At 32.2% G+C, this 63,914-nt stretch overlaps 2 protein-coding genes across 4 annotated transcripts; one reads left to right on the forward strand and one right to left on the reverse strand.

The window, feature by feature from the left end:
* Positions 1-2,230: 2,230 nt before the first annotated feature.
* Positions 2,231-9,279, reverse strand: LOC106668968 (extensin-2-like). Its single transcript, XM_014398190.2, has 3 exons — positions 9,225-9,279; positions 2,749-2,854; positions 2,231-2,687 (listed from the first exon to the last, which is right to left on the reverse strand). Exons 1-3 carry the CDS (start codon positions 9,243-9,245, stop codon positions 2,284-2,286), a joined length of 531 nt encoding a protein of 176 aa, XP_014253676.1. The 5' UTR covers positions 9,246-9,279; the 3' UTR covers positions 2,231-2,283.
* Positions 9,280-34,218: 24,939 nt separating this feature from the next.
* Positions 34,219-60,737, forward strand: LOC106669018 (flocculation protein FLO11-like). Of its 3 annotated transcripts, XM_014398266.1 has the most exons (4): positions 34,220-34,303; positions 49,733-49,774; positions 50,503-50,603; positions 58,190-60,737. In XM_014398266.1, the coding sequence occupies exons 3-4, from the start codon at positions 50,580-50,582 to the stop codon at positions 60,623-60,625; spliced, it is 2,460 nt and encodes an 819-aa protein (XP_014253752.1). In that variant the 5' UTR covers positions 34,220-34,303; positions 49,733-49,774; positions 50,503-50,579; the 3' UTR covers positions 60,626-60,737. The 3 variants fall into 3 exon arrangements, with proteins under 3 accessions (XP_014253751.1, XP_014253752.1, XP_014253753.1); XM_014398265.2 differs by lacking the exon at positions 49,733-49,774 and having other exon boundaries at positions 34,219-34,303; XM_014398267.2 differs by lacking the exons at positions 49,733-49,774; positions 50,503-50,603 and having other exon boundaries at positions 34,227-34,303.
* The last annotated feature ends 3,177 nt before the right edge of the window (positions 60,738-63,914 follow it).

The following is a 63,914-nucleotide window of genomic DNA, read 5'->3' on the forward strand; positions in this document are numbered from 1 at the left end:
CAGCTACCTCGGCCTCATTTTTGCTAAAACATTTCTAACATGCCTCGGAAAAAATCTGCCATTTTATAATATTCCTAAAAAGGTGTCAAATTTATTTTATTACTTTAACGTTTAATCTAGTCTACATTTTGCTTGATATTTAATTTAATTACAAGATTTAGTACATTAGCACTTAATAATTCACAGGTATGATAATAATTCATATTAATTGCATATTCATCTTCAATTACTGTTTGATTCAATAAATCATACAATAATCATAAATGTCATTGTGATATCATCAGTGTCAAGCATCTTCAAGACTTATAAAAATGCCTGTCGAGCTGTAAAATCGTTAAAAATCAACAAAACATTATGATTTAATAAGTGAATTTTCACATGGTTGTCGTTTCACTAGCTGAAACAGTTGGTAAACAAAATATTTTCACAGTATTTTCAGCTTTTAATTAGTCCTGGCTGGGATTGCTATGATATTGTACATCCCATCAACTTTTAAATTGTGTATTATTAAATTTCAATTAATTAACGCATTCAATCCATGTAGACATTATATATTGTCGAAACAAAATTCTCAAAGTTAGAAAATAACTGTTGTTTCAATATTTCATGATAATTACTTGTAATACTTTTTTTTACTGATTCGTGAATAATGAAATTATTAAATAATAACATTTCACTGGAATTATATTCATTTTCCTATAATTATTATTTATATATTAGCCAATACTGAGTGATTGGTATATAAGGTGAACACAGTTGAACTTTTCAAATATTGTTGATTACTAATCATAAAGTATGTGTTAGTTATATTAATTCTTATGTTTAGTTTCTTTGATTCACAATGAAATCAGATAATGTGTTCAAAATATCTATGTTCGCCTTATTTAATAAAATGAAAACATAACAAGATCTTTATGAAAATTTATTTTTTATCATAGAGATCACTAATAGTTTAAGTAGTGGATGAATGTATTTATTGGAGTGAATGTAATTATTAGCGAGAATGGAGTGCATGTTTTAAGTGGATAAGTAGTATAGGTATGTATGAACGTTTTCGGGCAGTCATCGAGTATGCAGTACCATGACGACCTCATGTTAAAATATTCTTAGTAACCTGCCAAATATGTATGCTCTAATGTGTGGTGTTTAGTGACCGTTCATTAACGATTATTTAGAAAATTTACTGAATTGAAAACTGTTTGATAGTACGACGAAGTATCGACCCCGCTACATCAAATTCTATATGTGTATTAATAAACATAAATAATTTGGCCCGTCCTGCCGGTCAGCACCTATGGCCATTACTGGTACCTCGCATATTTATCGTATGTTTGTGATGGGGGTAATCTCTACTTGTTGTCTTCCACTCTCTTCCCTATTCATACTAGTACACTTTTCGATTGCAAAATTTCTTCTTCTTCTTTTTATGAAAAACATGTAAATATCGACGTAATATATTTATCTATATTATATTCACTGTTTGTGACCTGCCACACCAAAGACACTGATCATTTTTCTAAATTAGAACATGAGATTATTTGGAGATCGTGAGATGCGGTCTGCTGAGTAGTAGGTTTAGAATAACATTTTATTTACTGTACCAACGTTTCGATCTTTATTCAGATCATCTTCAGGGCTCATAGTGTTTGTGTACTGTACAGATGTGTCATTTCTGTGTGCCGGGGGCACTCTCATCATAACAAACAGGAATGATACATGTACACAGGACCTGCCAAATTATTTAGGTTTATTAATACATTTATAGAATTTGGTGTAGTGTGGTCGATACTTCGTCGTATTATCAAACAGTTTTCAATTCGACAATACATTTTCTGAATAATTATTAATTAACGGTCACTAAATACCACACATTAGAACATAACTTTCATACATATTTGGCCGGTTACTAAGAATATTCTAACATGAGGTGGACAGTCATGGTACTGCATATCCGATGGTTTATTACAGGTCATGCTGGCTTTAATTGTTTATTAAAAACTTCAATGTTTTCTGAATTTCAAAACTTCCGATAGTTGTCTAGAAAATGACCTGAGAAGGGTTTTAACCTATTGCATACATGTCTAATGTATATAAATTATTTTTTAAAAATCGTTTTTATTTCATGAACATTCATTATCATCAACTGGCCTTGTATCATATTATCACTATGTTTGTCTTGGCCTTCTCCACTTACGCAGACTTAAAAGAAAATAATTGAACTTCGTACAAATATTATTTTTAATCATATATTAATTCCTGTTAAAAATACAAAATCGTTAATTTTTAATTGAAGGGCACCGTGGGGCGTGCATAGTTGTAGCCGGAACTTTCGACTGCTTTGGGCGAATGTGCGCTTAAGACTGGAGCGACCGCATTTACTGTCACAGAAGGCGGGCCTGCAGGGTAGACGACGAGGGTGTCATCGACGGTGGCCGATGGTGGAAATGGAGCAGGTCTCGGAGGAAGGTAGTAGTTTTTGGAGGCGCTTGAAAAAGTCTGTTGACCAAAACCGGATGGGCCGGGATAGAAGGAAGGTCCGCAGCGAGCCGGTGGAGGTGGCGGTGGGGATACACGGCAATCGCACTGTGGAGTCGGGTAGAAAGGTCTTCTATCGTAGTTGTAGTCGTAGTTATAACTAGGTGGTAAATAGCCTCCAGAAGGGTAATATCCTTTGTTAAATTTGTTACCTACAACAAAAATATTAACCTGAATATAACTAACTCATTTTTTAATTTAAGTTATTTTCACCATAGTTGAGGCCTAAATTTTGAAGTTTTGAAATGTCTTTTTTCTCCCTTTTAACCTCTGTCGCAAGTTCTTCACACAAAACTGCCGTAGAAAGAACGGCAAACACCTGAAAGCATATAAAACATTGGTTCATCTACACTACGAATATAAATTAACAATTAAGTTTTTTCTACAAGTCTCATTCTCCATACTATTTCTATCTGCTATCAAAGACGTTGAGAAGAAAGTGAAAAATAACGTAAAAGATATTATAAGTTACACTGGTAGGGACATAGAAAAAAGGAAAGAAACAGAGTCGTGATATTTAACGGTTTAACGTAAGATTAGTTAATAAAATAAAGATTGTCAAATAATTATCGTATTTGAAAATTCAGTTAAAAACTAAACTAAAAGGAAGTAGTGATTTGTTAAATTAGTACTATGTTTGAATATGCTTTCGAGAAATATCGAAAGAAAAATAAAACAAAAAAAAATTGTTTTATGATTAGAATTTGACAACTTGAAGTAAATAGACTGAGTATCAGTAAAATATACTATGGAGGGAATGAGAGTAATAAAGAGAGAGGTATTGTCGTAAAAGGGAAAGAGAGAAAAACTGGAGAGATTGAGAGAGTGAGAGAGAGTAAGAGTGAGAGTGAGAAAGAGAGAGAGAGAGAGAGAGAGAGAGAGAGAGAGAGAGAGAGAGCGATTTAAAGTAATGGTAGTTTTTGGAAATCAAGACTTCTTGATTCCAAAAATAAGTGGTTGAGTAATTGTTACTCTATAATTTATCTTGTTTTTCAATAAAAATATTTTCACACAGATAGCGTGAGAAAAATTTCTTTGAAGAAAATTAGTATATATACATTACAAAACAAAACATTCATTACGGAAAAATCATGAATAAGGCAATATTGCGCTATAATATTTTTATACTGGCTTTTGTACTGGTTTTATCCTTCGACTAGTTTGGTCAAACAATCGTACATAGAGAGCTCTTTTGCTTTTCTGTTTAGAAAAAATTTCCGGCGGACCAGTTTATCATTTTTTCCCAAGGCGACATTTTTGTTTTTAAACTTTCATCCAATCCCTGTGATTAGAAACTAATTTACGTCAAATATTGCATATTTAAAGTTCATTTTCAACAATTTTGATTGAAAAATAAATATTTTACCGTCTATATGAAAGAATATTTTATGTATTTTGAATTGAAGTTACTTAACTGTTACATTTTTCTATTAGGTACAGGTATTGGGACAATTTGAAGTTTAAACAGTTTAGAATCTGAGGATATAATATATAACAATAATAATATATAATAAAAAAGGCTAAAGGAAAGGTTGAAACAACTATACTAAATTCAATGTTAAACCATACTGTTATAAAATTAGACGTCCTTTCCAGTTTTACGGAGTAAAGCAAGATTTACTGAAATCCTCTAAAAATAAACATATAATTGTAAATATAGGACAATATATTTTTATTGAGGAACATTGATCGTGAGTCGTAATAAGTGAAATAGGAAAATAGAGAAGAACTAATAGAGTAAAATAATAATAAATCGTCTGAACAAGACAACCAGTTATACACATATAATTAATAAATTAATTAATAATTAACTACTTGCACTCTCTGAGAGCATGTCACATGTTCAAAGAATAGTGAAAGGATCCTGACCAAACAGGTCAGGTAGGACTTAATAATTCAAGAAGTGAGTTTTCCGCGGAACAGAGAATTTAAATTTATTCGTTTGAAATAGTCTATCGTTGGACGTGAATTCATAAAAAGACTAAACTGGTTAGGCTAACAATTTGTAAATTAAATAATTTAAATCATATATTAATAAATCATAAGTGCATTAATCTATTACGAAGTGATGTGTAAAGTTATCTCAGTGCCATTATGTCATGATTTATTAACGATTTTGTCATTATTCTAATTACTTTATCTTTCAATGTATTGAATAAATTAAACGAATTAATTTAATTTAGTGGGCCGTTGGTCAGAGTTTCCCGGATCTTTATTACAAATATGATCTTGCCGAATAATTTATCGGCTTTTCAAGGGAATGCGGATTTCATTGGACTTTCGTCTAACCGATCGCCTTAATATCTGGAATTAAAAACTTGCTTACCTTATTTATTTATTTAACACGTCTCCATTAAAAGTTCACGGTCTTCTATGCACTTAAAATTAAAATATTGCAAAAACTTGAAAATATGTGGAAAACTGAGGAACAAAAAGTGGTCAATTATTTCAATTATTAAACTTTCCCAAAATAGATTAACCAAATTTTTAATATATAAAAGAAGCAATATTGTTTTGATCGGAAAAAATTACCTATCATTCTATCTTTCATTACGTACAGTTCTTATATTCTCTATTTTATAGTTTTGTCCATTCTTTTTTTTGGTAAGCAGACAGTACTTAGCCAAATTGTAGAAAAGATTTTGTCTAATTTCATTTCAGTTATCGAGGCTTGCAAAGTAGGTGCAAATTACATCTTATTTGAATGATTCCTTTTTTTCACCTACAATAAATGTCAGAGATCCTAACCGAATGACTTTCAGTGTTGATTAGCTAAACGCTAGTCTTTCTGATTAATTTAGCGGCGGATGAAAGGTAATCAATTAAGTGGACAAAGTAAAATCCCCCAAGGTTTTACATACGCACGTCCACGCACGGACAGGTACAATATACAGTTTCGTCCGTCAAGAGTTTTCAATGAAAGGTCAGTCTGTATCCGACAGGTTTTGAAACGACTCATTTTTTTTAAGACCTTTATCCGACAAGTCGATAATTTAAACATCGTATGATTTTTCCAAAGCCGACGATACTGCTTTTACATATAGAACATCCGTGAGGCATACGGTGAACAATCCACTCACAAATAGGCAAATATTGCGTCAACATAATTGGAAACAGGCTCTGAGACAGGTTTAAAAAATGTTTATTGTCCTATGTTTCCAATTTATGTAAGTAAAGATAATATATTATACAGCCAAGTATTTCACTTTTCTATGCGAGTATTAAAAAAAGTAATTTATACAAAAGATCAGGAATATGGATAATTCGAAAGAAAGAAAAATCCCCTTTGTCTGCACTTTGAATATAGACATACCGTTGTAATGTATAAAAGTCAGATGAGATCACGTTCATTACGGTTGAAGCGATTATGTTAAAAATTACAAGTAGATGTTTATATTTGCTAATCGTGTAAATCGTTAAAATATTTTCAGTCCTGATGAATGGCAAATTTTCTTCGAACGTTTGATGAATTGAGTTTTTTATTTCTGTCATTTTTCCTTATATATGATATTCTCCTTGATCTTGTATACGCAATTTTAATAATAATAATGACTGGCACTCTCAACACGGCACACAAGAATGACACAACGACGCAGAAAACAAACACTTTGAACACTGAAGATGATCTCAATAAAGATCGAAACGTTGGCACGATAAACAAAATGGTTTTCTAAAACCTACGCCACACCAGACCGCATCTCAAGATCTCCGAATAATCATTAACTAACGGTCACTAAACACCACTCATGTCTAAATAAGGCCAACATTGATCCCATAAAAATTAAAAAAAGTGATGATTCAATAATGGTAATATAGGTTAGGACATGTTAGTTGAAGAATAGCCAGTTACATTCTATATTACTAATTTTTAAAAGCGTTTTAACAGCGAAGGTCATTCATCACGCCCTAACATTTCAGTATTCTTTCTTAGGTTAGTTATATCCCTTCTAAGAGCTATAATGCTCTGATTCCATGATTAAATACTTAATTCATATTAGCATCAGTCTCAGCATAGTTATCCTTTTACTGTTCCATTCAAATACTAAAAATAAACTAATTCAACTTAACAATATTTTTTAACAATTTTTCTTTATCCTCTTTTTTTTTGGAGAGAGCTAATTTTTCCTTATTTCAATTTCAATTTTGGGCATTGTAGATTATTAACCCTATTTTCTTTTTCTCCCGTTCCAGCAATCTCAAAAAATCCCCTACCAAAAAAAAAGAAATCTTGCACGCAGAACTCTTATTCAAACCTAGCAGAAAACAGTGGCATAAGAATTTGGGAAAAGGCCTAAATCTCATATAAATAAATTTAAGAAAGCTGAAAAGTGCTCTTCGAAACTAACACTGGGGACCTTGTAACTCCTTTAAATCACTCGAAATATGATTTATTTATTTTTTACCGGGACCTTTACCTTACAGTCATGAGCGCCGTGTCAACGTCTAACCGTTGCGACGAAATCGACGCCCCCCTCGAAATATTATTGTTAATATTGTGATTATATATATATATATATATATTTTTTTTTTGTCAAACAGGCTAGATTATATCCACCGTTACAGTTCGCAATACGAGACAGATAAAACGATTTATACACCTTGATGTTGCTTTATCAAATAAATTTAGACATGAAGCTTGAAAAAGTATATGTTGACAATTTAGAAGTCGACGCGTGTTGTGACATGTCAAACATAAATACTTCCAACGTAAGGTTTATTTATAGCCTCAACTAGATTATGAAAATATTACAAAAAATCAATATTTTAAGCATGAAATGAAACTACAAAGAAAGCTTTAAATATTTTATATGTCCGTTATTTAACTAGAAACCGTTACCGCAAATTTCACAAAAACCCCTATCACTACAAACCCATTCATTGAAAAACTATTTTTCCGTCATATTTCATCCAACACTGTCCGCGGATCAAAAAAACGAACTCGAAACGTACTGAACTGTAAAAATGAAAGGAAAAGAATATGTGAAAACCTAAAAAATCAATTACTAAAATATTAGTATAATATACTTATAGAGCTAGAATACTAGTGGGTAGCTTCACCACTCTATACAACCTTTGCTAATTTTTGTTTGTTGTTAATGTGCCATAAGAAAGGGAAATAGTTTAATATTTTTTAATAGTTAGCGCCAAGCATAAATGCAAAATTTAAAAAAAAATGTAAGGGGACAAAATTTCTATATACGTATACGCAGTCGAAAAGTTTGATTTAAGGTCTTAAATAGCATATTTATCCATGCCACATTTATACATTTATCAGCTTATGTGTACATTTGTTTTTCGGATATCCATGATTGATTTCCTCATTGCACGAAAGGTTTCATTTGAGATAACTTGAGCTTTGAGACAAGCAAAATATCAGAAACAGGTTTGCTAGTTAGATAGTAAACCCATTTTTCAATAATTACGTTAATTTTCCTTTTCGTCTGTTATTTTTATGTTAATCCGCAAAAGTAACTGAATTCCGTTACCGTAAATTTCATAGAAATCACTACGTGCATTTAATTTAAAAAAACTCTCATCCTACGCCTAGCCCTGCCCGCAGACTGAGGAGACGATGGCCTAGTGAACTCTCAAAAACTGAGTAACAAAAATAAAATAAAAATGTCGACAATGTCAAACATCGGCTGTGAGAAAACCATTTTTAATAATTTATATTATTTAACTCTAAATGAACATATTTTTAAATATTATGGTATAATTGTGACTGAAACTATACGTTTTTTCTGAATTACCTTGTTAGGTCAATAAAATTAGCTACCAACAAACTATTACCATAGTTAATCGAAATTGAGTTAATTTTTTCCATGACGAAGGAAGACTAGATATATATTTTCGTCAGTGATGCAGCCAAAACTTGTAATCATTGAAATTTAATTTACTATGTGATTCGGTAAAGCTAAATTATTATTTTTAACAGGCTTCAAGAGAAAAGTAATGTCGTTTTCTTTACATTTATGAAAAATAAGCAATTAAAACCATTTGATGGATAAACAAACGGTTTAAATATTTCTTAGTGGTTGACTATACGACCATAGATATATTAAAATACGATGGTATTATGTTTCATTCCAGACATAGTCCGTGGTCATCGTACATTTATATATTTAAAAATTAATTACTTGAAACATGTATTTTAAAAAGAATTGAGCATACTTTTTTCAATCTAGTTAAATGTGGGGTGATTAGTGACCGTTAGTTGATGATTATTCAGAAAGTGCCACGATAAAGAAAATGTTTTTCTGAAACCTACATCACACCAGACCGCATCTCACAATTTCTGAATAATTATCTAGTTAAATTTTGCTTTCGAAATCTATAATTTGGAAATGCAAACTAGTTCCAAGTGGCAGTAAACATCGCTTCGCGTTCAAATTTTATATTAGCTTTTATATTATTTTCAGCAATTTTTGTACGGATAAAACTATTACTATTAAAGTTTATTATTTTATAAAAATTTTAATAATAAAATGGTATAACAAAACGTTAAATAAGTAGAATTAATGTATTATCTAAAATCGTTCTAAAAAAACTTAGTAATGAGTTATTAAATTAAAATGAAAATAGATATAGTCGATATTTGAAAACATTATTTGCCTAATATATTACAGAAATTAGTTAGAAAATTAAAAAGATTTTACTGTATTTACAATGGACTAAGACACTGTACTTACGGTAAGTGGCAATAATTCCATCTCTTAGCCCTGAGTGACAGGTCAAAAGGCGAAAGTGCCATATATATAAGTAAGTGAGACCCCTCCAGGATGTTCCTACGTGTCCATAATGCCGATAGATTCTGCACAAACATTGCCGAGGGACACATCGCTTTCTCAAAGTTGCCCAATTTCAGGAAACAAAGAGAGGAAACTCGACGGTACGCCGTATTATTTGTTTTACTTGACAAATCCCACTGTACAAATATTGAAAAATGTAAATATTACACAAGTGAATAATATTTTATTTATATGTTTGCGCCTGTATTTTTATAGTATATATATNATTTTTTATGTGGGATAAATTGATAATATGAGGCATATAATATCGGTCCTTGCCACTGGGCACTTAAGGGTTGAAATGTGCAGCCTTGGGTCACTTTAGTTGTAAAAAAAATGTACTTATCATTTGGATTTTACTTTAAAACCATTTTGGACATAAAGCAAAATTAAGGTAGACTAATATCAAGACGCAATTCACATCACCTTTTTCCAAAATTTTTAACCAAAAGTTTTAAATTATTTGTTAAATGAATAAACTACAGCTATCGCTTATAGTTAAACCCAAAATTAAGTTGATGGACCAAAGGAAGTAAATACGGGCTTAGTCTATACATTTAAGTGTACAGCAAATTTGTGAACTAATTAATTATATTGTGTGGTCACTAATTACCTTCTGGAAACCGATGTTCAATTAAATTTATGTTAACAGCTATAATTGTTCATTTTTGAGACTTAATCCACAATGTTTTTCAGATAAGTTTTAATACCATCGTGCTATTATGTTTGCCAATTTCACCTATTCAACTGAAACCAATTTTATTGGTAGAACCCATTGTAATTAATATTATGGTTGTTTTGCGGTTTGTTTAAGAACTTGGAGCAATCTTTTGCCGCTAGCTCTTAACAACCTCCAAGAATTCTTGAATTAATTGTGTTTATAAATGATCGATATTAAATGATGATCTTAAAATTTTATATATTTATTATTTTATATTATCACAATATGTTAAGTATTGTGTAACATCAAAGAAAAATCTAAATAAAATTGCTTCATTAAGCTAACATATAAACAAATAATATCTGATTTTTCTTTTTTAGTTAAAGTATTATGCCGAAGAATGCAGCTAAATTCGTCTGCCCATCGATTTGATTGAAGGGAATGTCCATTTAGACTTCCTCGTGGTCGGTGCTTAACTGCATTACAATTCTATTTTTTTTTTCATTCGGCGTCCATCTCGTTTGTCGTTAACCCTCGATAAAAATGATTTGTGCTTTGTAAGCAAATCACCAATAGAAATTCGGTTATCTTGTAAATCCATACCATTTAGCGACTAGGGAATCAATGTCAAATAATGATTGCCAGTAAGACTTCAATATTTTTTGAAACGTATATCGTGGAATATTTTTTCTGAGGTTTATATTATTTATAATTCAGTAGAGTTCGTGGTCCGATTGTCCAAATAATAGTTAATTGTATATAATCTCGTCGAATAACATTTAATTTATCTCATTCATGCGCGTTAAAATAATTTTATTCGTGCCGCATTTAAATGTTTACTTTTTTAAATGTTAAAGAACATTTCAATTATTTATATTGCTATTCTCATTACTTGGTAAATTTCAAATAAAAATGAAATGAGTGTGGTGTAATAATAATGCACATACATGATGAAAATGTAACATAATACCAAGTAAAATTACAATGGTACAAATTATAATAATATTCCATTCCGCGATTCATAACAACCAACAAGTTACAATTAAAGGTATGAAGTTAATATTTATATCATAATGGTTCCAAAAAATTAAGAAAAATTTAAAAAAAATATATATTCTAAAACATTAAATGTTCTTACTTTGTGATTGATTTTGTGTGAAAGTATTTTCAATGGTAATGTATTCCACATACGATCTTTACGAAGATGTCTGCCCACAAATTTTATCCTCATTGCAATCGATCAATTAGTAAAGTTTAAGTAAAAGGTTTTCATTGGCTTATTAGAACGGCTTATCTGCTTTTTTTCAATTAATTCACCCTGTTTAATTTAATTTCTGTTCAAGGATTTTTTTTTAATTTTAAGATAAATTCGTTATAATATAGTAAAATCAGAATTGAAATTATTTTTATCTTTTTACATTTCATTACAATATTTATAAAAAAATTCTATTTCTCCCCCCCCCACGCGCGCGCAAACATGAGTTCATAAAACAATAATATCTTCATAAGGCTTAAATTTAACACCGCAATCAACATATTTAGGCAAAACCGCAAAGCAGCTCCGTATAACAAAACGCACAAATTTGATTTCAAGCTATGGCGAATAAATTATTCCGATCAAATTGGAAGTAATGGAAATAAATTAGAACAATTATGCAATTACGGGGTGCTGGAGAAATCAGATCAATATTTAATTGGTCCGGCCTTAAAATTTGAAACGCAAGTAGTTCCAGCGGAATGGCCCCTCCAGCAGACATTAGCCCAAAACTTCAAATGTGAGAAAATTTGCCCAGTTAGATCGACATTCCTTATATGTGAAGAAGATAAATGTGTAGTTCATACAAGACAAAACTTATGGATAGGTGCATCACCAATGGGTCTGCGATTCTTGCCATCTCAGTTTCGTTGTCGAGGATTCCATTTCAAGTTTAACCAGGGACAAATTAAAAAAAAAGAAGTAATCATTTAACCCTAATAACCAGTAAACCCTAGACATTGTACGAATTTGAATTTGGATTTAATTGTCAACAACAATATTAACAATAAATAGTATACAATTTATATTATTGAAGGAAAGTGGCTTCATATTCCTAATTAACAAATCTCCTGTAGAGTACCTTACATTTTAAATTAGTAAAAATTTTAATCTAGTAATTAATGTGAAAACGTTCGGGAAAGCCCATTCATCTTAAAAGCAATATGTTTCCACGGAATTATTCACCAACTATTGTAAGTAAAACATATTACAAAATGAATGAACAAGAATTGGCAATCACTAGAAATCTGAAAACTCCACAAGAAACCTTTTTACTTACAATTAAAATCTGGCGCTTTGCATCCACACATTTTATCAAAATTGAATCAAGGAAATGTAACCTCACCCTAGCCGGCCACTAGCACTAACCCTAACACCTAACTTGACCATAACCCGTCCATTACCTAAGTTAATCATTAATTAACCTAGCCCATCCCTTAGCCGACATAACCTAACCCAATCTATACACACTTGCACAACAGGTGTCAACTTCACCAAACAACAATTCATTGACGGGAAAAGGGTCATACATAACAAATGCGTGTATCCAGCCCAATTTTAAATAAAAGTTAACGTCAAAAATGAAATAAACGTGTGGTAGTTGGATAAACGAAGAAAACAGTAATTGATACCGAAATCGTACTAGAGTTTTTATCGGGCACATAACTATGTACAAAATCAAGCAGGCATACTGGACCGTTGGAATACTAGAGAGGGAACTTTAGTGTCTCACACTAAAACGATTAAAGGCAGGATTTGTGCACTCGTACACATCAAGTACATAAAAACAAACGGATCCATGAGAACCAGCTCAGTTTTGGTTCTGATCAGATTTTCCAGTTCGGCAAGTCGAACTAATTGATTAAAAAAATACGTAATTATTTTGTTGAGAATTATGTCAATACTCCATAACAGCGTCATAACCATAGATTTTCCTTGACAGCACATTGCAGTATCGATTAGATTGTTATTTGTTAGTATCGAGAATTGGAGTTGGTGGTGAAGCGACACGAGTTAAGACGAGTCTTGTTTTTGCGATTAAGTTGTAACTGTGTACCGTAATCTTGTGTGAATAAAATAATTCAAAGTAATCTGTGTTGTTTCCCGAAGTTACCAAAACCTCCACATTTGGTGACCCCGCGTCTATCAACTGTTGCGTTTTAACTCAACATACTAAGTGGTGATTTAATTCAAGATTCATCCCGGCCGGCACGAGATCGCCACGTGGGAGTTCGGGTCGGATAGGTTGATAGTTGGGACACTGTTGAGAATTATGTCAATACTCCAATAACAGCGTCACCACCATAGACTTTCCTTGACAGCACATTGCAGTATCGATTAGATTGTTATTTGTTAGTATCGAGAATTGGAGTTGGTGGTGAAGCAACACGAGTTAAGACGAGTCTTGCTTTTGCGATTGAGTTGTAACTGTGTACCGTAATCTTGTGTGAATAAAATAATTCAAAGTAATCTGTGTTGTTTCCCGAAGTTACCAAAACCTCCACAATTTCTTGAATTCACAAGCAAAATTATTTTTCAATTTCATAATGCAATTAGGAGACGCTGCTATTACGTGATTATTAAATTTTTTTTAAACTTAAACTAAGTATGAGGAGATTTATTGGAAGTAATCAGCCTAAATTTTTTTAGATTTCCCCTTATTTTTAATGTATTCAAGAAAATACTTTCTTTCTACATAGAATAATATAATGTCTCAATAATTCATTTAAACTGCATGCATTAAAAAAATAGTAAAAGCGTTTTTCAAATTGCAATAAGGTATGTATTTTTTAAATTAAAATACCTGTTAATAAATATTTTTATTCTAAAAAATTATGTTTTTCTTAACATAAAAGTCGGTTTTTAAGTATATAGGGCGGCAGATGTGCTAAACCTCAAGGCATTTAGTTAACGAATTCTAGAGTTTGGCGACTAGGGAGTTATTGAAAAAGCTTTTCACCGAGGGATGTTTTCACTGTTTTCATGTCAATAATTTAATTTTTACCCTTTGTTCAACGTTAATGCTTGTTTATTAACCAAATATAATAATACAATTTTTTTAAAATTAAAACCCAACTCCATTTCAATTTCGTGATGAATGAACATTTCAGAAATTCGCTTCGACGGATAAATAAACATCGCCAGTCACACACGGAATTCCTGGAGAAATTGTTGGCACAGTGAGACCAGCTAATGAAATGTTCAAGCGGCTTATTCATGTAGGTACGACCAAGAGCTGGCTGACTCGTTTGTGTTAGGATTGTGTCATTCATTCTGTTTTATTTACACTAATCGCCCTCTGCTTTCACTCTTTTGAGAAGAATTTTTAAAGACGTTTTCTTTGAATAAGAAACAGTACAGAACTTGTAAAATTACAATATTTCACAACAGTCGTTTTCATTGAAATTGTAATTTAACACCATTAACTAGGTACTACATTATCTTTTATACTCGAAGACATAATGACACGGAAACATGTTTGGTCACACTTAAAAAATCTCGAAACGATATTTAATGGGACGTCTCCGAATGTTCTTATTATAAAATTGGGCCAAAGATTAAAAAATAACATAAAACGCCTTTTTCATGTGGAAGGTCAAAATGAGACAAAGAAAAGAATGACAGATAATCTTCGTGTAATGTTCTGTGTGGCCTTCTTCCAAATCAACCAACACTATTGCGAGATGATCTGATATTTTGGTCCACGGCAGAAATAAACTTTTAACGTATCACAAAATTCAATTAATCATGATTATTTGTTAGTGCTAAATCGACTGATTTTTTTAACGTTTTGTTTTTAATTCTTTAACAATGGTATATATTTTTGACTTTATCGACAATTGACGCAACATTTATGAACATTTGGTAATAATTTTTATTATAATTGTTTATCATAGAGAAATAAGATATGAATTAATTATTAAAAAATCTACCTTACTTAGGCAATAAATGCTCTTCTTTTCCAATGCCTTTATCATTACATTATTCTATTATGTTTAAACACATTTTTACATTTTGAAGATTAGCAGGTATTAGGTGGTATGAAAACACATCAAAATATATAATATTGAAAATAAATTAAGTAATTTTTAATACTTTATTTGACAATTAACATAAATAACAAAACATATCCTTTTGCATAACTATTTACTAACTTTTTAATTATTTTGATTTCATAATCATACAATTACTCAATTAATTATTCACAATTTTTTCGAAATGAAAAATTTGTGTCCCAGGCGGGATTCGAACCCACGACTTTCGGCTAAATACGCCTCTGCTCTACCACTTGAGCTACCGTGACTTCGATCGCCCATGCCACGAACTTCTCATTTCGACTGCCCGTTTATTCCAATTGTAAGAAAATCGAATAAGCTGATAAAAATAATTGAAAAGTTAGTATTAATCAAGAATCACTGTCTGTGAATCGTACACAGTCCCGCTAATGTAGTACAATTATTAATAAAAACCTTTCTATATGAAGCAGAGATTTGTTTGTTCAGCCATTTGAAGGTAGCTCGAGTGGTAGAGCAACGGCGTATTTAGCCGAATGACGTGGGTTCGAATCTTGACTGTGACACAAATTTTTCATTTCAAAAAACTTGTGTATAATTAATTGAGCAATTATTCTATTTAACGCAATGGAATATCGTCTGTTTGGAGTCGAGATTAGTGATAAAATATGTATAAAAGTTAACGAAATAGCCAATAAAATATAATAATACTCTTTGTGTTTTATAATATAATCGGAAAGATTATGGTATCCTCTGACAAGGAACTCTAGTGCTCATACAAAAAAAAAGTAACCTTAACGATTTTTCCAACTGATCATCAGGTTGAAACTTACAAACTTGACATTCGTACGTGAGAATGGAACAGCAAACCGCAGTAAACAGTTTAAATTTAATCTGGTGAAGGAACCAGATCATGCTCCATAGAGACATACCACATAGCATTAAGAGCAAATTTTGCTGGCTAGACTTTATGCACAAAGAAATATTGAGTGTCAAACAAGAATATTGCGTCAAACCAAGATAATTGTACTTGTTTCTTCCTTCGATAGGAGGCCCTTGAAAATACCATTTTTCTTCAGAACTAGTCTGCCTCCTCTCCTAAACCCAATGACCTTCGATTATCTAAAATTAACCGTTACGTTCCCTAGGTGGCAGAATTTCGCCAAGCTGTTAATATTTTGTTGTACATAGACAAAATTATCCGCAAGCAGGTCCACATTGTACGGGCACTTAAAATTTCTCCAGTAGATGTCTATGCGTCAAAGACTTATTCACAGAAATATTTGACTGTTAATGTATGATCACTATTTTCCTAAACTTTAAGCCTTTAAAAATTAGATTTTTAGACCGATATTTTAATCAAGATCGTGTATTCTGTTTTCTTGTTTTGATGCCATCTCTTTGATCATCTTTACTTCCTGTTTTAAAGCGAAGTTTTTCTACGTAAGACTGTTTTTTCTTCAAAATAGCCAAATTCTAATTAATAAATAGCGAACTCAGTTTCGTATAAAAGACTCTACACATGAAAGTGTTTTAAATTAGTATACGTTTCATTCCAACTTTGCAATATCATTTTCGTGTACAATTTGAGCTTTCACTTTTTTTCATATATAAATATTAAAAGTTTAAATTTTAAGTCCTTTGTACGTCTACTTCTTTAATATTAGTTGCTTTCATTTTTCATTAAAGTTATAATGACAACCCCCCCCCGTCAGTACAAAAATTTAAGGAAAGGGTAGAAACTTTGTCTGGTAAAAGAGCCCAAAGACCGTCAACATGATCAGAGGCATTATCTTAAAAAAATGGTTTAATTTACGTGTCACTTATTTAAGCATAATTTGGAGTTTTTGATTGAAATTTAAAAAAATTGTTTTGTGCAAAAAGTTCTTTTCGCCGTTATGAATAATTCACTAATTTCGCGTATTAATAATATTAATATATTACAATTAATTAAGGTTTTCAGTCGAGATAAAAAAGTTAATTGTACGAGCGGGATTCGAACAATCGAAAAATGGCAAAAAGGAGGGACAATTCAAAAAGGTGTGGTTGAGATTGGAAGTTAGTGTCCGAGTGGATCGAGCTCACGATAGCTCAAGTGATAGAGCAGCGGCGAATCAAGCCGAAGATCGTGGGTTCGAATCCCGCTCGTGCCATTGACTTTTTTATCTCGACTGAAAACCTTAATTAGTTATGAATAATTTATAATAAATAAAAAACGCATAATAAATATGAAATCAGAGATATTATCTTCAAAGAAGTGTTTTTAATCAAGTTTTACTTATTTAAGAATAATTTGGAGGTTTTGATTAAAATTTAAAAAAAAAAGTTAAAAAAAAGTTCTTTTCGCTGTTATGAATAATTTGTAATAAATAAAAAACGCACATAGACAAATACACAAACAAAACACAGACGAATGTAGAATGGAAATAAAAATACATTAACAATAATTTTCTGCTGATATTTAAATGTAATTCCCTTAAAACAAACGACTAGGCAATACCGCAAAACTGTCCTGTATTACGCAAACGTCGTCTAACCTTTTCAGGTGTTTATCTTTTATACTCGTAAAAAATACAACATTTGTTACTTGTAATTATTTTAATACTCCAGTAATTACTATCTAGCACATAAAGTCGTTTTGGCTATGGAATTAAATTCTATTTAAAGGCTTCATTTTAGGAATTTGTTGGTTTACCATTGACAAAAAAATTGTCTTTTTATTGGTGAAATAAACATGGAATAAATATGTAAATTTTGGAAAATGGGGAACTGTAGAGCTATTGGATTATGTCACGTGCGTTATCGGTTAGAACCTAAAGCTGGTGATATATAACAGTTTTAAAGTTTCTACTACTTACTTCTGCAGGTCTATTTTTCTGTGTCTGCAAAAAGCAAGGTAGCGATAAATGATCTGGTTTCTTGATTTTTATAGTGCGTCATTGAGAAAAAATAAACAATCTTCTTTTATCTTTAATATATAGCATGTACATAATAAATTAATAAAAAATAAATGTTTTTATGTATAACATATTTTTTGATTATAGATTCATGATTTAATCCTTCTTTTGAAAACCATAATCTAGGTGAGATTGTTAATCTCTTGTTTGTCTTTTTCAGATCATCTATTCTGTATAAAAAAACATCCATTTTGAAACAATCATTTTGAACATTTATATGCAAAATGGCATACATAAAATAAAATTTGTTTTTGCTCTTTATTTGGGAAAATGAAACTTTATCATTTTGATTATATTTTGGTCTCTATCTTTGAAAACTGTAATCTAGGTGAGATTGTGTTCTGTCATTCTGTCTTATTGAGATCATCTTTTCTGTATCACAAAAAACCATTATTATTCGATGAAAAAATTCATTTTGAAAATATTTATGTAAAATGACATATATAAAATTAAATTTGCTTTTGGAGTATATTTGGGAATACTTATCTTCTTTATTTTGGTGTAACGAATTAACAAAACGTTGATATTAAATTAAATTTATTATTACTGCAAATTTATGTTTTATATGTTTTTTATACAATAATACGTCTATATTATTTTGTAAAAATTTACACCGAATGTAACAGTCAATATTTCATTTTTTATTGTATTATTTAATTTAATAAGAAGTATAAGTCTCTTTCACTCACTCTCTCTCTCTTTCTTACCAACACATTACACACATTACAAAATTTCTGTTCTGTACTGTTTTATTTGTTGTTAAAACCTTGTTTACATCCTTTTTTAAAATTAATTATCTTGTGAATTTAAATAGGAGCGTAATTCATTCTAAAAAATGTTGAGTTCTATTCGTTGATATAGATCATTTTTAATGTATAAAATAACACACATCCACATAAACACGTACTGAGGTTCCCGCATACTCGGTCATCATAAAAAGGACTCTGAGGATCTTTAATGTCCGCACCTAGCCTATTCGGCCTTATCGGACCTTTTGATTCTCAAGATGAGAGTTGATGCACCTTCGCATACGACAGAAGGGTGTTACTGCCGCAGCGTTGGTGAAGAGGCAGTTCAGCCCCGAAAAGCCAAGACAACCTCGCTCCCCGCTTGTCCATTTCTAGTGGCCGGGTCTGCATTAAGCATCAGACCGTATGCCGCGCGCAAAGGGCTACCTAAGCCGAAATATATGAACTCGGTCTCCCGCACATTCCCTACATAGAGAAGGCGACTCTATCTCCCAGTGTATTGGGGCTTCTCTAGCGTCGAAATTTCCGGATCCGCTCCGGCCGCGGTTTCGTTTAAAGTGGAATTTCTAATCCCTGTAAAAAATCCATTATGCAACGCGCGAAGCATTCCTGTACTGCCGGTCTAGTTGCCTAGCTTTAATTAATACTTTTAGAAACATAATACTTCTCTTTCTTCGTAACTGTAACTTCTCACTAAAGATCCAATTTAATTCCCTTAATACGATCGATTTGGAAAAACCTTAAGACAACCATATAAATCCTTACAATAAATAATACTTTTCTTATCGAATACTTTACTTTTGGTTTTGGGTGTTATTATCTTCTTCTTTTTCCTTATTTTGAGTAATTTTTTAACTTAGTTTTAAAAGTTGGCAACTTTAAAAAATTAAAGATGATAGTTTTGTTATGATGTTTCAGAATCCTGTGAATTTTAAGCCGAAATTGTTTCTGTCTACTATCTATCGCTATCGATGCATTTATATCACACGTACACAAACACACTTACACACAGAGTTATTTGATATATTTGACATTCTATCTGCAAGTTATTAAACGAACAATTTTTAACGAATAAAGTTTTAATTTTATTCACTTTCAACGATTACTTGTTTCAGTTTCATCATTGAACTACATCATTAACCCGGAAAGTTGAAGTTCCAAACGCTGTAAAGTATTAGTTTTTTAAACTTTTTTAACACAATTTTTTTTTTAAACTTCGACACTACCAACGTCTTTAAATATTAAGTGGTAATTTCTTCTAATACTTATATGGGTCATTAAGTCTAGTAAAGTTCTGAACACTACTGATTATTTTTCAGCCATATTCTTACAAAATCAGTACTGAGCGACATAGCAATAAAAGTTATTCAGAAATCCTGAGATGCGGTCTTGTGTGATGTAGGTTTCAGAAAAAACATTTTCCTTATCGTGCCAACATTTCGATCTTTTATTGAGATCATCTTCAGGGCCTGGGATTTGTTGAAGATGATCTCACGATTTCTGAATAACTATCATTAACGATCACTAATCTCTACACATAGCAATAAAAACTGGAACTCGGGTAAAACGGAATGAAATTATTTCATGTAATAATATTTCAGCATTTGCATGGTAACGAGGCCACCTTTCAAGATTTTACGGACTTCATTGGTATGAAACCAAGCAATTAACATTAAAGAATCATGGTGTGATAATAATTGTTCAGAGAGAAAAAAGGGAATAACTGAGCATACTTAAATGATAAAAAATCACCTTCCTCAGATACGAATCATATATACAGAAACAAACATGTCGAGTGCCAAAGATTATCCAGAGAAGAAAAAATAAATTCTTTCAGAGAATTTTGAACTAATTTGAACAGATACACCCCTGTGCAGTTTTAATTTAAAGTAAAATTAAATGTCTTCGGAACAATACGTATAGATATGTGGCATTAATTAAGAAAGTACAATGGATACGATTTTCTTCAAAAAATAGTGCCTGGTTGGGTAGAGAGTGAAATATCAGTCACTAATACCCCCATCGGATTACTCGATAAAGCCGGTATGACTTAACTAAGGATATTACTTACGGTGAATTAGTGAGGGCAATCGAATGTTGAGCCAGATTATATTGACGACCTAATATTAAAATACCTTCCCGCTCAAGCCCTTCAATACCTGCTTTCGATATTTAACGGATTGTGGAGGAGAGGGAAAGTGCCGGAATCATGGAAGTTCAATCCCTCCTTTACCAAAACCTAATAAGCCAAAAAATATTGAAACAACTGCGTTAATCTCTTGCGTCAAAAAGACATATGAGACCATCATGAAATCTTATGGATGAATAGCTCGAAAAGGAAAAAATATTGTCAAAATCAAAGTTTGGATTCAAAAAATAATTGTCCAAAATTCATAACTTTTCCGCTTTGGTAACAGACATTAAATTAGGTTTTCCTAACGAGAAATCAACAGTAGCTTTGTTTGGGGACAGTCAATGTTAACAACACTCTTTAGCACGAGAAGATCAAAAAAGGTTTACGTCAATAATAAATGCAATGTGTGGTGATTAGTGACCGTTAATAGACATTTATTTAGAAAGCGTGAGATGCGGTCTGGTGTGATGTAGGTTTCAGAAAAACATTTTTTTAATGTATTTATAAAATACATACATACAATACATTTATCATTTCTAAACATTTTCTTTATCGTGCCAACGTTTCGATCTTTATTGAGATCATCTTCAGGGCCTGGGATTTACAAACATTGTTTACATATAACAATTACATTTTGNAAATCCCAGGCCCTGAAGATGATCTCAATAAAGATCGAAACGTTGGCACGATAAAGAAAATGTTTTTCTGAAACCTACATCACACCAGACCGCATCTCTCGATTTCTAAATAAATATCGATTAACGGTCACTAATCACGACACATAATTGAAAGGTGTTCTTTGGTCAATCAGACCACGAAATCAAATGGACTTTGTTATAAACTTTGTATAAAACCTATACAATTGAATTTTTTAAATTGTGGTTTAGAGAGAGATCAATCGAACTACACCATTTTTTTTCTTTTATAGATAAATCAATTTATAATTATTACTTTTTTTACTCGATGTAGAAAAAAAAATCTTAAAAAAAATATACATATATATATATAAAATTAGTAATATCTAATCTAGCCAAGAAAGGGCTATGTAAATTTTAATAATGAGACACTGATTAGTTTAGCAAATAAAATAATTTTAAATTAAATCATTAAAAAATTCCGCTCTGCTCTACAATAAATATTTAAGGGTACCCTCTTTCCTAATCTATTTAGATATGTTAAAAGATCCTCTCGGGGTAGAAACTTACCCTGAACTCCTTAAGGCAAAGGACACACCTGCTGTAAAATGATATATATTTCCAATCTCTGAAATATTGCAAATATAATATAAACGCCTTGAAGGCTGCATAAACTTAGTACAATTTATGATTCACTTATTTTATATTGTATAACTTTTATATTATATTGCCAAGTATTGAAGTTACTGAAACAAAGCTAAAATGTAGATCTAATTCTAATATTATATTATCCAGTTATTGACATCAAAATAAATTGCAGTGGATAATTTGAAGAGTAATTAATTTAGAATATCTACCTCTGGGTACAAAATTGTTTTATATATGTAATTTAAATGTAGCTGAAGTGTATAAATATATGATAAGCTGAGGTTCTTTTCCAGATAAATTAGATATGGAGGAATAGGGTAAATCAAACAGTTTTGTAATAAAAAACGTATGAATTTGCTTAATTACTCAATTGTTTTTATCACGAATTTGTAGCAACATAATAACATATAGATAGAAATACCGACTAGTAAACGCCCATTTTGATGTGTACGGAATATTTTATTTTTAATAAAATAATCTCAGACAGAGGTCAACCCGGCTTTAGCTTTCGACATTTCTTCCCGGAAATGTTTGTTTAATGGCAGGGTTGGCGTAAGTATTACGGCCAGTTATTTATATTTATTAAATTTTTCACTCCACCGACCGTAAAGATATCATTTCTTCAGCTTTACTTCTTCAGGCTCCGTCGCTGAATATTATTATGTTTCATTTATTAAGATGTATCTTTAGATTTCAAGTCACACAATTCAACAAAAATGAGTCTATTTGTTGCTTATCTAGAGGATTGGGCACAAGCAGAACCATCATCTCTGTATGCTAGAAGCTTTGTCGTTTTAATATTTCTTTTATTCCATTATATTTCGTGGTTCCATTGACCAAATAACTTCTTTTAATTAATTAATGTTTATGTAAGGCATTGGATGAAATGAAAAAGTTAGTGTCTCGAGCAGGATTCGAACCCATGACCTTCCCCAAGTGGTTAGAGCTGCGGGGTATTGAGCCGAAGGTCGTGGGTTCGAACACTACTCGTGACACTAACTTTTACATTTCAACCAATACCTTACCATTTCTTTTAATGTCTGTATTTCTTTGCGATGAAACCTTATGATGAATTGTTTACTTAAATTCAAAAAGCTTAGTTCGATTAGATTTTAGTCACAGCATTATCTCGTATGTTGCTCCATTCCAAAATAGTGTTAATAAATAGAAAGATTTATTTCTTAACAGTCTTTATTGTCTGTTTAACTCTTTGTGAAGAAGTAAAATCATTAATACTTGAGCTTTTGAATCCTTAATTGATTTAGTCTCATATTATTATTATTATTATTATTTTAAGTTGATAAACAGAGAGTAAATATATTAACTTGCAAACAGTTCACAGTGTCATGCTGGTGACAACAACACGCTTGTTTCTTGGTTGACAAATTTCAACATCTGCGACAAGAGAAGATATCCGAATCTGGCAAACTATCTTTCTTTCAATGTTTCTTGAAAAGCTATTTGTAATTATTGACACTGCATTTAGTATAATAGTAAAGATTACGGATCGATTCATAAACATGCAACGAATTAAAACAAAACTGAATATTTTATTTTCATAAGATTCAATTGTGTTATAATCAGTTGGCTCCAAGATCCTCTTTTGGACTTTATGACCCCTAAACAAAATTTGGACACATGGTAAGACTACTAGACTAAGCATCAGCCTTTACTTACGAGTTTGAAGGAATAAAAGAGGCTTATATCATGCTCACAAAAATGTTGCTGTACAACAACAGTCCTGATTTGAACAGTTCTAAAAGTTCCCCGGAAGCAACTATTTTGGAAAATCAAAAACAATTTACCCGACATTTTGCTGGACTGCTAGCGGATAATAGTGATATTTTATGATAATTAAAATTTAAACAAAACTGAAAAATAAAATTTATATGTTGTATTAATGAGTGAAATGTGAAATTTTATATAAAAAATGGTACATTGTAAAATGTAAAAAATTACAGTTGTGTTCTCTCATTCATAATTCAATTATAATTTTTAAGGTAAAATAGAGAAGCATTTTCGTAGTAGTAAGTTAAGTTGTAAATTTCGTTCTGTGTTGCAATTGTTCTCGCTCATTCATTATATCATCTGATTATCATCAATTATCATCTGATTGTTCTACTGTCTTGCTTTTTCCGTTTCTCTTACTCTTTCTTTCTTTCATTCTAACAGTTATACACATATAAAATATACACCATTGGTAAAGTTTGCTTGTCTTTATCTATCTCACTCTTTCTCTCTCTCTCTCACTCTCTCTCTCTCACTCTCTCTCTCTCTCTTTCTTTCTTTCTTTCTTTCTTTCTTAGAGTTTGGTATAATTTATTATGTTGTATTTTTATTATGATGTTTCCTCCGTTTTTACCCAATATTTTGTAAACATTCTTGAGAAGAAGTCAAGAAATCACGTAATTAGGTAATTTTTATGCCGGGTAATTGTACTATCGTTTCAAATATGAAAAGCAAACCCGAATTTTTTGTTACATTGTAAATTATAATTAACGGTTAATGTAAGAAAGGAAACCGATTTGTGCGCGCAAGAATACAACGTTATCATAATCAATCTTTAATTAAGGTTTTGGTTGAGATAAAATTGTCACAAGCGGGATTCGAACCCACGACTTTCGGCTAAATACACCGCTGCTCTACCACTTGAGCTATTGTGACTTCAATCCCCTCGGACAATAAATTCCCATATCAACCCCACCTTTCGAATTTTCCCTACTTTTTGCCAATTTTTGCAATTTATCTCAACCAAAACCTTAATTAATGATTAATTAATTGAAAAGAATTTATTTGGTCAAGCGGACCCCGAAGCCTAAAATTTTATCACAATTTCTCTTTCTTCATGCCGCCAATTATTTCTGTATTCTAACTTTCATTATTTATTTTACTATTTCTCTTTCGAATTTATTCATGTTATGTTTTGTCACCAGAAATACATTTGTCAAAATCATTTTCTAACCGTTGTGGCATATGTTGTCTTTAAACCGAACAGTGTACTTCAGCGGCAACAACGGTATTGATTGACAGCTGTGATCGGCAAGGTAAGCCACACAAATAAAAATGATTAAACCATAAATGCCTGCGGTTCTGGCCATAGTCGGTCTCTGGAGAAAGTGTAATTAGCAGATGTGTCGCCTCCAGAAGGCCAAACTTCTCGATAAGGCCATCTATCATTTTCATTCACATGGCAAGGAAAAGTTTACTCTTGTGAAGCCTGAAATTTCCTACTCGTAATTTAATATTTTCTTCCAACTTGTCCTTATGACTTTTCTTACGAAGGTTTACAATAATTAATTATCATTTTATGAAATTCTTAATAACTTTTTTTATTCAATAATATTTTTACATCAATTGTTATGTTGAATTTTGGCGTTTTAATAACTGACAATATAAAATGGGATATATTTTAATAATGAATTCAGTGTAAATTAGGTTTTTGTGGTAATGTAGAACGCAGTAGACAACAGACATGTCCTAGCCGGTAATTTAAACCAGAAAAAATTGTCGCTAAAAAAAAGCATTTATCCTCGTAATGTATGGCTTGTACATAGTGCAATCGCTAGTTAATTGTAATTGTGTTGTATTTAGTAAACGTTAGTCAATGATTATTCGTAGATCGTGAGATGCGGTCTGGTGTGACATAGGTTTTAGAAAAACATTTTCTTTATCGTGCCAACGTTTCTATCTTTATTGAGATCATCTTCAGGGCCTGGGATTAATAAACCGTGTTTAAATTTTAAAAATACAGGAAATTTTAGACTAAAAAGAACATAAAGATATACAAACATATACTCCATAACAATCACTGCCCTAAGCACATAATCAAAAGAATAATTAACAACTACAACTCAGCACTAACACAATTCACTATTACTAATAATTTACATTTATTAGGTTTCGTGGTCCGCTTGAGCAAATAAATTCCTTTCAATTAATAATCTTTAATTACGGTTTTGGTTAAGACAAAAAATTGAAAAATGGCAAAAAGGAGGGAAAATTCGAAAGGTGGGGTTGAGATGGGAAGTTAGTGTCCTAGTGGATAGAATTCACGATAGGTCAAGCGGTAGAGCAGCGGCGTATTTAGCCGAAGGTCGTGGGTTCGATTCCCGCTTGTGACACTGACTTTTTATCTCAACCAAAACCTTATTTAAAGATTAATTAATTGAAAAAATTACGAATAATACTACATCAAATCTATCAAATATAGACAAACCAGCATACATTTCCATGCCATTCAATCACGGCCTATCATAAAAATTAAACACATTTCTCTCTTCTGACAACTTTAAAATAGCTTTTTACAACTATAAAACAATTCACACACTTTTTTACAAAATTAAAGATCCCACATCAGTAACAAATAAATCTGACATAATTTACAAAATCTATTGTTTAAATTGTCCGGCAACTTACATCCCAATAAAAGGATAAGAGAGTAAAGCAGCATATCTATGATTTAAAAAAAAATCTTGCAGCACTAGCTACCCCTCACTTTGAACACCAACACAATTTCGACTTCAACAATCCAAAAATATTACATGCAGAACAAAACAAACACAAACGTAACGTTTTGGAAATGGTTTACATCAACAGCGATAAACACAGCATCAATCACAGAACAGACACATGTCGCGGCTACGCCAATATCATTAATCAAATTCAATATCAATAACTTACATATATGATCATCAAATCACTCAAAACATATAAAACAATCATCACATTCCACACATCAAACATTTCTACATAGTCTACCTCTTCAACAATTTGGCTTTCCTTTCCCTAATTATCCCCGTATATATAATCTTGAAAAGATAATCAGGCCGAACCATTCCCCATTTTTTCCTATTGTTGGCTCTGTCGGCTCCTTTCACCTAAAAGAAGCCGACTCCTCATATAAAAATTTCTTTCTGTTCCCGACGTCCTTTCTCTCCCATTCAAAATCGATCGTATGTAAACGTATCATATCTCAATATCAATATCTCACTGGCACTTTCCATACGACAGACATGAACAAAAAACAAACACTTTGAGTGAGTACAAATACTTCGATGGGTTCTAAAATTTTCTAGCATTGAATAAATTCATTTTTTTATATAAAATTTTCTAGCATTGTACAAATTTAATTTTTTTGTATAAAATTGCTAGCATTGTATAAATTCATTTTTTCATATCCTACAAGTATTTGTAAAATTTAAACAATGTTTATAAATCCCAGGCCCTGAAGATGATCTCCATAAAGATCGAAACGTTGGCTCGATAAAGAAAATGGTTTTCTAAAACCTACGTCACACCAGAATAATCGTTAATTACAATCTCAGCGACTTGGTTATGGAAAACTCATTCATCACTTTTGGGTCTTTATTTACCATGGAGGGAAATAGCTAATACATTTTTTTATTTTTACATACAACTCTATATGTTTTATATACAAACAGCAGATTGGATTTCAATTTATTATTATAGGATTACGGGCGTTATAGAGAAAGCTACCCACTGGTAGCTGCTCTGCATTAATAAAATGATTTTAATCATTTAAGAGGTATCTTATACATATTTTTTCAGTTTCAGTATATGTTGTATTTGTGGTGAATGGAGTAATCGTATTTTTGTGTAAGTGAGATTTTGTAATTTACTGTGAAAACGTCTGTATGTTTGATGAATACACTGTTGGCATGTGAAGATCGCTGTGAAGTGTGTTATTGTTTAAAAAGGGGCAGAAACAATGAGTCTTAAAATTTTGCAGTGGAAACTTTGTAATCTTTGTATATTGGAATATATGGCGAATCTATAAGCTTGGCACCTGTACATTAAAATAGGTTTGAATAGGTACGTGCAAGTCGAAACTTTTGATTTGTAATTTTGATTATAGATTAAGTAGGTAATAAATCATTTTAAATCTTTTGTTGAGCACCTGTTTTTTAATCGTGTATGTGGATTCCAAGTTAGTCTTCTGTCAATCGTGAGTCCTAAATAGAAATCTTCATCGGATTGGGAAGTAGGTTCATTGTATAAATATATGCTAGGACAAGTCTCACGGCGGAGTGTAAAAGGGATATGTTGTGAATTTGAGTGATTGAACTTTATTTTCCAAAGATTGCTCAGTTTGTCAATTGTTGATATTTGGTTTTGTAACTTACGTGAAGCATGTGCAGAAGAAGGATGACTTGTTAATATGGCGGTGTCATCTGCGTTGCTGGAAGTGCATTCTCATTTGTAGGCATACGCAGAAATAAAAATTGTGTACAACAGCAGATCAAACATTGAACCTTCTGGCACACCTGCAAGCATTTTTTCGATCTACGAAGTCCCCCATCCCTGATTTACTTTGACAATTCCCTACTTATGGTATGATTGTATAATCAGATAATAGGCCTGGGGTAAAATTTATTTGAATTTGTATAATAATCCCTATTGCCATAATAAAACTAAACTAAAACGTTTTATTAAAATTTATTAACAGATGACAGCCTTGTGGGAGGGGAGAGTCTCAGATAGCTGATTCAATATATAAGGGCTATAAATATTTTTAATTGCACAACGACCTATGCATCGTCGTGTATGTGGTATGTTATTTATTGAATCGAATGTAGATATTTGCGTAAATGAAAGGGCTTATCTCCAATTAATCTGAGGAATATCAAATATTCTGGGATAGAGTGAATGGGGGAATTGCGTGAGACGGGTGTAGCCTATCCTCAACCTTGTTATATTGTTTTTTCTCGTTTCTTTAAGTTCCCCACGTGCCATAGCCTCACCCTTTCTTTATGCACTTTTAATTTTTCGTTCACCTTGTTCCAGCGGGCTTGCCATTCCTTGGAGATTAAATTGCTCATTTTTCTTTTCAGATGTCACCCAAATGCCCCCTCAGGCGACATTCTTTCCCAAATTGAGAAGAGTGTATGTATGATCCTGATGTGTGCTATGCGAAATGCATGACCATTTTCATGTTTAGAGTGTTAATCGGTAGGTTTTGATAAATGACTCTAATCGCGTTGTTTTGAAACAAAAAGAAATGATAAACGCCCAAAAAAATTTTAAATAATATTATACAAACATTTTAATTAAAAAATGAAAGGACGGCTTAAAAGCAAACTTAGCTTTTAAGCCGTCCTTCCATCTCAAAAATATATGTGAAATTCAAGTCACATACTGTATCTTTTCCCAGTCAGAAAACCCTTGTACAAACGGCCATTGGCTGATTTAAATGTCAATAGAATTTTAACGGTACAATTGTTAAAGAATTGTTTCCGTCTTCGGTTTGATCATTTTTTATATGTGTCCGGCAAAAAGGTTTTCTCCGTTCGAAAAAGGAACGTTCTGTACAAAAGAGCTTTGCTGCCGGGGGTCTTCATCCTCCCGTTTGATATTTGCATAAGTGAATTCTTCTTTCGAGGACGGCTGGTATGTTAAAGGACGGAAAAGGTAATCCTTTGAAACAATATGTATGTCAGTCAGTCGACATGTAAATCTACTTTTAGCCTGATAATTTAGTGATTTTGAAAAACTATAATATTTGATTATTGTGTAATTAAAGTAAAATGAAAATTATAAATTGAACTTTTTAATACAAAGGTTACTTAACGTTTATCTTAACAAACGTCTACATTGATTAGAAGAATGAAAATTTTTATGTTTTTGTTGCCATTTTTGTAATCGTACGGATTACAAATTTTTCAACTGCATGTATCGGACACTAGCAATATAATATAAGCCTAGATAAACAGTTTTCTCAATCATTCTTCTAATCTGTGTCCGGCAATTCATTTTAACTTAATTTGCAGTCGTATTTTATTTTCGACAATTTACAATAAAATAAAAATAATTCTGTAATAAACAAAATTATTTGATAATATATAACCTTTCCAGATTTTAGAAAAGTATTCAGCAAAATCTACTTTATTGGTTTTAACAATTTTCTAGAAAGTACCTTTATAAAAAAAAATGTATGTAACTTAGCTTTAAATTTGTTTATACACTACTATTATGCTAATATCATTGAAATATGCTAATAAATGTAGAATCACTTTGAGCTCACGTTCTCCAGAAGTATTTGCTTATGGAACTGTTTAGGTTTTAAGGTTTTTTAAATTTAATAAAACATACATATTTACCAGATGGTACAAGTATTGTAGTTTGATTTTACATCCTGAGTCTATAGATTGAATATATTATTCAGGGATATGCCATCAAAGTTAACAGGCTTTTAACATCGGAATTAATGCGCCTTTTAATAAGTAATTTCCTGAGCACTGGAAATGTCAGCTACATTGAGAAACGTCTCTGTTGCAATTTGACGAAGCAAAAAATTTTGTTTTGTTGTACGTAAATTTGCTTCGTCCATAGTCAGTTTTCAAATGCGTTATTCAACTATTTTTCGTGGTCCGCCTGACCAAATAATATCTGAAAATTATTATTGAAAAATGGCAAAAAGGAGGGAAAATTCAAAAGGTGGGGTTGAGATTGGAAGTTAGTGTCCGAGTTGATCGAAGTCACGATAGCTCAAGTGGTAGAGCAGCGGCGTATCTAGGCGAAAATCGTGGGTTCGAATCCCGCTCGTGACACTGACTTTTTTATCTCAACTAAAAACCTTAATTAATGGATAGTTATTTTAATCAATGTTAAATTAGATGACAAATTTAGTAATACATAAAATTAAAACAGAATCTTAACCAATGAAAAAGCTCAATGGAAGATATTGTATTGATACTTCTTTATCGGGAGAAAATGAATTATTGTTATTTTTACTAAAACAAAAAATGTATTATACTAACTTTTGACGGTAAATAGATGAGGAAACATGACAATGTGTAAGGAATAATGGAATATACTTCAACAGAGCTGAGATTCTTGAAATTTACTTATGGGATAATTTTTATTGCATTCACAAAAAATATATGCTTTTTTTTATTTTAATCTCTAATATGCCGTTTTGATTAAAAATCTGTCATTAATACGAATACTAATATAGGTAAATAGTGCTAAACCAAACTGGTTGAGATTTGAGTAAATCTCATATATAATTAGACTTATATGACCTATGGAATTTAATTAACACAATAAAAACTAAATCAAGAAAACTGTAAATTTAGAAGTAAGACTAAGAATAAGTTATTGCAGAAACCGAAAGGCCGAGTAACATAGTGAAGATAGAAAGGTGAATTGCTATAGTTTGTTATCACAAAATTCTTCAATACACATGAATTGCCTGGACACCAGGCGGTCAATTAATTTATTCTTAAACAAGTAACAATTTGGTTTCAGTTCTGCGGTTAAACAGTTGTACAGTTTTGGCACATAGAATCATGTACTAGGTTGAGAAGTTTTCTCTCCAGTGAACGGTACAAATAATGTAGGTTTATTTCTGGTGCTGCATTTGTTAATAACACAGTTTAAAGAAAATGTATCCTCATTTCTTTGTACATACAAAACTCATTAATAAATATAAACTACTGAAAAATGAATTTGGATCCTGCCAATTTTGTATTATTTACTTTCTCTGGCACTTTTATTTTAATTTTATTATGAATTGCATTAAAATTTATTACAAATTATTATATTTGTTACAGAAGGAGTAATTAAGTAAGATATTTAACAAAAGAACAAAATAAATGGTTTTAATTCATAATTTTGTATATTGTACACAATCATTTTAAGAAAAATTAATTCCTCTGTTAGCTAAAACTTCTATCTCTCCAAGACACATGACTAGAAAACTCTCTTAACAAATAATATTCGGATTCAATCGATTGAGTAGTTGTTCATAGTGTGTGCTCCAGTTTAGGAGAGGATCAACTTTTATTCCTAATAGTTCAATATATTCTGGATTGTCAGAAGCCTCTCATCAATCCCTTAGACCTAATGTGAGCGATTTATTTTTTGTTGGTTAAAATGTAATCACTTTGCACCAAACCAGACTTTTATCTTTAATATTGCCATAGAATTGTTTTCCCTATTTTTCTTGTTTTTAGAGTGCCGTCTTCAAAGTCCATAACACTAAATTTGAGAAACCCTTTAAGAGTAATTAAAAAATAAATTGATTTGTTTTGCCTCATTTTAAGAGAAAAATACGAGAACGAGATTCATAAAAGTTTTATCACGATTAAAATGATTAACATGATCATTTGCTGTCAAGCATCAAGGTTATTTGCCAAGATTAGCATTGCATCAGTAGGAATTAAACGTAAGTCGAAAGTCGCTTAAAGTAAACAGACAAATAAGTCCTTATACATCTTTATATATATATATATATATATATTTCCTCTCTACAATGTTTTACAACAATTCCTTGATACAATGGTTCTACATAACTAAAATCTAATCGTTTCAGTAAATGANTTTGTTTCGAAAGCTCAAGTGGTTAGAGGAGCGGCGTATTGAGCCGAAGGTAGTAGGTTCGAATCCCGCTCGAGACAGTAACTTTTTCATTTCAACCAAAACCTTACATAAAAGGATTAATTAATTGAAAGAAGTAATTTAGTCAATAGACCATTAAATATAATGGATTTAATATGTAATATTAAACTTGCAATCAACCAGAAAAAATGTAAAAACTTTGATCTAAAGAAATATAATCTGTATAATCTTTTTTTTCCTTCAACGAAGTTTCTACATTTCCTTTTCATTCGAATTAAACGTTTGCTATTCAAGCAAATATTAAAATTTTTAAATAATAATAATGGGACTAATAACAAAATAATATATAATGGGACCACTGCTGACGATAATTTACCTTCTGCCACCGCACTGTCAAATAGACACCTATATCCATATCCCAGAATTTTCACTAGTGGTATGTTATTATTCGTTGGCATCTGGGAAAAATAGATTTCTGTTTTCCTGGTTTTGAAGTAATTATTTCCCCATTTATCGGTTTAGTTCCATTTTAAGCATACTTTGGAGTATGCCAGTTTGTGGTTCTGGTCTAAAGAGAGTTAAGGCTTTTCCTGCTTATGTTCGTGTGTCAGCCTGTTATTTGTTTTCCAATCCCCTTGTTCTGGCCCCCACACTGAAGTTATTTGACTAGGTTTTTCCAGTAGTTCCAGGAAGAAATGCTTGAAGCATTTTCAAACCAGCATTGAGTTGATGGGAGTGAACGAAACCTTAAACTGTTTAGCGGCACTGATTTGTTCACCTGTGCACGTTTTAGTATTTTTAGGGCATTTCTTGTGAACCGAAATATATTGATCAAATCTTTAAAAAAAATTTGGTATGGGACGTTGATGTTTTGCTAGGTCAAAATTTTGACCACCAAGTACTGTTCTTCTTTGGAGTCTTGTGTAGACAAGTTAAGGACCCTCGTTCAGTTTCAGGATTTTATTCTACCAATCATCTATTGTTGCTAGTTTGAATTAGAAGGGACGATTTCATTTATTTTAATATATTTGTAACATGTTTATTTTTTTATAGTGGCTTTTACTTAGGTGTCTATGCGCACTTTGATGTTGAAACATTGGACTGACTAGGATTTTTTTAATGCAAGATTTTTGTTTGTTTCAATTTTTTGTAACCTTGACTTTTATCTTCATTTTCCGGTTTGAATTATTTTCGTACCGCATTTTTCTAAATTGATAATAAAATTAGTTGTTTTGAATCTTTAGTTGCAATTCCTGTGTGAAGGTATGTGTTGTGTGTGATATTGTAATTAATTTATATCGTTTAGTTAAAAATTGATTGCTGAAATTAATATAAGTTTATATTATATCAAATTGTAACGTTACTTAAAAATGAATTTTTTTTATTATAATGAATGTAATAAAATAATAAAAATGAATTTTTCATCATTTAAAAATTGACCTCATTTTTGATTTTGGATATTTACAGAATTTTTGCGGATATTTATCATTGTGCAATTTCCTTCTTTTTTTTTTTTTTGTAACCACAAACATTTTTGTACGATAGTATCCATTACGACCCAACAATTTTCCAATACAGTATATTTCAATCTAGTATTTTGATCAGGGCGAAGGCTTTGTATTTGGCAAGTGATGTGCTTCGGAGTTTCGTAATGGTCTTCTCTCCTATATAAGACTCGATAGGCAGTCCTCGCGTTTCAGTCTCTTAGAATTTCTCCTTCACGGCTACATATTACACAAAATCAAAGTGGGCAAATAAAACCTCCTATCTCGATACATCTGTCTGAAGGTATTTGGATATATGTTAATTACTATAATTAAATTAACGGAACAATGCCAATTGGGTTATTTGAAATAGTTTAATTAGTTTTAGTAAAATGTCATAACCGACGGGTTTAATAAACAAAGAAAGAAACTAACTACAACAGATAGCAAAATTTCTTTACTTTAAAATTTTACCATCACTCAGTTATTAACAGTTTCGAAAATATAGAAAAATATATAAATAATATAAATATTTGATAATAAACAGTGCCTACATAAATATTCTATGGCAGAGAAAAAATAAATAATGTAATACATATTTGTCAAACACAGATTTATATATTAAATTTAGCCCACGTTCTTAAGGATTTATTTATAATAACAAATTCATATATAAAAATGCTTTAATTTAAAAGATGTAAAAGTTTAATAGTCAAATAAATAATCACAAACAGCATATCACACTATGGCTCTTGGACGACGGTTTGGAAGTTATTTTGGAGATAAAAAATTCAAATACACCACCTGATAGTAGAGGTTTTTACAGGGTATCTCATCATGTATTATCAATAGATATGGAACATTTCCAGTACATGTCGTTATTTAGTGAATTCGCTTTTAACAAATACGAGATATACACTATATGTAATACACATAACTACGGACATGTAATTATCCATTGTTGTGTGGGTAGACAGCATGGAGAATGATCTGATTAAATAAATAAATGTAGATAATGAATCAGAATGTCTGAAAAAACGGAATAGGCGGCTTTATCTGGAATATATTGAAAGGAATTAGCACAGAAAAGATTTTTGTAAATTATGCTTTTATAGTTTATCTTAAACTTCTTTAAATCCCGTTAAACTACCGCGAATTCTGTGATAATAACCGCCTCGTTATTCGACGAGGAGGGCTTCTAGATTTCAGGATTTATACAGGTTGGGAAGGGTTTATGAGGCTTGTGGAAACGGAGCGTATAGCAAAATGAATGACGGAGCAACAAGTTTTTCTCTTAGGATTATAGATTAGACAATAGGTGTGCAGCGGATATTGGAATATTCGGCTGAACCCCACACTTCCGATTTGTTTTTCTACATCTACTTTGCTAAGGTGTTATAACGCAGCCTTTTATTTGTCAGAAGTAAGTTTGAGCGTTTATCAAGAAATCGTGAAGGGCCCTGAATCGTGTCGTAACTTTTTGATATTTTAGTCGTGTGTGGAGATTCCACGTCATGTGTTCGTCGATGTACAGCCCTAGGTACCGCACTTTATACGAAGTTTGGGGGGAATATAGTTGAGGTAACTTGGAGGGTGGAACTTTTTGTGGAGAATGGAGACTAGGTGAGTGGGTGTTTATGTGTTATTTTTCCCACCTATACCAGCATTGAGAAGTATGAATCGACAGCATCAGTATCATTCTTGAGGATATCGCCTGTCATGGTTAAGAATGTAGTTCGAGAATGGGTTGGGATGAAAAATGTTTCTGGGAGAAATAAATGTTTGTAAACATTTTTGCCCTTTGTCTATCATACATGAAAATCGTTGAATGTGTAGATCGGAGTGAAATACACGGAGAGAGAGAGAGAGAGAGAGAGAGAGAGAGAGAGAGAGAGAGAGAGAGAGAGAGAGAGAGAGAGAGAGAGAGAGAGAAAATAAGGGATAATATAACTCCAACGGCACATGAACATGTTAGGTAAAATTTTTAGATTCCATGTATTTTTTTAATAATAAATTTTATTTATTATTAAAATTATTTTGTTAAAATTTATTTCACAGAAAATGTACAGATTCAATCAATCGAAAGTCTACAAGCAAAACTACCGGCACAAATCTTTCAAGTTTCTACTAAAGTTCACAATCACACGGTTGACAAATTAACGTACAGACCAACCAAAAAAGGTTATTTTGATTAGGATAGATAATTTCAAAATTTATAGCATAATAATGATTAATAAAGGAATAACTCGATTCTGCAAATGATTTCGGTTGGTTGATAAGACGCATATAATTAATTTTGACGTTTAAATGTAATCACGTTTTTGTTATTTATTATTTATGCGTTTCTGATTTTCGAAATACCTCACATTTATTTTAAATATAAATATTGAAACAAAAGAAAATTTTCTTTTTGATAAATTCTTAATAAACATCTTTAACGGTCCCACTAAACTCATGATATACTTTTGATTATGCCTGCCCTCGGGGTTGATTGCATTGTCAGAATTGCTTTTATCCAAGATTCCTGTCTAACTTCGATGTTGTAAAGTTTATACGGCATTTCCAGGGACTGTCTGTTCATCTCTGTACACTGAATCAAATATTGCGGCTTCGCAAATTTCTGTCACTTTCATTACACTACACGCGGCCGAAGTAATTAAAATAAATCTAACTTTCACATGTTTCTGAAAAATTTACACTTGCATCTTACTCTGTAAGCAATATAAGAGTCGACCATTCTGTCTGTCTGTCTCTCTCTCTCTCTGTCTCTCTCTGTCTGTCTGTCTGTCTGTCTGTCTGTCTCTCTCTCTCTCTCTCTCTCTCTCTCTCTCTCTCTCTCTGTCTCTCTCTTTCTCATTCTCTCTCTCTCTCCCTTCTCNTTTTAAGACTACACGTTTAAATATTATGTATAGAAATTCATTACGTAGAACAAAATCATTTAAAAACTCATTTATTCCAAAAAGTATTCAATTTTATAACGAATTTCCCAACTCTGTAAAAACATGTGAATCCCAATATTTGTATTAAAAAGCCCTAAAAAATCTGACGGATGTACTCCTAACATTACAGACATATTGCACTTTATAAAACATATTACGTTTTACAAGCTTGAAGCAAAGTTATTGTGGATACTTCCAATTCAGTTTTTTTTACTCTGCATAATATGTTTATATGCTTTCATGATAATTTCCTGCAATTTTAAGTAGTTTATAGTCCTTTGTTTCAATATATAGAATTTTATGTTTGTAAGATTTTGTTTAATTTAATTTAATTGATAACTAGGAAGACATAATTTTGTAAACAATTTTGCTTTTGATTTGTACAAATTATTTGTGAAGACGATGTTACACCTTAACATCATATAATGTTAACACATACACTCACAGCCACAAAATTTCGCACACATTCTCACTCTCTCTCTCTCTCTCTCTCTCTCTCTCTCTCTTTTTAAGACTACACGTTTAAATATTATGTATAGAAATTCATTACGTAGAACAAAATCATTTAAAAACTCATTTATTCCAAAAAGTATTCAATTTTATAACGAATTTCCCAACTCTGTAAAAACATGTGAATCCCAATATTTGTATTAAAAAGCCCTAAAAAATCTGACGGATGTACTCCTAACATTACAGACATATTGCACTTTATAAAACATATTACGTTTTACAAGCTTGAAGCAAAGTTATTGTGGATACTTCCAATTCAGTTTTTTTTACTCTGCATAATATGTTTATATGCTTTCATGATAATTTCCTGCAATTTTAAGTAGTTTATAGTCCTTTGTTTCAATATATAGAATTTTATGTTTGTAAGATTTTGTTTAATTTAATTTAATTGATAACTAGGAAGACATAATTTTGTAAACAATTTTGCTTTTGATTTGTACAAATTATTTGTGAAGACGATGTTACACCTTAACATCATATAATGTTAACACATACACTCACAGCCACAAAATTTCGCACACACTCTCTCTCTCTCTCTCTCTCTCTCTCTCTCTCTCTCTCTTTCTCTCTCTCTCTCTCTCTCCCTCTCCCTCCCTCTCCATCGCTATCTATCTATCTATTTATCTATCTATCTATCTCAGTGTGTTCCATTTTTATTTCCATGTGAACCACACTTTACATAAAAATTATAAATCAATTTAAAACATTTCTTTGGCTAACTAAGACCAACTAAAAAACATACAGGTTTCTAATACTATATATTGTTCTTTTTCAAAGTAATGTTGACACCTCATTTACAGTTCGTTCTTCAGGGCACTTACTAAAACTAACAGTTTGTTTAAAGTAATGTAATTTTAACATTTCTGACTTCTGTCTATCTCAAGATTAAACACAAACTGGTCATCCGTTGGTACATAGCACTTAAAATCACAACAAAACCAACAAGTATTGGAAAATGCATGTCGCAATTTTTTTTACGCAATATACATTACGAGCGGTGAAGGCGTAGAGAAGGTCATTTGCATTATGCTTATCTAGGTTTAAAATACGTTCATTTGCCTCAGCCTATTTTTGTATTTGCTTGTTGCAAAGTAGTACTTTTTAAGAGGGATGCCTATCTAAATTGAAAGTGACACAAAATCCGCGTGTGTAACAGTGCAAGGACGCTGAGGATATAGTTCTAATCTACTAACATGGCAGATAATCCTCACGAAAATATATGGAATTATCCTGTTATAGCACGATGACTCTTCGAGCGGATCGAGCGTCAGTTTCGTACTAAGTCTCTATGCAACTATAGTGTGGAATTCTAAATGTTACACGTTATCTATTTAAAATTATCTCACAATTACTAAACAAACAATAATACTAAAAATAAAAATATGATATGAATAAAATGTACGAAAAATATAAACAGCTATATAACCAAATTTAAATTTTTATATGTACGTGAATCGTAACCCCTTCCTAACTCTAAATTATTATTATGTTTAAACGTTTTTATGCTTGTTTTTTCAACATATTTTAATTACTGTAACCACTGGTTGCATAAAATATCACTGTTGAGGGATAAATGGTTTTTCTTACTAGAGATAGAGGGAGAGAAAATATTGATTCCTTGATAATTTTATATTAACCTGCAATGTTCCGTCTCTTGGACCTATGATTAAACTTGAGTTATTCATTTTACCCTACACATACATTTATGAGAGAAAGGGAGAGGTGGGAAAAGTGTATATATCCTTATATAACCATTGTCAAAAAATGTCTATTAATTAAATAATCCAAAAATAAACAAACTGTTGAGAGAAGGAATGATTAGTGAGAGAGAGCGAGAGAGAGAGAGAGGGAGAGAGAGTACGAAAGAGCAATAGTGAGAAAGAGAGATTAACGAGAACCCCAGGGAGAGGTAATGAGATATAGAGAGATATAGATGAAGAAAGACAAATAGAGAGTAAGTGAATGAGAGAGAGAGAGAGAGAGAGAGAGAGAGAGAGAGATCGAGTGAATGAGGTGAATGAGAGAGAGAGAGAGATAGAGTGATAAAGAGGTAGAGTGAGAAAGGGAGTTGTGAGAAGAAAAATAAATGAATAGTGAATGAAGAAAGAATGAGAGTGAGAAAAGAGGGACGTGTCAGAAAAAGAGTGAGAGAGAGAGAGAGAAACAGACAGGTGAGGAAAAAAAGAAAGAAATTAGTAAATAGTGATAGCAAGAATGTGAGAGAGTTAAAAGAGAGAGGGAGAACAGTTATTTAAAAAAATTAAGGATACAATTAAGATCGTAGAATACAGTGACAAATAAAGAGAGGGTGAGAAGAGAAATGAAGAAATAAAGATGGAACAGACAGAGCGATAGGGAGAGAACGAAAGAGAGAGATAGAGAGAATGAAAGAAATAGAGATAGAGAGGGAGAGAGAGAGGGTGAGAGAGAGAGAATGATTGAAGATAGATATAGATAAACAAGAGGAAGTGAAAGAGTGAATAGGTGGAAGAGACAGAGAGTGAGAGAGAGAGTGAGAGAGTGAGTGAGAGAGAGAGAGCGAGAGAGAAATAGAAAGAACAAATAATTTTGAGGTAAAATGATTTCGTTTGATTGCGAGAAAAAAGTAGAAACATGTTTTGAAATGTAGATAATAATAAAGAAATCTTCAGGCAAACTATCATGTATAAAAATAAGTGGAAAATAACACCATAATTATGGAATGAAGTTTTCTGTAATATTAGGCACGTATTGATGCCAAAATGCTTACAAGAGCTGGTTCGTTTATACTTATATAGCAGAATAGCTTCTTCACATTTTCTGCATGCGCAGGCACGTATATTAATCCATTTGAAATAAAATTCGTGGGGATCAAACAACACGTATAATCCCTCGAAATTGCATCAGAATATGACAAATAGTTTCTGTGAAATAGCTGTGTATTCCATTTTACGTTTACCTATGCCAGGGCGGTACCGTTGTTTCGATTGCAATGATATTCATACGTGACCATCTAGAAACCAAACTGCACAATCACTGAACACTTCTAAACATTGACCCCATGGTTTGGGAATCGCTGGTTACAAGAAATACAAGAAACAGGCAAACACGGAACCAAATATTTCAGAAATGTCTGAAACGCAAAATTCAAGTGGTAATTTATTCTGGAGTATAAAAGTTTTTTCGACTTACGCTGAATAACAAGACTTCCGGACCTTCGATAGTTCGGAGGCAAAACTTGAACAGGAAGAAACTGATTCTTGTGGGTAGGTGACATTTAGGATTTGTTTTATAGACTTAATTCTATAGGTTTTGTGAAACATAAAAGGGTATTTATTCGGGCAATAAGGGGAAAGGTTACATTTCAAATGTATTTATTAATGTCAATTTTCCATCAGATAACTCTTAGCTAAGAGAACAAATCGTTTTAAATTCAATCTAATAAATAATCACCCACCGACTATAGGTGCACAATATTACATTTAGTTATGGAGTACTTTTAATAAGATAGTTACTAGAAATGTTAATTTCTTTGTTTATACTGCTGTAAATCACTTCTACCATTTATTGTGTCTTATTTAAAAAAAAAAGAAATTCAATGTTTTGGAGTTGGAAATTTTATTAGAAACAAATTTCTTGCAGGTTTATTTATTTATATCATAAAGGAAATACTATTTAATTGTAGTTCTGATTCTTATTCTTCCCACGACTTCGCCCGGAGGGAGTGGTTATTAAGAAAGTTTTAACAAGTCCATTACGATGGATAAATAGGGGAGACAGTGAAACGAATTAAAATTCGAGGATGACATGGGATTACCGAAATCCGGCGTTGAAATCTCGGCATTTCGTGCAACCGGCAACTGGTATTCTGCGTTGACGAGCTACTTATTTACAGAGTATCATACTTTGTAGCAGTCTGTAAGGTATTCGGGTTCACACGTCATGACTGTATATCACGCAAAAAATGTTTTAACCCAGCGACTGCTTTTAATGAACTTTGGTTTTAGTTTAGCCTTTATTATTTCCTCTGTGACAAGTGTTGTATTTTACAAATGAAAACATTTTCATTAAAAAATGAATAAGTAAAGCGAAATATAGGTAGAAATGTGTTTCTTAGTCACCGGTTGTTTCATAATTAGTTGAAATCGTGAGAGCGGCCAAGAATAAGGTAGTTTAGAAAAACTACCTTTTCATTTTTTTGCTGACGTTTCGACATTTATTCCAGTCATCATCAGGGTCTAGGTAAATTAGAAAATATATGTTCATTTGAACCAAGTATTTCATACTCACATAAAGTGTGGTGTTATTCTTGTGGTATCATATAGATATTGTATGAAAGTGTTGTTAAATGTGAATTTGTATTCTGCTGTTTTTATATTATTGTGACAGTACGGGGCGATAAATCTTGAAAATTTTCTTTGATCATAGGCGGTTTTACTTAACTCAAAAAAGTCGGGAATGGGGATTTTCTGGATTGGATTTGTGATTCGGCTATCAATATTGGCAAGGAAGTTAATTATTAAAGACGATAACGAAGTGAAGGAAATAATAAAAATAAGGTTTGATAGTTTATTTACTTCATGACGCTGGAGTACGCTGAACCCGAATAAATGTAGAAACGTCGACAAAAATAATGAAAAAATATGTTTTTCTGAACTATCTAATTCTTGACTGCCTCTCATTACTTCAACAATTACAGGTAGAAAAATCAAAATTATTATAAAATTGTTACATCATAATAAGCACTTCATGGAACATATCGCCATTGGAATATATTACATATTAACATTTATTGCAAACACAACACTATTTCTGTTTGTTGTAGACAAAACAACAAGGACGTTTCTTACTTTTCTTATGAAAAATTCAATTGAAAAATATATTAAATAAAATTTTAAAATAATTTGGATATTTAAGATAGTTACAATGGGTTTTAGATTAGAGAAGTTATTGACAAAAGGTCAAAAATTTAGCATATTAGAAATCATTTTTATATGTTTTAACAAAGTAAAAGATCACTTGGTCAGATCGTGGATCTAAGCCTCTTAAAATATAATCCCCAAAAGACATTCTAGAAGAACTCACGGAAAAGGCCAAGCGCATAATTAATATTAAAAGCTACATTACGCAAAACTTTGATTTATTGACGAGCCATGAATGGCGTCTTTCCAGCACAAATCGATTAATCGCTTTTTCGCGTCTCTTGCATTGTTGAACCGTCGTCTCAATATGCTGAGCGAACAGCATTTTCTCATTAGCAGACGTTTCGACGGACCTGCTTTCGGGTCTCAACATTGTAGGATTGTGAAAGGTGCCGGGAGACCGGTTTTCCTCCGGAGATGCCCCTTGGGCGATGTTCTCCCCCGCCTTTATGTAACAGTTGTGCAACTTTGCTTCTCCAGCACCTTTTTTTCAAATAACCGTTTGCTTCTTAAATGTTCGAGTGCATTATAAAATGGTGGCTGCCACAATGTTAGCGCCATTGTTAGAACCTTTCATAGAAATCCTTGGATATTATAAATTTTTATTAAAAGATGATCAGGGATGAGGTAAATTAGAAAGAAAAAACTTTTCAATAAATAATTGTAAATTTTTATTAATATAGAAATATAGCGTAGTCCTGAAAATGAAAAAAATACTAGATGATGGAACGGAATGTTTTCTATTTCACTAAACATAACTCTGTTCATTCATTAATATAAAAATGAGGTAAAGCGACGTAATTAATACAGATGATTATTACAAAAATAATATGTCTTCGTTTCGAGCTGAAATATATTTTCAGACAATTATCCTTCTTGTTTTCGGTTGATCTATTAACCTGATTCTCCAAAAATCGGCGAACTGTTTAATGGAATACATAAAAAATAGAAAATCTGTGTTTGAAGAAAACTACTTTTAGTTCCAGCACTGTTTATTTTGATTTCATGGATTTGTTTTGTGTAGTGATCTCAACATTTACGTAAAAACTAAATTTATATTTTCAAAATTTAAATGGCTGAGTATGACTGCAAAACAGTTGAAAAGCTTTCCATGAAATCAAAATAAACAGTGCTGGAACTAAAAGGAGTTTCCTTCAAACACAGATTCCCTATTTTGGAGTTCCATAGCTTGGACTGTACTACTTTAGACAAAACATATAAAATATTGAGAATTCACGATAGCTCAGGTGGTAGAGTATCGGCGTATCTAGCCGAAGATCGTGGGTCGAATCCCACTCGATACACTGACTTTTATCTCAACTAAAAACCTTAATTCATTGAAAGATTTTAACAAAAAATATTGAAAAATATAACTAAATAATAATGTATTATACAGATAAGAAAGGACGCGAAATCTCTGTGGTCAGTGTCAATATTGTTTTAAATATTAATTTATAACCTCTGTACAAATTATATATATATATATATATATATACATATATATATATATATATATATTGTAATGTAGTATGTACATCTTGCATCTTGATGGAAGCCTTGCTTTCCTAGCTTGTTCAGTTGTTACCAGCTTCAGTTATAAACTAATAACTATTACTGTTCGTAAGGAGGTCCTGGGGCCATTTCCTCTTCAATCGTATTATTGGATTGTGGGAATGGAAAATTTTTTCGACATGCATCGGGCTAATGTGTTAGGACAATATTCTTTGGATGTTGGAAGGTTTGGGGTATCCCACACTCCTAATCTTAATGTCCAAATCAGTTTCAGTAGTGCCTTATAAAGGGTTAGTTTTTTATTGGTACTTGTGATGATCGTGATAATAATTTTTTCAGTAGTCCGAAGCATCTCATTAATTCTTATGTTTTAGTACGTATATGTCCGTTCCAGGCTAGACGAGTGTCGAGATAGAATCCAAAGTAGCGTACACAGCGAGTTTTTGGCATAGGAGTATTATTAAGGAATATTGAATGAAGGGTTTTGTTTCGGAGGGTAACGGTATTATGGGTGCATTTACTTCCAAATGGATATGGAAGATAAATATCTTAAGACGGTAGAATTCGCTCCTTTCGGCTATTTGTAACACCTATACCTGCAGCTCCTCCGAAGCAATTGGGGGTTCAGAATCATAGGATTGAAAAGCTGTTTCGTCGGCAAATGATAGAAGGAGGGTGCAAGAAGTTACCGGGATATCTTGGACAAAGATGAGGTACAAGGGTGATCCGTGCAGATTGCGCTGAGGCTCGCTGTGTTCCGATCCTTCCACTCGGAAGAATCGCTCAGTTGAGTAGAAACGAAATATTATGTATTTTAATTTGAACAGGACACCCTCATGCATATAGACACGATCAAACGCTTGAGTCATATCATGAGTTTCCAAGTAGTATTGTTTACGCTCAACGTATGAGGATATATGTTCCACAACGAGAAGCTCCTGCTGAGTTCTGGAATGTTGAGGGCGAAAGCCGAGCTGATAATCTGGGAGAAGGTTGAGTTTAGTGTAGTGATAAGTCGTTTAAAATGATCTTAAACATTTTTGAGAAAAAAAGGCAGTCAATAAAATAGCAAAGCTTTTTTTCAAATCTTCAAATACTTCTTAGGACATTAAATAAAATGGATGACTGGGTTTTTTTCATGGCTTGTAATTTGTTGTAATTTATTTTGTTGTAAGCACGTCCATATTGTTTATGATTGGACACCGGATTTTTATGCAGTTGTATATTTTGTTTGCCACCACATACGTCCGGGGAAATCAATTATCTACCCGAATCATGTATCTAGGAAGCCGTAGGTTAAATTTTATAGAGCATATTTTTGCATATTTGATGAATATCGCATAAAGTGCATGTTTTAACAATATCGCATATTTGAAGGATTTTTACGCAAAATCGGATTTATCGCGCAAAATATCTAAAATATTATATTGGTTTTCGGGGGAAGCATAAAAAAATAACGAGCTGATGCAAAGTTGGTTTAATTCGATGAAAACTGAAACAGGCCGCAACGACGGGAAGAGAAGCAATAACGACAAAACGAAATAAAACCCCTTCATAGGTCTTATTTCAATATTCAATAATCACAAATTTTAAGTGGCCGTAGCCACAATTTCACCGAAGACAGTTTAGAGAAGTACTTTAGTTGCTTATAATTATTCAATACTCAATTATTATAAAATATGTAATTTAATTATGTAAGTGAGAAAATATTTTTGTTGAATGTAAATAAACTGTAGGGGGCGTCGGTGGCCGCAACGGTTTAGGCGTTGCCATGGCGCTCATCACTGTAAAGTAAAGGTCCTTGGTTCGAATGCAGCGGCCCCGCATTCGAACTCGAAATACTACAAATGGGCTTTTTATTATATTTCTAACTCTATTTCGTTTAATTATCTACATTTCTGTTTAAAGTTACTATAATAGTAAAAACTTGATTTACTGCATATCATTGCATAATTTAACCTATTAATAATGCATATTATTTTATATTTCCGGGCTTTCAACTGCATATTTTATGGTATATTTTGGCAATCTTTACTGCATAAAAATCCGGTCTCTTTTTATGATGATAAGTGAAAGAAATAGAAGGAAGAGGGGGTACAGCAAAATCTCGTAATAATCGTAAAATCTACAAGCTTTCAAAAAATTGCTACACTCCTTGGGAAGAAAACTGTTTCACATTCGATAGGTTGATTTTCCTAGAACGCAGCATCAACAATGCTTTAGATCCAACAGTATAATACATTTATCTGAAGAAACATAAATACAAAACTATATGGAAAAATTAAACAACAAAGTCTAATAAAAAATTATGAGCGCCTATTACAACAAAAGACATTCTAAAAATAGCATATTAACGTAAAAATTTAACTAAAATTTAGGTGAACCGAAACGCTCAGGGCAACCTTGCAACGAATTCAACCATTTCCAAGTGCTTCTTAAAAGGTATTAGGTAAAATGAGTGAATGGAGTGATTAGTTTTTCAGTCTGTTGTTCATGAATAGTTTATAGTGAATATTCCCTTATATTCCATTTTCATTACCAAATTGATATGTTAGGTTTATCAAAATATAAAAGGTAGTAAATTAACGTGTGCTTCCTTTATAAATGCCCTCTTTCAAAGAGCGTATGCAGGGTAAAAGAATTAATTATCCTGCCAAAACCAAGTACTTGGTGAGAGGTTCATTTAATCATTTTCTTGTTCAGTCGCTAAGGAATATCCTAATTATTACCATGTAAACACTTTTGGTGAATACATACCGGAATTTTTTTTTCGTTTTCTGGTAACTTTCTTACACTCAATTTAAGATCAGGGAAGAAGTTTTCCATAGAATGTTTTATAAGATGACCTGACTCGATTCCCCACGGAATGCTATTAGGAAGTAAAAAGGTCAGAGGTTCTACAAGGATTTTACGTGAATACCTTCGCTTCTTTTCACATAAAGCCTAAATCTAGAACTGAAATAAACATATTGAAAAATTGAGGGGTATAAATCCAAAATAAATGCCTTCACAATCAGATTCACAGACATTGTTACCAATATACAATTGTGAGAAATAAAGTTGTACTTCTAGCACAGTAGGATGTAAAGAGACAGAGGTGGACAAATAAAAATTAATAGAAAGTGAAAGACAGGGAGAGAGGGCTAGTGGAGAGTTTTTTAGCCTTTTTATTATCCGTACTTGTTAACATAAAAAGTAATTGAATTTTCTTAACATAATGTAGGTCAATTTTACAGATCCATTGAATTTTGTTTTAATTATTACGATGAGTATTGAAAAAATTACACTACTGGCATATTTCGTATATTCCTTTTATGTATGTTAAAGATGCAAATAAAATACAAATGGAGAAATTGATAAATAAAATATGGTGAAAGCGGAAGATGAAACGACAGTGGGAGAGAGAGGGAGAAAGAGAGAATGAGAAAGAGAGACGGGGATAAATGAATGATTGAGCGATATAATTATTGATACGCAAGATTTGGTCTCAAGGACCATTTTAATGTGAATTAGATATTTACAACAAAGTAATCTACTTTATAGTTTTCCACATTATTCTAAACTCTTAACATATAACTTAAATTCATTTTACCTAAGTTTAACAAAAAATAATCAAATAAAACAATACTATTTTGGGATAGTGAGATGCAAGGTCTTGTGTGATGAACCTAAGTTTAGAATGCCAACGTTCGATCATTTTCATGGTTCAAAGTGTGTTTTCAGTGTAGATGTGTCACGTTTGGGTGTCGTGTTGCGAGTGATAGTCACTAAGTGTAGTGTGTGACTAACACTTCCAACAGGACACACAACCGTGACACAAGTACACAGAAAACACACACTTTGATCCCTGGTGATGATCTAAATAAAGATCGAAACAGTGGCACAATAAAGAAAATATCATTTTTTAACCTACATCACACAAGACCGCATCTCACGATCTCCAAATTATCGTTAATTAACGGTCACTAAAAACTACACAAAATAATACGTACACACATAATAATACAATATATAGAAAACGTAATGAAATTAATACAATAGAAAATAATATATAATAAACATTTAAATGGTTTTTATCACTTATTTTAGTATAAAAATTTTATGTTTAAACATCAAAACGTAATTTTTTATCAAAGTTTTCGTTAATTTTAATTTAAAATTTTTAAGTTTTGTAACATTTTTTATTCTTTGAATATTAGCGTATAAACTCTAGAAAAAATAAAAAGTAATATTTTTATGTTGGCTAATTTGCAAGCTGTGAATTTTATATCTAATATTAATAGAGTGTGCATCAGATGGAAATTTTAATTTTTCGTATAAATATTTGTGTTACGTATAATTGATTAGGTAAAACGGTAGATAGGTAGATCGATATATAAATAGAGATAGAGATAGATACAGACAGAGAGAGAGAGAGAGAGAGAGAGAGAGAGAGAAAGAGAGAGAGAGAGATAGAGAGAGAAATCAAATTAGATTCTTCAAAATAATACTTCATTAATACTTCAAAATAATTGAACAACTATGAAAAAGCTGTCTCCTAAAATGTTGTAGTACTTAAACCGAAAATACTTGAGCAGTCGAACAAGCAAAATCAATGGGACAGTCATGTTGTTACTTTAAGAATTATTAAAAATGAAGGAGTGTCTTCGAAAAAATTATAATTTTTTATTAGTTTGACAACACGTGGTTTACATTTCTATATATCTTTTGAGGCATATACCTTTTGTCTAATTAACAACGTCATCATTAACAATTGTATATAAGCAATTAATCATCCAATAAATTATTATGGTAGTTTATTGTAGCACATTTTTCATTTGTAAAAGGAGTGAGTAATTTGGTTAGTTAGTAATTATGTCTGTTTGGAAACTATATCTAGAATTATTAACAAATGTACACAAGAAAATATTTAATATACATATAAATTTAACGCAAGATTGTCTAAGCAAGTAATGAACGCAAATTAGTCTCGTTTATACTACATAATTCTTCTGAAGAAGCTCGTTCTGCAAGTGGTTCTCTCTTGTCGCAGATCTAAATAAGTAATGAGACGTTGTCACTCGGCTTTCCAAAAGGGTCCCAAGGTTTTTTTCAGCGAAGCGCGAATTATCTAAGCGGTAATAAGGTTGGAGTGGAGGGTGCTAAAATTAACATTAAAACAGATTACGACCAACGACTCGTTATTTCCAATTTTTCACTCGTTAACCAGTCCTGGACCGTAACAGCACAGAGGAAAGTCGTCCCTGGGTTTCATTAAAGAATAACGGCTAATGTTTTATTTATTAATAATGCAACTCTACGTTGTATTTACGCGATCGTGAATAAATAACGAGCATGTCGATTATTACAATCTTACGAAATCCCAGAATTAGGAAAAAATAAGGTTTTGTTTTCATAAAATCGCGATCCTAATAATTACACACATAGGTGTAAATAATTACACCCATTTTTCTCTGCAGAATAATATTAATGTAGTTGGTTATAAAATAAACACAATTTTTTCAATTTTAACCGTTCACAATACGATTAATAAAATAACAATACACAAATTGTACGTTGTGCACTTTTTTGAAGTAATTTTCTCTTAAATAGCATTTCTTTATAATCGTGGTCTTCTATAACTCGCTGATTGTATTGGTAAAGATTAGTACATTTTAATTTGCTCTATTTTTCATCTTTTATAAATGAATTATTAGAATAGCTTATAGCCTAAATAAATATTATATTTTCAAGAAAGGGTTTTCCATTAGTACCGCTTTCCTCTTTCATTAATTAATTATTTCCACTCCTTCGTTCCATCATCATAGCTATAAAACAAAATATTCAAACTGCTTTGTTCATATTTCGTCTTAACCGTCATATTTGTGTCAGGGACGAACGACCTGCTGACTAATGTTCATCAACCGCAGCAACGTAAGTAAAACTTTGGTGCCCTGCTCGTTTGATTTTTTTTTCAAAAATTGAACTATTAAATGCTAAAACACGAATGATATATGAACGTAAATTTGAAAAAGTGAGAGAGAGAGAGAGAAAGAGTGAGTGAGAGAGTGAGAAAGAGAGAGAGCGAGAGAGAGAGAGAATGAATGAATATCGTCATATTTAAAATTGTTTCCAATTTACGTATTGAACGACCCCTCTATCAGTTGGATACAGACATAGAATGAGCGAGAATGAATGAATAAATATCGATATGTTTAAAAAATGGAGAGAGAGAGAGAGAGAGAGAGAGAGAGAGAGAGATGGCAAATAATTGGTTGATAGATACAGAGATAGATTCTATTTATCTATCTCTGTATCCATCAACCAATTATTTACCATTCTCTCTCTCTCTCTCTCTCTCTCTCTCTCTCTCTCTCTCTCTCTATCTATCTATCTATCTATCTATCTATCTATCTATCTCTATCTCTATCTTTATATATATCTATCTCCATCTCTCTATCTATCTCTAAAGAGAGTGAAAATTATTTATTAATGCTTAGTTAACAATTTATTATTTTTCTTTTATAATATTGTTTGTTGTAAAAAATGATAGAAAAATGGACCAATTTCAATTTATAAGTAGAAATCTATTTCCATCTCTAATTACTTCGTTGTTTTAGTGATGAAAATATATTTTTTTAAATGTTTATATTTTTTTACAGAAATGTCAACTTTGAGGCTAAACCACTGAACTATAACAAAACCACTGAACTATAATAACTGAGGACCAAACAGGAGAATGAAAATTTTAACTATCTTAATGGTAAGCTTGTTTTATCATGTAAAGGTGATCGACCAGCTGTTATTAACAATATATTTGGTAGCATGGAGGATGTGTTTTATGTTTCAAGTACTTCCATTTTCAATTTTTTATTACTTTTTTATATTGTGATTACAAATTTTCTTTTTTAATAAACGCCGTTTGTTTGCTAATTTTTGGTTAGTTGGATTAAGTTAGAAAAACATATGTTTATAGAATGGAATAATATACATTTAGTTAACGTAGAAATTTATTGCATTTATCAATAATATACTAAATTTAGTTAAGTACTAATTTAGTAACATACATCTATCATTGTTCATACATTTTAAAATATTTAGAAAGCTTTTGTTCCTAATCATAAAGAAAATTCGTTTTATACGATTTTTTTAATATTCCTAAATTATCGAAGGCATTTATCTTAATTTTTAACAAAGTCATAGATAATTCTCGTTCAATAAATAAAGAAAAACGGAAAGTGGGAAAAAAGTAAATCAATGGTAATACATAATTTAAACAGACAATTCTCTCTCTGGTTCCCCACAGCTTCAATTAATGAGAGAAATTTCGCAGACTAAGGTTTAAATGGAAGGGTGAAATATTTTTTCGAGATATCATCCGGACGAGATAAAAAGAAAAAAAATCATATTAATTTCCTTAAAATTTTCAACGATTCCAGAACACTGGCCGGATTTCCTTTTTGCAATGCACCACGATATGACTGGGCGGAATTTTTTTACGAAAAAAGGCCGCAATTGACTTTTAAGGACTTGCTTTCGAAAATGGCAGGACGGGTTAAGCAGTTTGATAATTTTGGTAGACGGTACCACAAACCATTGATGTGTGTACTAGTTGATCGTCTACACTTCTCCAAGCGGGTTGACGACTGTTGCAACTGTAGGTGAACAAATGTTTCTTTACAAATTTCCAATTTTTATTGAGAAATATCTTTCGCATTTATTATTTACCAATTTAAACGGCTGCTATAAAATTGACTTGTCTGTTAAATTTACAACCTTGATCACTTGTAGGTTTCGCATTATTATATATGCACATGCCTTTAATGTTCTTTAACGTCAAAGGTGCGTTATATTCACAAAACCCCAATGTTTTACCGCTCGCTTTAAAATTTAATTTAAATTCCCATTTTGGAGAATGCCCTAGGCTCTCATGAGGATCGCAGGAATGGAAGCCTCTCTCCGCAGAACCGTTGAATTTTTTAGAATGTGTACTGATTTAGTTAACATCATACAAGACAAACGAATAGGGTTAATAATACTTTTATAAATGATGTACATTAATATTTCCAATTTTAATTGCGGCTACTATTAATTCAATATTTACTCAATATTACTTTATATTAAATCCATTATATTTAGTGGTCTATTGACCAAATTACTTCTTTCAATTAATTAATCCTTTTATGTAAGGTTTTGGTTCAATGAACAGTTAGTGCCAGGAGCGGGATTCGAACCCACGACATTCGGCTAAATACTGCTGTAATAACTTGGTGATTAAATAAAGCACAGAGAAGATATGAATTCTTAACTGGAACACCGGTTAAAAAAATTCCAATGCTAGTACAGCCAAAAAGTGATTATTTGTTTTTTGGTATAAATATTCTTATTTAATTAATCTTTTTGTAAGGTATCGGTTGAGATAAAAAATCAGTTTCGAACACACGACCTTCTGCTAAATACGCCGCTGCTCTATCACTTGAGCTATTACTTTTTATGTCACGTTGGAGGCTGAAATACAACACATTAAATATGCAACAATTAATGACATGGGAGATAATGGAGTTAAACTGCGCTTATTTTCTTATTCCCTCTCTNTCTCTCTCTCTCTCTCTCACTCTCTCTCTCTCTCTCTCTCTCTTTCTCTCTCTCTCACTCACTCTCTCGCTCCCTCTCTCTCTTTCTCTCTCTCTCTCACTCTCATTCTCGCTCTCTCACTCTCTCTGTCACTCACTCACTCACTCCATGTATTTGTTTATTTTGGGTGATTTAATTATTAGACCTTTTTCGTCAGTTATATCACAATAATTAAATATTCCACAACAACAATATCAAAAAGGGAATTGTGAATATGTTTATTTTATGGTTACGTTAAATACACGGCTATTAGTTGTCTTATTACTATCAAAAAGGAATAAAATAATTGTTTTACTACTTTTTTTTGTGTAAATCTTTACATATATATATTTTTTTAATTTATGGTTTGAAATTGGGAAGAATATAAACATAGAAGTAATAGTTAGTTCTTCCTTTTTTTACATTTACCATGTAACGTTTTGAATTTTGAAAAAAATATATACAAATAGAAAATAGGTCTATGCAAGATAAAGCTTGCCAGTATAAGTAATTTTAAAAGAGGAAGTAAAATAATGAAATATTAAATGTTATTTGAAAATAGATGGAATGTTTTGAGCTTTCATGTATTTTACTATTTTTTTCACTTTTCTGTGTTTATTTATATTTCAAAAAAATTATTTAGTATGTAGTTAGTACCCAAGATATATTAGAATTTACATACAAAGATTGATATAAATTTCCTGAAGAATGTGAGGAACACAATATCTTGCAGCAGCCATTAATATTATAATTTGGTTTTTATGAAAATCAAACATAAACCGAATTTGAAAGAAAAAAAAACCACTCAGTGTGTTGTTAAATTTTACAAAGCTGATAAACCTTTTTCTTCTTATTAGAAGGCTTTATGAATGTATATTTTTGATTGTTTTTTATCTTCGATCGACAATTTTATAGTATGGGACTTAAATTATTTGAAAATTTGTGCATCCTTTCTCGCGTTTCTCATTTCTGACATTCTGTTTTATCTCAATAACATGCCCGTTAGATGTACATATATATGTATGTGATATTTTCACTCGAATCTTTTTTCAGTCCGACTATGACATAATTTCCCCCCTACGCCATGAAAATCGCTTTAAAATCGTTTCAGTCATAACGCGCAAGCCCTAGAACGAATGTCGTCGAAAAGTAAAGTTTTGTATTTAACTTTTGCATTAACTTTCCCCGGGGGGCTTGTAGATGAAGTCAATAATAACGGTAAAACTGTTAGGGGTCCATAACTTTCCAACTGTTCTACTGTACACCGCAAGAATTGCTGATTTTTGTTTTTCGACCATTGTCCTCTAAGAGAATAATACTCCTATTAAAACTGATATCCTTTGGATCCTCGAAATCTTTTAATCATGAGTCCAGACTTAATACGAAACGTAATCCCGATTCTATCAGGCTGGAGAATCTTTTTGTGCCTCAACAAAATTGACATTTCGAATGTATTTGTCTTTAATATCATAATATCTTTATAATACATTTAACTACCTTTTTATGTAATATTACTCTAAATGTTATAAATATTTATAAACTGCTTTTGTTATACAATATATTTTTAGATATGTCAAAACAAATTTTGCATGTGATAATTAAATAAATTAAGTCATTTTATATTTTTCCTTTTTTGTTTTGAAGTGTTTTAAAATGAATGAAGTCTTTTTATGTGCGGTGATATTTTAAAAAATAAATTCATTTAGTACTTGTATTTTGAAATTCAAATTTGAAGGTTAAGATGTCTTTATATTTTCTTCCAATTCGTTTTAAAATATTATATTTACTTTTTAAATATTCTTTTGTTTGTGTTTTGTCTTGACAATTTTTAAAAAGTAACCCACAAAGCTATTTTTATAAATTCTGAACTCTACAATTTCTGCTGTCAGTTTTCACTTAACTGTGTTTCTGTGTTTTTTTATTACATATTGAACAAGGCATTTTTCTAAACCACCTCATTCTTAAGCACACGTCATGAATCGAAAAAAATTAACAGTATTTATTTTCACATTGTCGTTCACTAACATAACAAATATGATAGGTGCTTAAAGATTTTATTGTATTTTATCTTTTTTCCTTCTTTTTATAACGAAAATTATATAAATTTACTTTACTTTATATAATTTAATAATATGTACAAAGTTAACGTATTCCATGGGTTTCATAGAGAATTTAACTAAATTTTTTATGTATGGAACAACAACAGCATGTCTTCACAAGAACAGACGACATGCTCTATTCCTTTTTATTTTTCAAGGTTTCTGCAATGATCCTTTAATGAACTATTTTACATGCTTCTTTCCTGGGTTAATAAAATATATTGATATTTAGCTAAATAGATATCATTATTATGGTTGTTGAATGAAATGTCTCTTAATAGCAGACTTACGAATTGAAGTGATCCTTGTACCACCTTTATATTTTATACTACAATATAATAGTTCAGAAGTAATTAATTATACTCCTTTCACAACACTATTTCCTTTCGGAAATCTCGCTGCCATTTCGAGACCAGGAAAAGTTGCGAAATCACAGGACCAATTTAAGGAAGCGTTTGTATCGACTTTTTGCTGTTCGAGGACCAATGCGATTTAGAGAACTGTATTAGGTTTGATATATGAAGCAATAATTGTAACAATCTTAGACTCGAGTATCTGGATTATGATGGGTTGATGGGGGTCATGGGTTGTCGTAATGATGTGTAGGTGTGTTGTTTATTTTGTAGTAAAAAAATAAGAATAAAATAAGTAGAAGTTCAATGTGTTGTCAAGAATCTTTTGAGTAATTGATATCGTCTGTTCAGCTTTGCTTTTTGTCAAAGATGGTTTGACTTACAGATCTGTAGTTTACAACTATCCGGATTTCTAGGATAAAACACTCATCAGGTTAAAGGAGTTTCGACATGAATTTTGAGTGTAGCGGGTCACGTGATCCACCGGCAACGGGACGTTCCAATGGAAAAGTGGAGTTCACTCACGTTCATAATTTTTATTAATTTGTTTAGTTTTATACTTTTAATTTTAGCGTGGGGGTAGTAAGTCAGTCTTTTGTCGAAATAAATTCGCAAATAGCAGCACATTTGTTACTTGGTTAGGAACAACTTCGTAATCGATTGGCGGCGTATAGTAGATAAGGCGAAGGGTGAAATGATTTACGGTTGATTGATTTAATAGAGTCTGATATTCAGTTTTTTAGCCATTATTATATAACAACATTGGGTCTGCTTTTTTTGAAAGGGTGGCGTTAGTATTCGCATATGTGAGGATTACATCCAAATTGATAGGACGTAGTCTGCAGAGAAAACCGAATAGAGATCGGGACAAACGATGCTTGCAGAACACCAGCTCGAACGTAGTAAATTGGGGTGGAAAGATATTTTGATTCGTTCTTGAAAATACTTATAGGACAGATAGAATGTAAGGGCGGGATAATATATGAATGGCACGACGCCATTGATTTCCACAGTAAGCTCGAATGCCACATTCCAATGTGAACCATACCACTCAAAAAACGTTGCGATGAGGTTCACCCTGTGCCGTTGTTGTATGGTATAATGATGTTGCATGACAGTATAAAATTATATTGGAGCTTTCCAGGATGGTATATAAACGTTTTAGGATGAGTTTATGAAGAGTTTTTGCCAAATAATAAAGTAAAGAGGAAAATGCCGGGGGTTTTCTGGTTTGGGTTGTTTCATATGTAATTAACATTTACTTATGATACGACTTAGTATTTCATTTTATACTTTACTTTTTTACGCACTTGGAGTGCTGATGTTCAAAAAAAGCTCATTTGTAAGGGAACTGGACTTCCTCATTAATGATTCGCTTTAACCGTTGCGGCCCCTATTTTTCTCTCTCTTTTTTATTTTTATTCAGAAATCGTGATGTAGGTTTCAGAAAAACATTTTCTTTATCGTGCCAACGTTTGATCTTTATTGAGATCATCTTCAGGGCTTTGAATTTACAAACATTGTTTACATTTAACAAATACATGTAGGATGTGGAAAAATGTGAATTTATACAATGCAAAAAATAATATTTTTTATATTCAATCAAAGTATTTCTACTCACTCAAAGTACGCAGAAAACAAACACTTTGAGTGAGTAGAAATACTTTGGTTGAATATAAAAAATATTTTTTTGTATTGTATAAATTCACTTTTTTCCATATCCTACATGTATTTGTTAAATAATAAATTTAAAGAATGTTTGTAAATCCCAGCCCTGAAGATGATCTCAATAAAGATCGAAAGGTTGGCACGATAAAGAAAATGTTTTTCTGAAACCTACATCACACCAGGCTGCATCTCACGATTTCTGAATAATCAACTACTAACGGTTGTAGTATGGCTGGATACCTGACGGTGAAGCCAAAAAAAAAAAAAAAAAAAAAAAACTACTAACGGTCGCTAATCATCACACTTTTTATTTTTAATGTATTTAAGGTACTTTGCTAAATAGCATTCTTCCTTTGTATTGGGCCTAATATAATTTATTTAGTGTAAATTTTTATTAATATTTGTTTATACATTGCTTAATTTTACATAACAGTTAAGTAAATTTATTATGGATATCGCAGTAATCAGATCAAAACGCTCAAATGGCTGTAGTTTAAAAAATACTAAGTACTAAAATAATATAAGTGGTTAAAACACGCAGAGTGACACAGATAATAGCTGTTTTTCAGCACATAAACCCACAATAATGTTGTTATTCCAGACCTGAGTTATGCAATATTTTCTATTATGCCTAAGGAATGATTAATAATTTATTGAAATAGATCATGTTTTATTCAAGTTAACGGTTTGTATTAAATTGTTCACCGGTGGAAAGAAAATTGATTAAAGTATAAATTATTTAAAATTTAACGTTGTTCAGGACCATCTTCAGGAAGATCCAGCCATTATTTATTGGTTTCGTAACGCCTTATTTGAATAAATGCCTTGACCCGGTGTCACCTAATTTATTTCTATCGCTTTAAATTGATTGCCGACTGCTATAATCCTTTAGAGAGTATTTATGAAAAAATAAAATTAAAATATAAAAGTGCATAAATAATTGTTATTCCGCAACTTGTCTCGTTATGAGACGTTACATGGTACGTGCAAAGACGTTCGGTCGCGTGTTTAAATGTTAAATCCGGTGATGTCACAGTTGGCGTTATACCATTCTGAAAACACTGTATTATTAAATTTATGTGGAAAGTACCATTGTCATGTGACATTTGGCACGAAGACGTACGAATAATTAAATGAAACGCTGTTGCATCGGACGAAGTGATAAAAATTTAGATGAATATTTGGCAATAGGTAATCCACTTTTAGTAACCATGGTTTATCAGATCTTATAAGAAAAATGGTTGGTTTGTTGAAATTATTATATAGCACAAATGGAATTTTCATGTTTAAACTATTTTTATGCTACAATTGGACAATAGGATTGAGGAACATAATTGAGTATCATTTTGTTCTTGAGATTTTCTTTTTGAAATGTGTTATTCTGTTATTTCTGCAGTTCTAATTAATTGTCAAATTATCTTCTTGTTATGTTAATCATATTACATTTATGTTTATAATATATAGAAATATTTTTTTATAATAATGTAACTTACTGAATAGACTTTCAACTTTCTTAAGGGAGAAATTTACTCAGTTATCCAGACTGTAAAGAAGCCTTCAAGGCTTATTAACCGTCATTTCTAACGTGATGCTCAGACTCTATTTTTGTGTTTCAGATGATATCGATCGGCCTTTTATTACTTGCGACGATCGTGAAGGGTGATATCAGCGAGAAATTGAGGCAAGGCCAAGGTTTCGAGGGTCGTCCAAGCAACTTCCAAGGTCTTCAACCCCCATTGTTCGGTGGAGCGGCTAAAGCAGGATTGCCAAATCTAAAAGCTTCTGGTGTTAGCAACATCCCGAGGATAGTAATTCCAAGTCACCACGGCGACGAAAATGATGAGGACAATTTAGATAGGCTTTGCAACGATCCTTTTCATAGTTTTTTGTGCCTGCCTGTTGGCCCTAGGAAGCACAGACTTGATGGTCGATTGCGCCCGGGAGCCGTCCTTCCTCCAGGCATGTTTCTAAGCGGATCCAACTCTGATTTTCGAGAAACCAAACAGCCATTAACCAAGGGCGGCGGCTTGCTTTCCGATGAAGTCGACGGTTATCAATATCCAAAGCCGTCAAACAACATTCCGTCATTTTCTCCAACCTCTGGTTACAATTATCCGACACCACCGCCCCATCAGCAACTCACACAGCCCCCAAAACAGAATTCCGAGCAAGGCTATGTATATAAAAAACCGGCGAATCCGTTACCCTTACCATCTCAACAGGTAACGACTAAGTCACCCCCTCCAGGACCGTCGTACCAATATTTACCAGCAGTAGAAACGCCAAATATAGACATGAGGATTTCAAGCCAGACAATTCAAAAGCCTGAGATTTTGCCGAACTCATTCTCGAATACAGCAAAAACTACAAATAATTTCCCTCAGCAAGTTCCTTTGAGAAAGTCATCGTCAGTTTCGACTTTGAGGACTTATCCAACTTATAACTATCCTACCACGACATCTCGCCCTAGTACATTTTCGACATCACAAAGAACGACGTCTAGGCCAAGTGTGTTCACAACATCGCGCCCCAGTGTGTTTTCAACTACACAAAGGACAACTCCTCCAAATTTATTCCAGACCACACAAAGAACATATACGTATCAGAAACCTACGTTTCAAACGACACAGAAAACTCCAAATTTCTTCTTTCAAGCTAAATCACAAACATTTGCACAACCGAAATATCCGACAAATCGCAACAATCTGAACGCTCCAGATGCTACAAATACAATAAAAAGCACTTCTCTTCCCGCAACTTCAAATCAGTATTTGCCATCTTTTAATCCAGATGCAAAGCCTACTAATCAGTTCGATGTATCTTCTGTGCCCAAGCCTTCAAACGGATACTTACCCGCTGTAGAAGGACAAAGTACTAATTTGCAGCAGAATGTGGAAGGTACTGCTTTGCTGGCCGATGAAGTTGTACCAGCACCCAAACCGCTGAGAAAACATGAAAGAAACCACACATTAGAAGAACTTTGCAATGACGCTTTTCACAGCTTTCTCTGCAAGCCTGTAACAAAGCAAAGAAAAAGGATAGACGGCAGAATAAGGCCCGGGGCAAAAATTCCTCCACATGTTTTATTAGGAGCTGGATCTGCTGATCAAAATTACAGAAAATTACTTCCAAATCAGCAGAGACAAGAAGGGCAGTCATTTCTTTCGACGGAAATTGACAATAACGAACGACATCCTGGATATCCATATCAAGTACCAAAAATATTTTTTGACTCTACGAACGTGAGAAAAGAATACTCATTTCCTGGCCAATTCGGCAATCAATTTTTCACTGGAGCTGCGTCAGATTCGCTAGCCCTTGCAAAGCAATTTACCAACAGGAACAGCGTTCCTCAAAATATAAAACCCGTTTCTAATAACTCTAGCACCAGCAAAATAAAAAACAAAGGTTACTTTTATCCAGCACCTTCAAACGTTGAAAAACCAAGTGTGAATAAAGGATATAACTATGAAAGGCCTAGTTCTACTAAGCCACAATTCGCTGAAACGAATCAATTAAATGATGCATATGACAATAATCAAACAACTCACAAGCCGACAGAAAATACTGTCGTTCCTGCAGCGTCATTCCAAACAGAAAACAAAGGTTATCTATATCCTAAACCCAGCCAGACAAATGGGTATTTTTATCCAAAACCGGCTGCAGGGCCAGACCAGGCCACCTTTGAATATCCTTCATCAACAACAACAACTACAACTACTACTACTACAACACTGAAACCTGAGCCGGTTCCGGCAGGAACAAGCCACGACGAAGCCACAGGGTATAATTATCCAAAACCATCTACTAGTTTTACTTTGCCGACAACGAAAAAACCGCAGGGTTACGTTTACAATAAACCGGCAAAAGGGAGAGAGTTCACTCTGCCCCAATTCAAACCGACGTCTTCGTCAGTACCATTTGGCACTAGGCTGTCAAAAATTGTCAAACAAGAAGAACTTCGCTTCCGTAACTCTAAGAGTTTCCAACTCCAAGAATCAGTAAACGACGACTTACCACCGGCGAGTCAATTCGAAATTCTCAAACCTTAACAAAATACAAACCACACTGTAAATAATTTATCGTATTTTTTTTTACTTTGTGAATATTTATGTTATCTTTTGTACCCCTTGTTATACAATAAAATTATGTTTCTTACTTTTTTATAATTTCTAGTCTAAAACCAAACGATTTTATATAGAAAAGTCCTATTTAACAATGTTACGTATAGACGAAAAATCAAACATTTGATAGTCATTACTAAATATAAATTAAATTAAAAATTCATGCCAGTTATATCTTTTTAATTATTTCTAATATTTATGATTTTTTTAATGAGACCAGTTTGTAAAAACAAAAATGTTTTTGCTTTTAAACAATCCACAACTAAAAATGACTCTTATTAAATATGAAGTTTTTTAATATAACATTTTGTTTTTGGCAACATAAGTAAACCACGTAGGGCATAAAAGAATAGGGTTATTAAAATTATAGATATTTTCCATCATCATAGTATATTTCTTTCCACTGGAAAAATCCAAGAAAATTGATTATTGATCATGATACCATTACCGCACACGAGTTCGACTTCCGACTCGTCACTGTTCACCAGCTCCTCACGTTGTATTCACCATTACTAGCTCAGCTTTCTGTCATCCAAGGATCCTCTTCTTTTTCCGTTATCCTGTCAGAGTAGGAGTCCCAAGGAGGATCCCACTATTCTACTAAATAAAATGTATACGTTTGACCTACCCACCCACGCAAGAACTAGGACAACTTCACAGAAATCACAGCAATCCTATCTCCTTATAAAGATCAAATCACAGCAATACGTAATCTACAAAACCACCTCCTTGTCATTGAGCCCTGGTTCAACTGGTAAAATTCAAATTAAAAGAAAAAAATCCAAACCTTTGTAATCACTCTACACCAAAAATTTCTTCTACCCATTCGAATATTGCAACCCCAAATACGAACCTTATACAACTCGAACTTTACATAAGCAAATGATAAACATAGACCTCTCACATTCGACTAAAGCGAACGGAATGCAATGACAGGTACACTCTGTTGAAAAGACTACTCGACAAACCAAGTACTAAACAAGAATAAACTATACACCGCCCTATTTACCCCTATATACAAGCAACAGGGCCTTCTCTTTATGGGATGAACTGTACGGCACATTTCAACCTATAATTTTTTACATATTTTCAATTCTTACAATCCGAAATCCAGAGAACAATAGTTAACGACACAGGATGAGTTAAACTTCTTTTCTCCGTTTTATATTTTTTTACTGTGGTGTATTAGTTGTTATCCAATTGTCCAGTCTAGCGGGATACGTAAAAGTTTAACTAGTTTATTTCACAAAATACTCTTCAATGTATATTTTTGAACGTTTTTTTTTTCGCTGCATACCACGGTACAAACTGTTTTTAATTCGGTGCAAGTGTTCTTAAAATATTTGTAAACAATTTATTTTAGAATATTGTTTTTCGGAAAAACGAAATCTTCTACAATTTTCTTCATCCAAGAAAACCAAGGACCAATTTATTTGTCATTTTAATTGATAGGAACGTTCTGGATGTAGTTCATGTTTATGTACATTGTGTAAGTATATACTATGGATTTCTAAATCCATTATAGTTCATGGTCCGATTGACCAATTAACCTTTTTCAATTAATTAATCCTTATGAATGTTATTGGTCGAGATAAAAAAGTCAGTGTCACGGGCGGGATTCGAACCCAGGACCTTCGGCCAAATACGCCGGTTCTTTACCACTTGAGCTACCGTGATCCGCTCGGACACTAACTTCCCATCTCAACCTCACCTCTCGAATTTTCCCTCCTTTTTGCCATTTTTCAATTCGAAAGGTGAGGTTGAGATGGGAAGTTAGTGAAGTTAGTGTCCGAGCTGATCGAAGTCACGTTAGCTCAAGTGGTAGATTAGCGGCGTATCTAGCCGAAGGTCCTGTGTTCGAATCCCGCTCGTGACAATGACTTTTCTATGTCAACCAAAACCTTAATTAATTGAAAAGAATTTGTTTGGACAAGCGGACCACCAAACCTAATAAAAAAAACATTAAAAAATTGAATATAACATGTAACAATATAACAAAACTATAAAGTTATTAATTTATTCATTAACCTATTTTTTATTCAAACATTCTTTTGATTCAAAGACAAACGGTTGTCAAGCAACAAGTCTTATCTTGATTTATTTAGTATATGGAAACGTACGCTTCTCACTTTTTTTACATATACATAGTTTTCATGTACGTTAAATGCAGCCGGATAAAAATTTGATAAGGAGATATTTATCAGTACTTAAAAACTAATTTTTGTAGAAAAAAAAAACAATTATATTTTTTTTGTTATGACGACGAAAGTAATGATTTATTTGCACTTCTTAATTAGAAAAAGTCCAAACAAAATTTAGGAAAGAAAATAAAAATTAAAAAAAACATATGAGACATGAAAACACATGTGAAAGAATTTTTTATTAATATTCAAAAATAAAACCACAACAGATATATTCAATGTAATATCGAGTGCACGTCTAAAATTCATATTCCGTGCAGTTCCGATTTTGGATAGTTTTGATTATCCCTGAACTCCAAGTACAACTCTTTGGGCACTCGGTTGGAACAACGGAGCACGTTCCAGTCGACTTTATGTCGAAATTCTTTTACGAAGTTTTCTGATAGATCTTGCACTTGGCAGATGGCACTCCACACTACCCTGTCTTGGAACTCTCTTATGAAGTTTTCTGATAATTTCTGCACGCAAGAGACGGCCTGCCAGTCGACTCTATCCTGAAATTCTCTGATGACCGATTCCGGAAGGTCCTGTGCCCAGGCGGCGCCGGCCCAGTCTATTTTATCCTGGAATTCCTTTAGGAAAGACTCGGTCAAATCCTGCCGCCTGGATATAGAGTACCAGTCGATCTTGTACTGAAACTCTTTTATGAAATGCTCCGATAAATCCTGGCACCTGGATATCTCACACCAGTCTACCCTGTCTTCGAATTCTCTGATAAAGTCTTCAGTTAAATCTTGGTTGAAGGATATGACATACCAGTCAACCTTGTTCCTAAACTCACGGATAAAGTTTTCGCTAATCTGCTGACTAACTGATACACCTCTCCAGTCTAGGAGCGCCTGGAAATCTCGCATGAAATCTTCGGTCAAGGTTTGGCTCCAAGAAACTTCCTTCCAGTCGAGCCTGTGCGAGTATTCCCTCATGAACTGATCGGACATCGGCTGCCACCGGCATATCTCGGTCCAATCCAACATTTCTTCGAACTCCCTGATGAAATCTTCCAGCAGGTTTGGGTA

This window comes from Cimex lectularius, unplaced genomic scaffold (genome assembly GCF_000648675.2).
Source record: "Cimex lectularius strain Harlan isolate CLEC.00 unplaced genomic scaffold, Clec_2.1 scaffold247, whole genome shotgun sequence".
NCBI classification, from domain to species: Eukaryota; Metazoa; Arthropoda; class Insecta; order Hemiptera; family Cimicidae; genus Cimex; species Cimex lectularius.

What these genes read in the sequence shown, in the direction of transcription:
- LOC106668968 (XM_014398190.2), bottom strand. Translation starts at nt 9,245, where the DNA reads ATGGAATTATTGCCACTTACC. An exon ending in TGGAATTATTGCCACTTACC is followed by an intron (nt 2,855 to 9,224) that starts GTAAGTACAGTG and finishes ATATGCTTTCAG; the next exon opens with GTGTTTGCCGTTCTTTCTAC. An exon ending in AAATTTAGGCCTCAACTATG is followed by an intron (nt 2,688 to 2,748) that starts GTGAAAATAACT and finishes TTTTTGTTGTAG; the next exon opens with GTAACAAATTTAACAAAGGA.
- LOC106669018 (XM_014398265.2), top strand. Translation starts at nt 50,580, where the DNA reads ATGAAAATTTTAACTATCTTAATG. An exon ending in AAATTTTAACTATCTTAATG is followed by an intron (nt 50,604 to 58,189) that starts GTAAGCTTGTTT and finishes TTTGTGTTTCAG; the next exon opens with ATGATATCGATCGGCCTTTT.